The following is a 72089-nucleotide window of genomic DNA, read 5'->3' on the forward strand; positions in this document are numbered from 1 at the left end:
CTGTCTCCTCCAGCATCTTCACAAGGTCCTTCGCTGTTGTTCTGGGATTGATTTGCACTTTTCGCACCAAAGTACGTTAATCTCTAGGAGACACAACTTCCGGCGCCGACAGAGATGGCCGCCTCGCTTCGCGTTCCTAGGAAACTATGCAGTTTTTTGTTTTTTTAACGTGTTATTTCTTACATTAGTACCCCAGGTCATCTTAGGTTTCATTACATACAGTCGAGAAGAACTACTGAATATAAGATCAGCGTCAACTCACCATCAGTACGACCAAGAATATGTTTTCCGCGACGCGGATCCTGTGTTCTGCCTTACAAACAGGTCAACGGAATTGATTCCATGCAGCGACCCCCCAAAAAAAATCGACTTCGTAAAAGAGGGAAACGTAGCGGTCTTCTGGTCAGACTCCGGACACCGGCACATCGCGCACCACTCCCTAGCATTCTTCTTGCCAATGTCCAGTCTCTTGACAACAAGGTTGATGAAATCCGAGCAAGGGTAGCATTCCAGAGGGACATCAGAGACTGTAACGTTCTCTGCTTCACGGAAACATGGCTCACTGGGAAGACGCTATCCGGGCCAGCGGTGCAGCCAGCGGGTTTCTCCACGCATCGCGTATGCCTCATGACTAACGAGACATGGTGTGATGAAAGAAACATGCAGGAACTCAAATCCTTCTGTTCACCTGATTTAGAATTCCTCACAATCAAATGTAGACCGCATTATCTACCAAGAGAATTCTCTTTGATTATAATCACAGCCGTATATATCCCCCAAGCAGACACATCGATGGCTCTGAACAAACTTTATTTAACTCTTTGCAAACTGTAAACCATTTATCCGGAGGCTGCATTCATTGTAGCTGGGGATTTTAATAAAGCTAATCTGAAAACAAGACTCCTAAATTTTATCAGCATATCGATTGCGCAACCAGGGGTGGTAAAACCTTGGATCATTGTTACTCTAACTTCCGCAACGCATATAAGGCCCTGCCCCGCCCCCTTTCGGAAAAGCTGACCACGACTCCATTTTGTTGATCCCTGCCTACAGACAGAAACTTAAACAAGAGGCTCCCACGCTGAGGTCTGTCCAACGCTGGTCCGACCAAGCTGACTCCACACTCCAAGACTGCTTCCATCACGTGGACTGGGACATGTTTCGTATTGCGTCAGATAAAAATATTGACGAATACGCTGATTCGGTGTGCGAGTTCATTAGAACGTGCGTTGAAGATGTCGTTCCCATAGCAACGATAAAAACATTCCCTAACCAGAAACCGTGGATTGATGGCAGCATTCGCGTGAAACTGAATGCGCGAACCACTGCTTTTAATCAGGGCAAGGTGTCTGGTAACATGACCGAATACAAACAGTGCAGCTATTCCCTCCCAAGCTAAGCGTCAGTACAGAGACAAAGTAGAATCTCAATTCAACGGCTCAGACACAAGAGGCATGTGGCAGGGTCTACAGTCAATCACGGACTACAAGAAGAAACCCAGCCCAGTCACGGACCAGGATGTCTTGCTCCCAGGCAGACTAAATAACTTTTTTGCCCGCTTTGAGGACAATACAGTGCCACTGACACGGCCTGCAACGAAAACATGCGGTCTCTCCTTCACTGCAGCCGAGGTGAGTAAGACATTTAAACGTGTTAACCCTCGCAAGGCTGCAGGCCCAGACGGCATCCCCAGCCGCGCCCTCAGAGCATGCGCAGACCAGCTGGCCGGTGTGTTTACGGACATATTCAATCAATCCCTATACCAGTCCGCTGTTCCCACATGCTTCAAGAGGGCCACCATTGTTCCTGTTCCCAAGAAAGCTAAGGTAACTGAGCTAAACGACTACCGCCCCGTAGCACTCACTTCCGTCATCATGAAGTGCTTTGAGAGACTAGTCAAGGACCATATCACCTCCACCCTACCTGACACCCTAGACCCACTCCAATTTGCTTACCGCCCAAATAGGTCCACAGACGATGCAATCTCAACCACACTGCACACTGCCCTAACCCACCTGGACAAGAGGAATGCCTATGTGAGAATGCTGTTCATCGACTACAGCTCGGCATTCAACACCATAGTACCCTCCAAGCTCGTCATCAAGCTCGAGACCCTGGGTCTCGACCCCGCCCTGTGCAACTGGGTACTGGACTTCCTGACGGGCCGCCCCCAGGTGGTGAGGGTAGGCAACAACATCTCCTCCCCGCTGATCCTCAACACGGGGGCCCCACAAGGGTGCGTTCTGAGCCCTCTCCTGTACTCCCTGTTCACCCACGACTGCGTGGCCACGCACGCCTCCAACTCAATCATCAAGTTTGCGGACGACACAACAGTGGTAGGCTTGATTACGAACAACGACGAGACGGCCTACAGGGAGGAGGTGAGTGCCCTCGGAGTGTGGTGTCAGGAAAATAACCTCACAATCAACGTCAACAAAACTAAGGAGATGATTGTGGACTTCAGGAAACAGCAGAGGGAACACCCCCCTATCCACATCGATGGAATAGTAGTGGAGAGGGTAGCAAGTTTTAAGTTCCTCGGCATACACATCACAGACAAACTGAATTGGTCCACTCACACTGACAGCGTCGTGAAGAAGGCGCAGCAGCGTCTCTTCAACCTCAGGAGGCTGAAGAAATTCGGCTTGTCACCAAAAGCACTGACAAACTTCTACAGATGCACAATCGAGAGCATCCTGGCGGGCTGTATCACCGCCTGGTACGGCAACTGCTCCGCCTCAACCGTAAGGCTCTCCAGAGGGTAGTGAGGACTGCACAACGCATCACCGGGGGCAAACTACCTGCCCTCCAGGACACCTACACCACCCGATGTTACAGGAAGGCCATAAAGATCATCAAGGACATCAACCACCCGAGCCACTGCCTGTTCACCTCGCTATCATCCAGAAGGCGAGATCAGTACAGGTGCATCAAAGCTGGGACCGAGAGACTGAAAAACAGCTTCTATCTCAAGGCCATCAGACTGTTAAACAGCCACCACTAACATTGAGTGGCTGCTGCCAACACACTGTCACTGACACTGACCCAACTCCAGCCACTTTAATAATGGGAATTGATGGGAAATGATGTAAATATATCACTAGCCACTTTAAACAATACTACCTTATATAATGTTACTTACCCTACATTATTCATCTCATATGCATATGTATATACTGTACTCTATATCATCGACTGCATCCTTATGTAATACATGTATCACTAGCCACTTTAACTATGCCACTTTGTTTACTTTGTCTACATACTCATCTCATATGTATATACTGTACTCGATACCATCTACTGTATGCTGCCCTGTACCATCACTCATTCATATATCCTTATGTACATATTCTTTATCCCCTTATTGTTAGTTAGATTACTTGTTGGTTATCACTGCATTGTCGGAACTAGAAGCACAAGCATTTCGCTACACTCGCATTAACATCTGCTAACCATGTGTATGTGTGACAAATAAAATTGGATTTGATTTGATTTATCCTTCCTGAGCGGTATGACGGCTGCTTGGTCCCATGGTGTTTACCCTTGTGTACTATTGTTTGTACAGACGAACGTGGTACCATCAGGCGTTTGGAAATTGCTCCCAAGGATGAATCAGACTTGTGGAGGTCTACAATCTTTTTTCTGAGGTCTTGGCTGATTTCTTTTGATTTTCCCATGATGTCAAGCAAAGAGGCACTTAATTTGAAGGTAGGACTTGAAATACATCCACAGGTACATCTCTAATTGACTCAAATTATGTCATTTAGCCTATCAGAAGCTTCTAAAGCCATGACATCATTTTATGGAATTTTCCAAGCTGTTTAAAGTCAATTTAGTTTATGTAAACTTCTGACCCACTGGAATTGTGATACAGTGAATTATAAGGGAAATAATCTGTCTGCAAACAATTGTTGGAAAAATTACTTGTGTCATGTGTAACTCAGGGGACTTTAGACCGTCCCCTCGCCCATACGCGGGCGTGAACCAGGGACTCTCTGCACACATCAACAACAGTCACCCACGAAGCATCGTTACCCATCGCTCCACAAAAGTCGCGGCCCTTGCAGAGCTTTAAGGTCTCAGAGCAAGTCACGTCACCGATTGAAACGCTATTTAGCGCGCCCCGCTAACTAAGCTGGCCGTTTCACATCCGTTATACATGCACAAAGTAGATGTCGTAACAGACTTGCCAAAACTATAGTTTGTTAACCAGACATTTGTGGAGTGGTTGAAAAACGAGTTTAAATGACTCCAACCTAAGTGTATGTTGGGTTTATATTTTTGTTCAGTGCAGATAACCTCTGTCTAAGAAGATTAACCTGAGTTAACTTGGAGAAAGTTAAATTAGTAGCTTATTTTGATGCTCCCATATAATTTGGCTTCACTTTAAAATCACTACCACAAGCATTACATTTTTTTTTTTGTATTTTGTTATACGTTTGGTCGACTTGTGTCTCTGTCAGCATAATCATTTTATAAGAGCTTCTGACAGAGATTCAACATACAACGCATTGAAATACAAAATGAACGTTTAAGAAATGAGTTTGATAAATGTGACATTTAATCCCTATACGTATATATTATGGCTATAAGAGGATACTCCTGAAATTAACTTAATTCCCATCCATTTATGACCCCCACAAACAAGACAATTTGCAGACAAATTGTGGTTACTCTTACCAGGGCAGTCAAGGCACCCACTCAGAAAATCCTGGCTGGGGGAGTTGACTAAATTAAGGACTTTACCATTCACCATAACGTCTTTGGTGAGAGTCACAAGGAACCCCGGGGCTTTTCAGCAGAACTCGGCAGCACTTTTCAAAGGGTTCCAGATTGAAGTCAGTGAAGTTTAACACTGGGGTCTGAGGCCAGAATTCCATTAAGCAGGCCTACCACACCACCGGCCATAATTGTGTCTTTAAAAATTCAGAGCAGCGGTTTCTTGATCAGCAAATTTAGGGTGAAATAAAAGGGAAGGAAGAGGCATATCTTGGACCACCAAAAGAACCGTTGCTTGGTCCAATGCAAAAATGTTATGCAACTGTCCAGTGTTTCCAGATTTCTATGAAATATTACCTAGAATTACATTGAGTGAAATGTTGGTTAAAAAAAATAATGTGAGAAGACTGCTGATTGGCCAGCTCAGTTAGTCTGATTGAGGTGTGTGTGTGTGTGTGGGGGGGGGGGGGGGGGGGTTGGACAATATTTGGACAATATGAGTATAACAAGTCAACATTATTTGGGTATGAGTTAACAGAATATTAACTTGAAAAAGTGAGATTTTCACTGGACAGTTACCGTAATTGCTGGACTATTAAGCGCACCTGAATATAAACCGCACCCACCGAATTATTAAAAAATATGTATTTTGTACATAAATAAGCCACACATGCCTATAAACCGCAGGTGCCTACCGGTACATTGAAACAAATGAACTTGGTCACTATTTTCCTCCTCCTGTGCACTGAAACCATTGAAGTCATCTCCTTCTGTGTCAGAGATGAATAGCCTCAGAATTGCTTCAGCCGATGTTGGATCGTTTTCATTGTCGCTCTCGTCACTTTCATCCGGAGGCAAATACCCCGCTGAACTCATGCTGCCCCTTCAACACGCAGCGGTCCAGCCTTTCCAAACCCGTTGATGATAGTGGATTTTTTGACAATGCTCCACGCTGTCAGGACCCACTGGCAGACTTGACCATAAGTTGCTCTTCGCATGCAGCCTGTTTTAGTGAAGGATTTCTCCCCACTTGTCATCCAAGCCTCCCAATGAACAAGGAGCGCCACCTTAAATGCACGATTTACACTGATGTCAAGTGGCTGCAAATACTTTGGGCCATCTGCTTTTCTTCCCTCTGAAAGCCTTTGTTGTCTTTTTGCACTGAGTCAGTTCCTCGCGCTGCTGTTTCCAACGTCTTATCATCGACTCATTAAGGCCAAGCTCCCGTGCAGCAGCTCTCTTTCCTTTTCCAACAGCCAGATCGATCGCCTTCAACTTGAAAGCTGCATCATATGCATTTCTCCATGTCTTTGCCATGATGAGGGTGACAAAATTACTACCATAATCAGAATGATGGGAAGTTTGAGCGCGCTCGATTTTACGTCACATTGTGACAGTGCTCAGTTTTTTTGGCGGCATGAATCTTGTGAAAGCGGGAAAAATCCATAAATTAGCAGCGTCATTGTATAAACCGCGAGGTTAAAAGCGTGGGAATAAAGTAGCGGCTTATAGTCCAGCAATTACGGTACTTTAAACGACTGAGGGAGAAGTGTAGCACTTGCTGCGGGTGGTTCCCTGAACCACCTCTACGCAGACGACACCATTCTGTATACATCTGGCCCTTCTTTGGACACTTAACAAACAAGCTTCAATGCCATACAACACTCTTTCTGTGGCTTCCAACTGCTCTTAAAACGCTAGTAAAACTAAATGCATGCTTAACCTATCGTTGCCCGCACCCGCCCGCCCGACTAGAATCACTACGCTGGGCAGTTCTGACTTAGGTATTTGTAGTTGTCCACATATTCTAAGTGTCTGGCTAGACTGTAAACTATCCTTCCAGACTCATATCAAGCATCTCCAATCCAAAATACCTTGTATCCTTTTCCCTCTCGCTCTCATCCAACACTTCCCACACTGCCCCTACTCGGATGGTATCGCGCCGTCCCAACCTTCGCTCTCTCTCCCCCGCTACTCTCTCCTCTTCCATCCTATCATCTCTTCCCTCTGCTCAAACCTTCTCCAACTTATCTCCTGATTCTGCCTCCTCAACCCTCCTCTCCTCCCTTTCTGCATCCTTTGACTCTCTATGTCCCCTATCTTCCAGGCCGGCTCGGTCCTCCCCTCCCGCTCCGTGGCTCGCGACTCATTGCGAGCTCACAGAACAGGGCTCCGGGCAGCCGAGCGGAAATGGAGGAAAACTCGCCTCCCTGCGGACCTGGCATCCTTTCGCTCCCTCCTCTCTACATTTTCCTCCTCTGTCTCTGCTGCTAAAGCCACTTTCTACCACTCTAAATTCCAAGCATCTGCCTCTAACCCTAGGAAGCTCTTTGCCACCTTCTCCTCCTCCCCCCCCCCCCTCCCTCTGCAGATGACTTCGTCAACCATTTTGAAAAGAAGGTCGACGACATCCGATCCTCGTTTGCTAAGTCAAACGACACCGCTGGTTCTGCTCACACTGCCCTACCCTGTGCTCTGACCTCTTTCTCCCCTCTCTCTCCAGATGAAATCTCGCGTCTTGTGACGGCCGGCCGCCCAACAACCTGCCCGCTCGACCCTATCCCCTCCTCTCTTCTCCAGACCATTTCCGGAGACCTTCTCCCTTACCTCACCTCGCTCATCAACTCATCCCTGACCGCTGGCTACGTCCCTTCCGTCTTCAAGAGAGCGAGAGTTGCACCCCTTCTGAAAAAACCTACACTCGATCCCTCCGATGTCAACAACTACAGACCAGTATCCCTTCTTTCTTTTCTCTCCAAAACTCTTGAACGTGCCGTCCTTGGCCAGCTCTCCCGCTATCTCTCTCAGAATGACCTTCTTGATCCAAATCAGTCAGGTTTCAAGACTAGTCATTCAACTGAGACTGCTCTTCTCTGTATCACGGAGGCGCTCCGCACCGCTAAAGCTAACTCTCTCTCCTCTGCTCTCATCCTTCTAGACCTATCGGCTGCCTTCGATACTGTGAACCATCAGATCCTCCTCTCCACCTCTCCGAGTTGGGCATCTCCGGCGCGGCCCACGCTGGATTGCGTCCTACCTGACAGGTCGCTCCTACCAGGTGGCGTGGCGAGAATCTGTCTCCTCACCACGCTCTCACCACTGGTGTCCCCCAGGGCTCTGTTCTAGGCCCTCTCCTATTCTCGCTATACACCAAGTCACTTGGCTCTGTCATAACCTCACATGGTCTCTCCTATCATTGCTATGCAGACGACACACAATTAATCTTCTCCTTTCCTCCTTCTGATGACCAGGTGGTGAATCGCATCTCTGCATGTCTGGCAGACATATCAGTGTGGATGACGGATCACCACCTCAAGCTGAACCTCGGCAAGACGGAGCTGCTCTTCCTCCCGGGGAAGGACTGCCCGTTCCATGATCTCGCCATCACGGTCGACAACTCCATTGTGTCCTCCTCCCAGAGCGCTAAGAACCTTGGCGTGATCCGCAGAGTACGACCCTGCCTCACACAGGAAGCGGCGCAGGTCCTAATCCAGGCACTTGTCATCTCCCGTCTGGATTACTGCAACTCGCTGTTGGCTGGGCTCCCTGCCTGTGCCATTAAACCCCTACAACTCATCCAGAACGCCGCAGCCCGTCTGGTGTTCAACCTTCCCAAGTTCTCTCACGTCACCCCGCTCCTCCGCTCTATACACTGGCTTCCAGTTGAAGCTCGCATCCGCTACAAGACCATGGTGCTTGCCTACGGAGCTGTGAGGGGAACGGCACCTCAGTACCTCCAGGCTCTGATCAGGCCCTACACCCAAACAAGGGCACTGCGTTCATCCACCTCTGGCCTGCTCGCCTCCCTACCACTGAGGAAGTACAGTTCCCGCTCAGCCCAGTCAAAACTGTTCGCTGCTCTGGCCCCACAATGGTGGAACAAACTCCCTCACGATGCCAGGACAGCGGAGTCAATCACCACCTTCCGGAGACACCTGAAACCCCACCTCTTTAAGGAATACCTAGGATAGGATAAAGTAATCCTTCTCACCCCCTTAAAAGATTTAGATGCACTATTGTAAAGTGGCTGTTCCACTGGATGTCATAAGGTGAATGCACCAATTTGTAAGTCGCTCTGGATAAGAGCGTCTGCTAAATGACTTAAATGTAAAATGTAAATGTAAAATTAAAACTCTGCCTAGAAAGCCAGCATCCCAGAGTCACCACTTCACTGTTGACGTTGAGACTGGTGTTTTGCGGGTACTATTTAATGAAGCTGGAAGTTGAGGACTTGAGGCGTCTTTCTCAAACTAGACACTAATGTACTTGTCCTCTAGCTCAGTTGTGCACCGGGGCCTCCAACTCTTTCTATTCTGGTTAGAGCCTGTTTGCACTGTTCTGTGAAGGGTAGTCCACAGCATTGTACGAGATCTTCAGTTTCTTGGCAATTTCTTGCATGGAATAGCCTTCATTTATCAGAACAAAAATAGACTGACAAGTTTCAGAAGAAAGTTCTTGGTTTCTGGCCATTTTGAGCCTGTAAGAGAACCCACAAATGCTGATGCTCCAGACCCTCAACTAGTCTAAAGGCCCGTTTTATTGCTTCTATAACATAATTTAAAAATGGTTTTCTAATGATCAATTAGTCTTCTAAAATGATAAACTTGGATTAGCTAACACAACGTACCATTGGAACACAGGAGTGATGATTGCTGATAATGGGCCTCTGTACACCTATGTAGATATTCCATATAAAAATATTTATATATTTTTTTTAATCTGCCGTTTCCAGCTACAATAGTAATTTACAATGTCTACACTGTATTTCTGATCAATGATGTTCTTTTAAAAATGGGACAAAAAAAATAGCTTTTCTTTCAAAAACAAGGATACTTGTATGTTTGTGATATATATATTAGTTATATTTTTTTCTGTGATAAGGTGCTCGGTTTCTGCCTGCAGAAAATGAATATTTTAGCACCAGCACCTCACAAAAACAACAATGAATCTAAAGAAAATAACACTGACACCATAATGCAATAGAAGTCAGTAATAGGGCATCTTGTGAATAAAAACAGAGATGGTACATGAACAAGTTGACTTTATTAAGCATTTTGATCCAATAACATTCACTTCAAAGAAGTTCAACAACATACCTTAAGTTGGCAAAGGGGAGACGTCATTGTAGGTCTGAATCCTAACTTGAGATCCATACATTTGACTTATATTTCCACATAAACAATGCATTGATGGCAATGTGAGATGTGACTAATTCAACCTACATTAAGTTAAGATTCTGCCCTTAGTGTGTGACATGAAAGCTGTTTTGGGCTTGTAAACACATTTTGATGTTAGACCAAATATGCTGCCTTTAAGCAAGTGCTAAATGAAAGCCAGAGTTTTATTATGACTTCAAGTAGACTTCTTCTGTTTTTTCTTCTCTGCCTCATCTTCCTTCTCTTTCTCTATCTCAGTCACCAGAGTCTCAATTTCTTTGGACTCCAATAACTACATGGAGTAAAAAAAAAATACAGCAATTAGCCCATAGACGAATATATTTGCAAAGCAGTAAATACTAGGACATGAGACCAAGACCCTTACCTTCAGTGGCTGGTTTCTTCTAATTACAGCAAGTTCAATGTTCTTCCCACCAGACTGAACCACCTGGGGACAGAGTTCAAAGGTGTACGCATAAAAATATGCATGATGGATCAGGTGCAAACCTATGCTGAATTGCAAATTGTCCCCTTTCCCCTAAATGTTTGTAATATCCCAAATTCTTGTAGGTATAAATGATATGCTAATTGTATAGCTCTATCTTGCCCTCTAATTGGCTAGGTGGCATTTTTGCCATAGTGAATAGACCAATTCAATTGCCTCAGATCAAGAAGTGCCTAAGAAGTAGGGGTTAGGGGTCAGTTTGGTATTTACGACCATAAAAGAGAGCATTTGACCTCACCTCAAGCAAGGCTTTGATGGCCAGCTTTATCGACTCATTGTCAGTGGCGATGGCTTCATCTGTGTAGTTCTTCTCCAGGAACTCCCTTACCGTCTTAGCACTACGGCCAATCGCATTTGCCTGAACAAAGGCATAGGAAACAAATCCGTAGCTCAGCATTTTTAAACAAAAGTAAAACATTTTAAATACACATCAACAGGAAAATATTTTCTCCTACTAATGTGGATTTAAAAAAACAGACCTGAACATTTAGGATACGAAATTATCACATTTTTCAAATGATACACTTCAGGCACACTAGTTATAGACACTATAGCTGTGAAGAAAGTTTAACATATTTGGCAGTGGAGAAAGGTAAGGAATCTTTGTGGATTGGCTGACCTTCCATGCGTGGTAAGTTCCAGAGGGGTCAGTCTGATAGAGCCTGGGGGTCCCATCACAGTCAAAACCCACGATCAAGGCAGAGATGCCAAACGGTCTACGTCCATTGCTCTGAGTGTAGCGCTAGAGAATTAAAATGTCAAAAACCGGTTATGAACACAAAACTGACCTTCAAAAGACCATTCAGTCAAGCATCATATGAACTCACTCTTAGATAGGATTTTTGCGCATTAACTCATCACAGAAAATCTAAAGTCATGTCACAATTGTTTTTATGGTGTTAGTAATTGGAAAAAATATCCACAAAGGTATTTTTCACTTCCTCCTTGCTTCACCAAATCAAAATACAAGTCCCACACAAGCTACTGTTTTCTGGCACACATACATGGCTTTCTTTGGGTTGGGGGGGTGCTATCTCGAGAGAAAGATTTACGGAGGGCTGTGACTTCCTGTTTAAGTGAAGTCTGTCCAATTGTTGAGTGATGTCTGTGTCTCATGGATGGCAATAGTGGAGGTGTTATAATACCCATAAAACCTAGCAGTAAAAAGGGAAACGGTTCCAATCGTTTGTCCACCATAAATGCTTCCCCAGAGAATTTTAGAAACACTTATTACAATAAGGGCTGTATTTCATGTAGGCTTACCCTGGCTTGAGTTTTGATAACCATGTAAATCTCGCTCAGACAAGGTGACTTAAAGATATTCAGCTCTATTTACTCTCAGATTTGAAAATGCTTTTAAGCATCAAAGTAGAACTCATGTAAGACTACAAATCGTTGCAAGCTCATGTACATCATCACTAGATGATACCTTTGCTAAAAAGGTTGTGTCAATTTAAAACTTGCACAGGACAGTTGACAGAATTGTCCATCTAAAGAAACATAGCCAATTTAGATATTACATTTTTTATTTTACCTATATTTAACTAGGCAAGTCAGTTAAGGGGCAGAACGACAGATTTTTACATAGTCAGCTCGGGGATTCGATCTTGCAACCTTTCAGTTACTGGTCCAACGTCTAACCACTAGGCCACCTGCCTAATTGGTAATAATCCCTGGATTAACTTTTGCCTCGATTCGGCAGTCTCATCCAGATCATCATGGCATTTGTAGTTCTTCATGATAGCCACGTTAACGAGGGGGGGTAAATACAGGCGAATATATGGCTAAAATTCACTGTCGTAAATACACTTACATGGTTATCAAAATGTCACGCCAGGATAAGCCTACATGAAACACAGCCCTAATTTAAAGTGTTCCTAAAATTATCTATGGCGAACGTTTTATGGTGAAAACGCAATTGGAACCATTTCCTTGTTTGACCTTTAGATGTGTGTATTATGACTCATTCTGTGGTACTCAAGCCGTTAGGGTCTGTTTGTTCTTAGTTCGAGGAACGGAGACTACCGGTTTAAGTATGGCGATGTAGGCAATCCTACCTGTTTCAGGGTGGCGATGTGTCGTGTAATGTACTCCACGGTCACTGGGTCCTCCACAGTGAGCCGGTGACTCTGGCACTCCACACGAGCTCTGTTGATCACGATGCGGGCATCTGCGGTCAGGCCTGACAGACAGCTGGTTAAATAAGACCAAAGCTTCCAGCAGGTTTCAATTTCAAGCATATTATTGAAGTTTATAGGTACCTGCAAATGCCATGCAGACATGGTCGTCTAGGGTGCATATTTTGCGGACTGTTCTTTCCTCCTGCAGCTTGGCCACTGACTTCTTCTCAACGCCAAGGACAACAATGTCTTTGCCCCTGATGCCCACCTAATGTTAGAGGAATGAATGGGGAAATGAAACAGTCAACTAGCTATTTAAACAAACAGCACATGCGTTTTGACAGTTAGCAAATCTAACTTGCTAGCTTAGTAATCACACAAATTATGCAAGTAAAAGTATTCCAGATAACAGCATTAAATAATAGAACATGATAATTTACTAGCAACTACTAGCTAGTTAACTGAGTAAGCTAGCTATAAATTTGGGAAGTCACTAGTTACCACAGCCAGAGTCATAATAAACCCCACCCATTTTGACCATCTCTTCTTTAAGGGTAGGAAGCATGAGTTTTTACTCAAAGTAACAGTGTGTCAAAGACTTAGTTGTAGTCACGATCTCACTACTTATAACTACAAACAATGGTTTTAGCATTTTTACATATTTATTAACTTATTTCCAGATAACTACCCACAATGCACTATTTCTCAACATCATCTGGAGACCCGATACTAGTTCCAGCTGGCTAACGTTAGCTACTAGCCATGCTAGCATATAATTTAATTCCAAACCAAGTGTTGGTGCTGGTGAGCTACTATGTACATCCATGAAGAAAAATGAATTCCTGTGAAAAACTGCAAGGCCTGTTCTCCTGTGCATTTGGTAGTGGTAGTCAAGTGAGCGGTGTAGTTGTTTTCCATCATTTGTAGCCAGTGCAGTAAAACCCACAGGTAAGAGATAACGACTAATTTGTTGCCAAAAAACGAGACGCAAGCTTTGAAGCGGGCACGGTTTGTCCGGTTGAAGAGAGTGAATTGGAATAGGAAGTATTTTGAGCACCACACATCTACTGTATGCAGTGCTCATTTCACCCCGGGGGACTGATAAGCTGAGCACTCATTGGCTGGTTTTCCTTCACTCTGCGGTCCAACTCCTCCAAAACCATCTCAATTGGGTTAAGGTCAGATGATTGTGGAGGCCAGGTCATCTGATGTAGCACTACATCGCTCTCCTTAGTCAAATAGCCCTTACACATCTGGAGGTGTGTTGGATCATTGTCCGATTGAAAACCAAATGATTGTCCCACTAAGCTCAAACCAGATGGGATGACATATCGCTGTAGAATGCTGTGGTAGCCATGCTGGTTAAGTGTGCCTTGAATTCTAAATAAAAATCACAGACAGTGTCACCAGCAAAGCATCACCACACCATCACACCACCTCCTCCATGCTTCACCGTGGGAACCACACATGCAGAGATCACCTACTCTGCGTTTCACAAAGACATGGCGGTTGGAACCAACATTTTGAACCCCAAAATCAGAAAACAGGCAAAGATTGGACTAAGATTGAGTTGTACTACACTGGCTGATGCCTTTATCCTCTCTGGGATATGTGGCCAAAAGCCAGGGAAAATGCAGAGCGCCAAATTCAAAAAAATTACTATAAAAATCAAACTTTCATTAAATCACGTGCAAGATAGCAAATTAAAGCTACACTTGTTGTGAATCCAGCCAACATGTCAGATTTCAAAAAGTCTTTTCGGCAAAAGCAAACAATGTTATTATCTGAGGATAGCACCTCCGAAAACAAAGAGAGAAACCATATTTCAATCCTGCAGGCGCGACAAAACGCAGAAATAAAAATATAATTTATTCCTTACCTTTGACGAGCGTCTTTTGTTGGCACTCCAATATGTCCCATAAACATCACCAATGGTCCTTTTGTTCGATTAATTCCGTCGATATATATCCAAAATGTCCATTTATTTGGCGCGTTTGATCCAACTTGCGCAGCGTGACTACAAAATATCTCAAAAGTTACCTGTAAACTTTGCCAAAACATTTCAAACTACTTTTGTAATACAACTTCAGGTATTTTTTAACGTAAATAATCAATCAAATTGAAGACTGTGTTCAATACAGGAAGAAAAAAAACTGTAGCTAGCTTTCTGGTCACGCGGCCTCTATCTAACAGTACACTTTAAGTGACCCTCGTTCAAGATGGCCGTACTTCATTACACAAAGGAATAACCTCAACCAATTTCTAAAGACTTGACATATAATGGAAGCAATAGGAACTGCAAGAAAGGCCCCTGGCCTTTCCAATGAAACCCCATTGAAAAGAGAGTGACCTAAAAAAAAAAATCTGAATGGTTTGTCCTCGGGGTTGCCCGCTAAATAAGTTCTGTTACACTCAGACATGATTCAAACAGTTTTACAAACTTCAGAGTGTTTTCTATCCAAATCTACTAATACTATGCATATCTCATCTTCTGGGGATGAGTAGCAGGCAGTTGAATTTGGGCATGCATTTCATCAGGACGTGAAAATACTGCCCCCTGTCACCAAGAAGTTAAACATGTCAACATTCACAAGGCTGCAGGGCCAGACGGATTACCAGAACGTGTACTGTGAGCATGCGCTGACCAACTGGCAAGTGTCTTCACTGACAATTTCAGCCTCTCCCTGTCCGGGTCTAATACCAACATGTTTGAAGCAGACCACCATAGTTCCTGTGCCCAAGAAAGCAAAGGTAACCTGCCTAAATGACTACAGACCAGTAGCACTCACATCCGTAGCCATGAAGAGCTTTGAAAGGCTGGTCATGGCTTACATCAACACCATTATCCCAGAAACCAAAGACCCACTCCAATTTTCATACCGCCCTAACAGATCCACAGATGATGCCATCTCTATTGCACTCCACACTGCTCTTTCCCACCTGGATAAAAGGAACACTTATGTGAGAATGCTATTCATTGACTACAGCTCAGCGTTCAACACCATAGTGCCATCAAAGCTCATCAATAAGCTAAGGAACCTGGGACTAAACGCCTCCATCTGCAACTGGATCCTGGACTTCCTGACGGACCGCCCCCAGGTGGTTAGGGTAAGTAACAACACATCCGCAGCGCTGATCCTCAACACAGGGACCCCTCAGGGGTGTGTGCTCAGTCCCTGTGTACTCCCTGTTCACTCATGACTGCACGACCAGGGAAGACTCCAACACCATCATTGAGTTTGCCGATGACACAACAGTGATGGACCTGATCACAAACAATGATGAGTCTATAGGGAGGAGGTCAGAGACCTGGCTGTGTGGTGCCAGGACAACAACCTCTCCCTCAACATGTTCAAGACAAAGGACCAAAAAAAGGACCAAAAAAAAAAGAGAACTGAGCACACCCCCCATTCTCATCGACAGGGCTGTAAGTATAGCAGGTTGAGAGCTTCAAGTTCCTTGGTGTCCACATCACCAACAAACTAAAATGGTCCAAGCACAACAAGACAGCCATGAAAAGGGCATGGCAAAACCTATTCCCCTTCAGGAGACTTAAAAGATTTGGCATGGGTCTGCAGAACCTCAAAAAGGTTTTACAGCTGCACCATCGAGAGCATCCTGACTGGTTGCATCACTGCCTGGTATGGCCACTGCTCTGCCTCCAACTGAAAGGCACTAGAGGGTAGTGCGTACGGCCCAGTACATCACTGGGGCCACGCTTCCTGCCATCCATGACCTCTATACAAGGCGGTGTCAGAGGAAGGCCCTAAAAATTGTCAGACTCCAGCCACCCTAGTCATAGACTGTTCTCTCTGCTATCGCGCTGTGCCAAGTCGCTTCTGAACAGCTTCACTGTAAGGTGTTGCATGTGGCTAACAAAATATGATTTCATCATACATGTCAAGCAGTGATGCTTCAGCTCTGTCTGTCCGTGGCCTCTTCTTCGGTGCGGTCACTGTGTTCATTTACATCTTGTTTAGCTGCTTATGTAACATTTCAAGTAAACCCTGTTTCTTGTCTGCATCGAAGTAGTGGTCCTTGTACATAGCATCGAGCATGGTGGCGACACAGTAAAGAGAGAATGCCACCGAATCGCTTATTCACAGCCTGTGTCGGGCAGTTTTGTTGAGCAGGCGTTTCAATGCCATGACAGAGGGTATCACATCTGCTGCCGGCGCAGTTGATGAGCTTATTTCTTGAGTCAGTTGTTCGAATAGAGCTAGCATGTTCATGTTTCCAAGTTTCAAACATGTGCTGAAATGCCATTGAAATGGAAGCAGCGGTATGACAGCCACATTCATGAGCATGCAAGACGACTTTCCTCAGTACGAAATCCTCAGACTCAGCATGCTCATGGGGCTGATATTGCTAGTCCAAATGTCAATCATGAAGCTAATAGCAGTGATGCTATTAATGTGTAACTCCGGTAGGGCAACATCTGAAAAATAGTGCATACTTAGTGTGTACCGGTGCACGACCATTCGGTGAAAGCCAACATCACCCACGACAGAGAACGGTTGATTGTCAAGGGCAATGAATTCCATTATCTTGGGGTTAATGGATTTCGCCTTTGAGTCGTCTTGCTGAAATGTTCTTCCTCTTTCAAATGACTGCTCGACTTGTTGACTGCTCGATTCACACAGCAGACATTGTAGACTAGGAATGCTGTGTTGCAAGTCTCACGCTACATTTACGTGGCGTCATTACATCATGCACCTACGTTATATAGGTATGCACGTCAGCTTTGACATCAGTTTTGCACATCAGCATTAAACTAGACATCAGCCGATGTCGCCATTTTTAGCTAATATCGTCCGATACCGATATATCGTGCATCCCTAATTTACAAGCCCCCTTTATTTATCCTACGCTGACTTGGTGTACAGGGAGAACACTAAGAACAGCCCATGTTCTGAATTCTGTTGCTGTACATTTCAAAAGTGCTAAACAAATAGTTAGACTACCTCCATCCTAGCTCGCTCATTAATGTCTCAATCGAAATTACAGATTGCCTCTTATCCACTTGTTGTCCCCTTATGCCATAGTTTGTACATCTCAATTTACATTAGAAAGCACATTTGTTTAAGAAAGTCAGCCATATCAGCTATGATTTTTTAAATGCAGTAAATGAGGCTGAATTAACTGTTCCACTGCCAGATAAGCCTCTGCTGATAGCCAGGTGTAGTAGTGGTAAGGTGTTGGGACTGCTGTTGGGACAGCTTTATGTAGGCCTTAACAGTTTGTGGGCACCGTTAAAGTGCAATTAATGTATTGTTTAGTGTTGTGTCGTGGCTTTGCTGACATGCATCCCCTTCCTTTTTGGGCCCCACAAAGATGTCCATGCTAAAATCGCCACTGATTGTTAGATATTACTGGCCCTCCTTTGAATTTCAAAGTCCCGATGTGGCCCTCGAGCAAAGTTTGCCCACCCCTGCTTAAAATCTGATTTGAAACCTAACTAACCTCACCCACACTGCTAACCTTAAATGATGGTTAAAAATCACTTTTTTAAATGTTTATATGTAATATAGCCAATTTTGACTTTGTGGCTGTGGTTACAAGTGGAAACCATCCATTTTCTCCTTCATCCAAGTCACTAAAAGTTATCTAAGTTAGCTAAATGACATAGCTAACAGCTGCTTATCAGCTTCATAAACTTACAGCGGTGGAGCCTTTCTTCACAGCCTCTTGCGCATATTCCACCTGAAAAAGGTGACCGTCAGGAGAAAACACAGTGATCGCCCTGTCATATCTTGCTGCCATTATGTAGTTGCTAGAAACAAATGCAGTGAAATTTGTGTAGCTACTCAGCTTGTGAATGTTTCCTAGTCAGTTTTTGTGTGTACACTCACAGAGCGCATGCGCTTGAACTCTGAACTTGGACGAGTTCAATTTTGAGCATTTCCCTAAGAAAATACCCACCATTTCAAAGTTATCCAAGTGCAACTTTTTATTTCACTCTCCATAACTCGAAAATATTTCAGTGTGGTTCGGAACCATTGTAAGGGGTTGATACAGACGTTTCCAGCGCTGTTTGGTTCCTTTCCGGAGCATTGTATTTTCCAATCCCCTGGGGTTGAGTTTGGATTATTCCAATACGAGAAAGGGTTTGAACATATTGTTTTGTTTTTATATGTCTTAATTGCACCCCACTAAACAATGATACAATGTATTGACATGTTGGTATTGTTTCTATATTTCAGTTATTACTTCAATTAATGTTTTAATATCTCACGAAGATAAATATGTTAATGACATTTTCGTTCACCCCTCTAATGGACTAGCTAATACGTTCCAGAATAGCGTCCTATTCTATTAGTTTTCTCATAGCAGCTGGATATTATGCTGGCAGCGTGATCGTGTAATATTATTTTTCAAAATAATATTTTCCTTGCAAAGACATACTGAACTGGGAATATCGATATGCTTTTGCACTCTAGTGCAGTACAACTGTTTTTCGCAGCATTGCAAAGCTTAGAACATTTGTATTGATCATTTTGTTGTTGTAGTATTAGTAATTTATCCTTTATTTAATTAGGCAAGTAAGTTAAGAAAAAAATCGTACTTACAATGACAGCCTACCCCAGCCAAACCCTAACCCAGATAACACTGGGCCTATTGTGCACCACCCAAATAAAATAAAAAATCACAGCTGGTTGTGTTTCAGACTGGAATCGAACCAGGGTCTGTAGTGACACCTCTAGCAATGGGATGCAGTACCTTAGACCTCTGCACCACTCAGGAGCCCATTAATATCACCATTTCTTTTGAAGGTTTACAAATACTGGTATGTTATAAGCTATTGTGTACGCTATATATAAGCCTAAATTTTTTTAATCAAAACAAAATCTTATGTATTTACAAGTTCCATGTAATGAATATTAACCAGGCCACGGTATAATTGCGCCTTTTTTTTTACAAGTTTTAGGCTGATATATACTTCTTATCTGTCAAGGTTAACAGTATACATTAAAGGCATAGGCCTGTTAACTAGTTTTTAAAATGTATATCATAGACAAGATTATTTACAAGCAAGATTTTCATGATTATCGATTAAGGTCAGCAAAACTACCTTTTATAGAGTTTAAAATGCATTACAAGAGACAACAAGGCTGACAGTACAAAGTATAATGAAGCTTTCAGAACACCAATGGAGAGTTATAGGCTTTTCTATCAAGGTTAGCAGTATACTGTAAAGGCCTATTACCCAAGTTTTCAAAACCAACACCAGAGAAAAGAATGAAAGATATTCATTACATCTCTGTATTATGTATTATCAAGATCAATAAGTTTAATATAGTTTCAAGTGTATTATGTAGTCATTTTCTCTCTGATAACTCATATAAAACATACTTTCGCATTCCATTGTGACAACTTATTCATGTTGCACTCTAATACGACTGCTTTGGAGAATAATCACACAGACATTACAACTACTACCGTCTGACTTTTTTCTAAAATGAGAGCACCTATGAGAAAATTATAGTTTAGTGTCACATTCACCACCAATCTATGCATTGCCAGATACTGTAATGCCAGGTATTTATAACCTCTTTGCTGTCACTAAACAGACTGTAATTCCTGACTCTCAAAAGACGCAGGGGACATTAACACAAATTGTTCCTTTTGATGTGACTTCAAAAGATCATAGTATATGTCAATTATTCGGTCACTTGTTGTCAATTGCTTAATATGCTAGAAAAAAGTTTGAAAGAGTTTTTGTTATCTTTGGAATTTGAAGTTTGGACTGACAAATAAAATATCCTGCATATATAACATACAGCTTTTTGAATTATTTAGTATTATAGCATTTTCAGATAATTATCAATTTGGGAAATTGTACACACTACATGTAAATCACTGGTATTTCGACTGCACTCAAGTATAAAAATCAAGTGTGGGCTTTACCTTAGAGAAGGTCCAATAATTCCTGAAGCAAGCTGTGTTCTATCATACAAAATGAAAGACAGTGAAAAGGTACTACATTTTCTTCAGAAAGACAAAAGTAATCTGTGCTCTGACAAATCCACAAAGAATGACTAATCTGAGTAAAAACTTCAAATTCCAAAGACAATCAAAACTCTTCCATCTCCACTTACTAAAGAGGATTATAACATATTAAGCAATGACAACAAGTGACCGAATAATTGACATATACTATGATCTTTGACCCAGATTAGTCATTCTTTGTGGATGTGTCAGAGCAAAGATTACTTTTGTCTTTCTGAAGAAAATGTATTAACTTTTCACTGTGTTTCATTTCGTATGATAGAACACAGCACTGATATTTACAAGTGATATTCAACACAGCAACAGTATATTAATGTATTGTTTTGGAATTAGTATAACATGCAGGACTAAATGCATATGTCAATAACACAGTCCCCCTCCAAAACTGCTGGCTGGTGTGTTTAAGGACATATTCAATCAATCTCTATCCCAGTCTGCTGTTCCCACATGCTTCAAGAGGGCCACCATTGTTCCTGTTCCCAAGAAAGCTAAGGTAACTGAGCTAAACGACTATCGCCCCATATCACTCACTTCCATCATCATGAAGTGCTTTGAGAGACTAGTCAAGGATCATATCACCTCCACCCTACCTGATACCCTAGACCCACTCCAATTTGCTTACCGCCCCAATAGGTCCACGGGCGACGCAATCTCAATCACACTGCACAATGCCCTAACCCATCTGGACAAGAGGAATACCTATGTAAGAATTCTGTTCATCGATTACAGCTCAGCATTTAACACCATAGTACCCTCCAAACTCATCATAAAGCTCAAGACACTGGGTCTCAACTCCGCCCTGTGCAACTGGGTCCTGGACTTTCTGACAGGATGCCCCCAGGGGTGCATTCTCAGCCCTCTCCTGTACTCCCTGTTCACCCATGACTGCGTGGCCATGCACGCCTCCAACTCAATCATCAAGTTTGCAGACGACACTACAGTGGTAGGCTTGATTATCAACAACGACGAGACGGCCTACAGGGAGGAGGTGAGAGCCTTCGGATTTTGGTGTCAGGAAAACAACCTCACACTCAACGTCAACAAAACAAAGGAGATGATCGTGGACTTCAGGAAACAGCAGAGGGAGCACCCCCCTATCCACATCGACAGGACAGTAGTGTAGAATGTGGAAAGTTTTAAGTTCCTCGGTGTACACATCACGGACAAACTGAAATGGTCCACCCACACAGACAGCGTTGTGAAGAAGGCGCCACAGCGCCTTTTCAACCTCAGGAGGCTGAAGAAGTTTGGTTTGTCACCAAAGACAGTCACAAACGTTTACAGATGCACAATCGAGAGCATCCTGTTGGGCTGTATCACCGCCTGGTACAGCAACTGCTCCGCCCACAACCATAAGGCTCTCCAGAGGGCAGTGAGGTCTGCACAACGCATCACCAGGGGCAAACTATCTGCCCTCCAGGACACCTACACCACCCGATGTCACAGGAAGGCCAAAAAGATCATCAAGGACAACAATCACCCGAGCCACTGCCTATTCACCCCGCTATCACCCAGAAGGCGAGGTCAGTACAGGTGCATCAAAGCTGGGACCAAGAGACTGAAAAACAGCTTCTATCTCAAAGCCATCAGACTGTTAAACAGCCATCACTAACATTGAGTGGCTGCTGCCAACATACTGACTCAAATCTCTAGCCACTTTAATAATTAAAAATTGGATGTAATAAATGTATCACTAGTCACTTTAAACAATGCCACTTTATATAATGTTTACATACCTTACATTACTCATCTCGTATGTATATACTGTACTCTATACCATCTACTGCATCTTGCCTATGCCGTTCGCCCATCACTCATCCATATATTTATATGTACATATTCTTATTAATTCCTTTACACTTGTGTGTATAAGGTAGTTGTTGTGAAATTGTTAGATTACTTGTTAGATATTACTGCACTGTCGGAACTAGAAGCACAAGCATTTCGCTACACTAGCATTAACATCTGCTAACGATGTGTATGTGACCAATAACATTAGATTTGATTTTATTTTATTTGAAACTAAGCATATTTGAGACGCTAATGAATATGTCCCACCCCACTTTATCTGAGACAGGTAGAAAAGTTCTCTCTATAGCCCAATATTCTTAACATACCAGGGTCAGCATTGTATTTTTGTATTAATGGTCTCTAACAATTGCACAATAAAAGTGGCCATTGATAAAAATGCAATTTCATTTGAATTGGTTATTCACCTTGCAATGTTTGGAAATGCGGGATTTTATTTTGAAGGTTCCTCATTACCGTACGAAAGTGACGTCATTGTGTGTGCTGCTGGCGGAATACGAGTTCATATTCTAAACTGCCTGGTTTGAGTTCTACATATTTTTTTAGCTGTTTAGTTCTATGTTTTAGTTTATTTCGCTTAATAGCAAATCACCATGTCGGTGGCGTTTGCACCTCATAGACAACGTGGAAAGGGTGATATAACACCCACTGGAATTCAGAAGGTAATTCATCTTTATCACGCACCACAACAGAATGGATGCGGAGAGCACCCAGCTGCTGCTAGCTAGATAGCTAACTAGCCTAGCCAGTGCCCAGGTCGAACTATAGGCAGCTAACGTTAGCTAAGTAAAGGGAAATAGATTGGTAACAATGTTGCTAGGGTAAAGCGCGGTCAATATGAACTTCGCGGGAGTGGGCAAATCTAAAAATAACTAATTTTTTTTGTCGATTCGATGGACTAACATTACATTTGTTTCTGATATGAATGAAGGCCTACTAGTATTTTGTTAGCTGGATTGTTAGCTTCTTTTGTTAGCTGGCACACAGAACAGTAACGTTAGATGACAAATGCTTTGTTACTAGGTAGAGAAAACGGCAAAGACAGTTTGACCAGCTAGTTAGTTACAGTGTTGTCATTAACATCATACTACTACTCTACTCTCAAATAAAATAATATGATTTTATGAGTAGTCTGGATTGGAACGACAGTTTGTCCTCTGGAGTTATACTGTCTATGGTTCAAAACGTTAATACAAGTAACATTGTTTCCATGTATGCATCACAATTCCCCAAAACCTTTTTACATTGTATTTACTGTATTCTCAATGATTTTTCACTTAAAATGTATGCCAAACAAAAACCAATGATTTGTTAAATTAGACAAACCATACAACTATGCACATAGATGAATTTTAACAATTACACATGACTAGTTTGCTAACAGACAGCACACACCATTCTGTTAACCCACTTTGAATCTGCACAGTTCTTCAAGTAAATGGGGTTTTGTGAAGTTCAGTGGAAATTAAAAGTAGTCCTTGTGCATGTTGTATGGTTTGTTTAACATATGAACACTAAGTTTTCTTCCTGTTTTGCTCTGTCATGTTTCAGTTACTGGATGAAAACAATCAGTTGATTCAATGTATAATGGACTTCCAGAGCAAAGGAAAGACAGCAGAATGTTCACAGTAAGTTATACTTTATGTACAACATCTCCATACCTGATGAGCTTTCAGGCTTCATCCTATCATGTATTTGAGTTTTTGCAGTGTATTGATGGCTTCTCTCCCTGCCCTTTTAAATGTTAACATGGGTTTTTATCTGTTTTCTGTTAACAGGTACCAGCAGATGCTCCACAGAAATTTAGTTTACCTGGCCACAATAGCAGACTCCAATCAGAACATGCAGTCTCTGCTCCCTGCTGTGAGTATGGGTCCAGGGCGGAGAAGGGCAGTGATGTTACAAGATGGGGACAATTCATTGGTGCTGAATTGGATTCACTCTGACACATTTCATCAAGTTGTACAGACACTGTACAGTTAGAAATACGGTGTTGTTCTTGGCTCCCGATAGTTTAAGGATTGTGTTCAGTGATTTTAAATCTCAAACTTTTTAAAATGTTATTTTACCGTTATTTTACTAGGCAAGTCAGTTAAGAACAAATTTTTATTTTCAATGACGGCTTAGGAACAGTGGGGTAACTGCCTTGTTCAGGGGCAGAACGACAGATTTTTTTTTTACCTTGTCAGCGCAGCGATTCAATCTTGCAACCTTTTGGTTACTAGTCCCAACGCTCTAACCACCAGGCTACCTGCTGCCCAAAACATGACACTTTGATGAAGTGGTCTATACAATACTCCCTCCATAACTATCATGTATTCTGTTATCATAATTTATAGATCCTGACTTGAAATAAGGGCATAGAAATGCAACAACAGAGCTAAGTTACAATTGAAGAAGAGCCGAGCCTCTTTATATGCATTACACTGCTAGTCAGGAACTTCATCAAATTCCACCAGTACAGGAAATGAAGCCAGTATAGGGGTTTCCCATCCTATTCCCAGTATATCTAACCCTGTCAAGCTCTGACGATTGATTGTGCGGTGCATGTGAGATTGAATGTAATAATATATGCCTCATATGCCACCAATGGAAGCTTGCCCTGTCTCCCCTACTGTTGGTCAAAGGGGTGTATAATGTTCACCTAGATGCTCTGTACTTGATTTCAGAAGTGTGACTCCCCTACTCCCCCAGAGGTAAAGCTTGAAGTGAGTATGGGTGGAGAAGTGGGGGTTAATTTATGATAGGGTGTCTTGGTTCATACTGTGCATTGGAGGCTATATGATTGATATTCAAACACAGGGTCTTTTGTTGTGAAACTTCATATGTGATACCTCTGAGATAGACTGCTGGTGCAATAGTATTGTACAGTGCCGTGTAAAGGTATACTTTGTGTTGATAGGTTCTGCTTTATTATATAGGCTGGTGCTGTGAAATAGATGATAGAACAACATGTCAAATCCAGAGATTATATAACATATTATATCCACAGAATGGCCGGGGTCTTTAAATCCTATACCTTCAATATAATTTGCTTCTGTAGCTGTAGCTCTGTTGGTAGAGCATGGCGCTTGTAACGCCAGGGTAGTGGGTTCGATTCCCGGGACCACCCATACGTAGAATGTATGCACACATGACTGTAAGTCGCTTTAGCAGACGCTTTGGATAAAAGCGTCTGCTAAATGGCATATATTATTATTATTATATTATTTTAAACATGATCATTTCTGTTCTTACATTTAAGAACCCATGGTCATCCGTCCATCAGTCTTCCTCCCTCTCCCACCGCTTTTTCTCTCATACATGGCTGAGATATGTATCTTAACACGGCTGGTGTTTCTCTCTCTGTGTTGTCTGTCTGCAGCCTCCTACTCAGAACATGCCCATGGGCCCTGGTGGGATGAACCAGAGCGGAGTACCGGGCCCCCAGCCCCCCCACGGACACAACATGCCCTCTGAGGGCATGGTCAGTGGCGGACCCCCAGCCCCACACATGCAGAGCCAGATGAACGGACAGATGCCTGGTAAGTGACCTCCGTCCTCTCTCTATCCCTGTCTCGCTCACTAGGGTTGCCTAGCAACACCACAGAGCTGGATAAGGAGTGGGAGGGTGCTCTGTTAAACGATGTCACCCGTCTGAGCTCTGGTTGTCTTGGACTCCACTGTGGTTGTGTTTGTATGCGTGTTTGTTTGTGTGTGGGGAGAGTAGGGCTGGGCAATATGGCCAAAATATAAAATTATATTTTCAAATATATTGATAAGGTGTTATGTTTTTGAATAATTAAAGTTCTAAATGTTCTTTGAGTAGTTCATGACCTTGATTGTTTTATACTGTTCAATCCAACTTTAAACCAAAAAATTCTGCAAGGTTGCATGGTATGGGGAAAAAATGTAGACGTAGTTATTTGGTGAACTGTTCAAATCATTATTAATTAACAGGTTAGGAACCGATGTGTTGGTCAGTGTTTCCAGGGCACCCTGATAAGGTGTTTCATTAGATGTTTTATTACCAGGGCTGCGGTCCAAACTTAAAAGACACCCTCGCCTTATGCCCTTGGGGAAAGCCCCATCGCCATTTTGGAGGGCGGCCCAACTGATTAGCCAAGCAAGGGAAGTTTGCAACGTAAGCCCCTCAGCCCTCGTTTTTAGTCGAGTGTACAAGTATGTTCCTGAATCTCCCCATAATTCAATTTGCGGCGATTGTACATCCACTAAGAAAAGTCAGCAAAAACTTAAAAACAACATCAATGGAGTCAACATAAAAATGTAAGCAAAAACAAATGCAAATAAGTTAGAAATTGTGCTAGTAATGCACATGGCGGCACAAACACGTCTGGTAAAAATGTTTTTGTTTGGTTATCTTTTGGAATTTGTAGAAATAAAACATTTTCCTCCTTCAGAAGTTCCAGCTAGGCAGGCTATCATATTAGTTAGCTAATTCATTTGCTAGCTATCGTACAGTTAGCGTATATTAATAATTATATATTTAATTTAAGTAGACATGCACTCATAAATGACTAGCGCATATAAAGCACCCACAAGCTACCAGTGGCTGAAAACACAATTTATTTTGATTTATTTCACCTTTATTTAACCAGGTAGGTCAGTTGAGAACAAGTTCTCATTTACAACTGCAACCTGGCCAAGATAGAGCAAAGCAGTGCGACACAAACAACACAGAGTTACACATGGGATAAACAAACGTACAGTCAATAACACAATCATCGTGGGATGTACGAGTGACGAATTTCCGGACAAGGGTGGTCCATTTAAAAAGCATTCCTTCCTACCTCAGCCTGCAAGTGTATACTCGTCAGACGTCATGATGCGTCACCAGAAGTGTCCACTTAACTTGAGGGCTGAGGGGAGAGGGTCTTTTAAGTGTTTGAACCGCAGCCTTGATGTAGCTAGCTAGCTAACATATTCATGCTTTGCCTATTCCTCTGATATAGAATATACCATTGCACAAACAACATGCTTATCGAGGCCTACACCAGCACTGGTACCAGGCTGTATTAGCTAGCTGACTCTTAGCTTGCTAAATGTACTAACTAGTGATTAGCATTTGCGGCTAATGCAAATTCTTTTAGCCCCAACTTGCTAAGAAAAGACAAACTAGTAGTAGTTTGCAGATGGTAAGATACACAAACTAATAGTGTAATTATAGAACATTTGTGCAAAGCAGCATCGTTGTCACCAACATCTTGTTGTATCTATCTAACCATGCAGACTGCAGAGTGAACAGCAAGAAAGTGCTTGTGACTCCATGGTTGAGCAATTGCTCTCTCGTTGAGTAACATGAGGCAGGGTTTGGTGTGTGAAGCGGTATACCGCCCAGCCCCAGGGGCTAGTCTGTTCTGCCGCAGGGTAGATTGACCAGTTATTACCAGTTGTCAAGGCTCTACAGCGCGCATGCTTGTGAATATTAAAATAGGGAGAAAGTATTTTCTCGGGAAATCATTAATAATGTTTTAATTAAATAATTCAATATTTGATCTCTGTACTGTATGGTCTAATATCTTCCAAAATGTTGAATGATCTGTCGTTCTTTTTTTCCCAGGGCCTAATCACATGCCCATGCAGGGCCCTGGGCCGGGTCCCAACCAGCCCCCCAACATGCCCGGCAGCGGCTCCATGAACATGCCCCCCAGCAGCCATGGCTCTATGGGCGGCTACAACCACGCTGTACCCTCTTCTCAGAGCATGCCTGCCCAAGGCCAGATGAACATGACCCAAGGACCCATGGGTAACTACGGCCCCCGGCCCAACATGAACATGCAGGCTAACCAAGGTACAGGAAAGAGGAAAACAAACGTGTCCTTGATAGACCTTCTCTTTGACCCATACACATCTTTTGATGATGACATTCATCCATGGATGCTTTATTGTTGAGGTTTTTTTTCAAATTGGGTTCTGTAATGGCATACTGTGTGTGTTTGTGTTGTTCCTGCCCCAGGCCCCATGATGCACCAGCAGCCTCCCTCCCAGCAGTACAACATACCCCCTGGAGGTGGCGGGCAGCACTACCAGGGCCAGCAGAACCCCATGGGCATGATGGGCCAGGGAAACCACGTGATGGGGCAGAGGCCCATGCCCCCTTACAGACCCCCACAGCAAGGTACGCTCTGCTCTACAGAGTGGGCACTTGGGACAAGGCGCTTGGTTTGACTTGACACAGGGCTGAAACCTCTTCTCCTGTCCGTAACCCCCTTTCCACTTCGTGTCTTAAGTGGAACTATCTTTCACTTACACTGTCGTTGCTTGTAGACATAGGTAGCCCCATTACCATAGAAGGAGTACCCAGGTGTCCTGAAGGTTGTTGTCAGCCCCAGACAACTGAGCTATAGTTTGAGGACCAGGAGCTCTCTAGCGAATAAGTGGCCCAAATTCCAATCTCACTCCCCTTTCCACACCGAAATCCCCCCTCCCCCCTCCCCACACTCCCGCCCCAACAACACCTTGAATCAACCTGTGTGTGTTGTGTGTGTGTATGTAGGACCCCCTCAGCAGTACCCAGGGCAGGAAGACTACTATGGGGACCAGTACAGTCACGCAGGACAGGGAGCCTCAGAAGGTAGGAGAACCAACCCTCCAACCAACTGCTCGTAGAACCAACCAAACCTCTCCGTCCGTCTAACGTTCACTTAGAGAAACTGTATTAAGTCATGTAGAAGGACAAGAGGATTGCGAGTACCAAAACAACATTATATGACAGTGACACCATCCCTCAGCTAAAGCCAGTGAATTGCTCAGGACCACTTTACACCTGAAACGAATCATCAATGGTTTATCTTGGTTCCACCGCAGTTATCTAGAACATTTGTGGAAATAGAGAATGGAAGATGTCAGTTAGTCATGGTGCTCTGTAAACCTGGCAAGAAGGAAGCTAATGTTTGGTTTGCCTGCCCACCATCCCACCGGTGATATGCGTCTTCGATAAACAAATAGCTAGTTATTCTGTCCAACCGTTTTCTTGTGGAGGTGTGGCTCCAAATGCGTACCGCGATTCAATCCAGGAAGTTGATCTTAGGTGGTGCTTTTAGCAGAAGCAGAGGTCCTACTTTAGCAGAAGCCCCACACACGAGTTGACAGATGTTGCTTTGAAGACTCCTGGTGGAAAAGGTGACTAGTTGGACTGGGATTTTTCACCAGTGATTTCCCACCCCTCCATAGTGATTTTGCATCATAGCATCCCCATCAATTATTCTTAAATTAATAACTTTCTCTTGCATGTATCAATCACTTTCTACACCTTTCTGAGTTATCTACATTCTACTCCCTTTCACACTTTGACACAGTACTCTCCAGTCTCATAGCTAGGTTGTACTCTAATGGAAATTACAGGATTTAAATATTGTCTTGTAAAACTGTATATTCCCAAAAGAAAGTGAAACAAATATTCCAATGTTTACTTATCACTTTTGCAAAACCTATATTTATGAACATTGATACCCACACACACACAGAGACGTTGCTTGAAGCAATATAAAATATATACTGATATTTAACAATCTGTATATTTTTAATCCCCTGACTTTCCCCCTCATTGACTTATCACCTCAAACATGGACATGAAATAACATGTCTTCCTATCTCCTTGTGAAATAATGCTTTAGGTGGTTTACTACAGCCACCGTTCCCTGATCAAGGCTTTGATCCCTCAGAACAATACTACCAAGGAGGTATCTATGTAGCTTCACAGAAATGTACTCACAGGGGAAAAGGAAGAAGCTAAGCTAAAAACACATGACTTATGGAACTTTTGTGTTGCTTTTATGGAGACATTTCTGAGACTTCTTTCCAATTGTGACAAAGGCTATTGTGTTTTATAACTGCAATAGCCCAAATGCTAGCTTTTTACAATTAATAACATAACTCAAGTACACTTTCTATACCGGTATTATTTCCTCTGTTTAGCCTTCCCTGGCCAGCTGAAGCTTTCTGAGTTTGTTCTAGTCTCTGTTTTCTGGCTTCATGTCCCTCACCGCTATGCACGTGACTACTTTTAATCGTTGATGATTTCTCACTCACATATTTCATTTCTCATAAATGTTGTCGTTCCAGCTTTGTTTTATTAATGGCTCATAGCAGGTGTCAGGTAAGGATGCTAAAAAAGAGTCACTATAACAACCATGTTGCATATAAAAACAAACAAAAATAAACTTAATGTTTCAATGGGCATGCTCACAGTGTTGGTTCTTTTCTCCTGTGGTTCTTGTCTTGTCTGCCAGAGCGAGACCCAGCAGCCAACCAACAGTCCCCCTATGAAAAAGATAATGGTTTGTTAACTTTGTTTGTTAACAGCCTAAATCAGTGTTTTCAAAAAACGTTCTGATCAGGATTAGGGTCAATATCCTGTTCAATTCAATCAACTCAGGAAGTAAAATTAAATTCCAATCATGGTGTTGGTTCTTTTCTCCTGTGGGTTATGTCTGCCAGAGCGAGACCCAGCAGCCAACCAACAGTCCCCATATGAAAAAGATCATGGTTTGTTAACTTTGTTTAACAGCCAAAATCAGTGTGTTCAAACAAATTCTGATCAGGGTTTGGGTCAATAGCTTGTTCAATTCAGGAAGTAAACTGAAATTCTAATCATGCTGGAAAAATTTGGAATTGAATTTCAGTTTACCTTCCGACTTGAAATGGACCCCAAGCCTGATTCTGGCCACTCTAAACACTGATGTCTGCTGTGTTGTCGTCAAACCTGGTTCAGGTACTGAAATATCACAGATACTGTAATGTCGCTCTGTTGCCCCCTGTAGGTAATGCCCAGTATGGCCAGCAGCAGGAGGCCTACCAGCAAGGTCCTCCCCAGCAGCAGGGCTACCCCCCACAGCAGCAGTACCCTGGACAGCAGGGCTACCCTGGACCGCAACAGGGCTACGGTGGGTGGAACCTAAGCAATATCACTGAATCTGTCTTTGCGTGTCTCGGTCTTTCTCTCTCTCACTCATCTTGTTCTCTCACTATTTATTTTCTCTCTTTCTTGTTCTTTCTTTCTCTTTATTTTTCCATAGCCTATTACTTTGTACACTTTTTTATTTTATTTACTGAAATGGGAAATAAAAAGATGTTGGTGTGTGCCATTACTCTGATGGCAGTCAGTCCACACTCATCCTGTAGGATTCACCGTTTACTTTCCTTTTCATTATCTTGAAACATCAGTCCTAGATTCCAAATGGCACTCACCCAGAGCCTCACATATGTTTACTGAACCACACCACTGTTTTGCTAATTGAAATGGTGTACTTTCAATGTTGCAGCGGCGCAATCAAGGCTACACATACTGGCACGTTGATCAGAAGCGGTAGCTGGCAGACATTGGCGCTGTTAGGTGTCCCTCTCGTACTATGGTGGGTCACTGTACAGGCCTAGTTAGTGTGTGATAGAAAGTCTCTGAAAGCTAGACATGGCGGGAGAGTAAAAGGAATAGGACACGCTTATGGGTAATAACCCTTGGCATTGTGGGTGTGGGAACCACAGCCCCCTCTTTCGTTTTTAAAATCCTGTCAGCTCTCCTTTCTCTCATGTCAGTAATGAGCTGGTGGAGAGAGGCAGAGGCTATGAGTTGGGCTCCATCTGGCTCACATGCGCTCTCGCAGGCGGGCCACACAAGGTTAAGATTTGCGGTAGCTGCGTCTGCATTATGAGCACCTAATGACGTTTGACTTGGCCCAGTCAGTCAGTCAGTCATCGTATCACTGATCAGCTGTTAACCTGTCTAGCGGAACCCCTCGCCAACAGCCAATGAAATTGCAGTGCGCCAAATACAAATCAACAGAAATCTGATAAATCAAATTTCTGAAACATACAAGTATTAGGCACTATTTTAAAGATAAAATTCTTGTTAATCCAGCCACAGTGTCTGATTTAAAAAATGCTTTACAGCGAAAGCTCCACAAACTATTATGTTAGATCACCACCAACTCACAGATAAACCCAGCAATTTTTCCAGCCAAAGAGAGGAGTCACAAAAAGCACAAATAGAGGCAAAATTAATCACTAACCTTTGATCTTCATCAGATGGCACTCATAGGACTTTATGTTACACAATACATGTATGTTTTGTTCGGTAAAGTTCATATTTATATCCAAAAATCTTATTTTACATTGGCGTGTTATGTTCAGTAGTTCCAAAACATGCAGTGATATTGCAGAGAGCCACATGAATTCACACAAACACTCATTATATATGTCGATGAAAATACAATTGTTAGACATGGAAATATAGATACACTTCTCCTTAATGCAACCGCTGTGTCAAATTTAAAAAAAACTTTACAGAAAAAGCATAATCTGAGAACAGAGCTCAGAGCCCAAATCCGCCATGTTGGGTAGTCAGCATTATTCATAAATAGCATTATAAATATTCACTTACCTTTGATGATCTTCATCAGAATGCACTCCCAGAAATCGCAGTTCCACAATAAATGTTTGTTTTGTTTGATAATGTCCATAATTTATGTTCATTTATGTCCAATAGCTTCTTTTGTTAGGGTGTTTGGTAAACAAATACAAACGTGTGATCTGGTCCATTCGGACGAAACGTTCAAAAGTTATATTACAGGTCGAAGAAACTTGTCAAACTAAGTATAGAATTTTTCTTTAGGATGTTTTTATGATAAAAGTTCAATAATGTTCCAACCGGAGAATTACATTGTCTGTAGGAAAGCAATGGAACGAGAGCTACCTCTCAAGTGAAAGCGCGTGACTGAGAGCGAGGCTGTAGCCAGACCACTGACTCAAAGAGCTCTCATCCGGTCCCACATCACAGTAGAAGCCTGAAACAACATTCTAAAGACGGTTAACATCTAGTGGAAGCCTTAGGAAGTGCAACATAACCAATATCCCACTGTGTATTCGATAGGGGTGAGTTCAAAAACTACAAACCTCAGATTTCCCACTTCCTGTTTGGATTTTTTTCTCAGGTTTTTGCCTGCCATATGAGTTCTGTTATACTCACAGACCTCATTCAAACAGTTTTAGGAACTTCAGAGTGTTTTCTATCCAATACCAATAATAATATGCATTCATTAGCATCTGGGACTGAGTAGGAGGCAGTTCACTCTGGGCACGCTAATCATCCAAAAGTGAAAATGCTGCCCCCTATCCCAAAGAAGTTAAGATGCCTGATTATGGCACTACGCGGCGGTAAGGTAGCTGCAGTGCAGTGGTAGTATACAGAGGCGGTCTGATGGAGTGATTTTTAATGATGCTTCACTTATCTAATGAGGGCCCACTGAATCTCCTTGATGTCTCCTTTCATTAGAAAACTTAACACCCAGCTCCAGCAAGTCAGGCTCTCTCATTACAAAGCAGAGTAGGCCAGTGTTAATGTGGAGCCAAACTTCAGCAAATGGGCCAGGACCCAACTAATACTACTACTACCCACCAGTCTCTTTCTGCCATGCCTCTGGCTGGTTGTCACTGGATATGTCTATTGCGAGATAAAGGTTAATTGACACTCAATGGTTCAAGAACAAGACGTGGCATAATGGACATCAAACAGGACAAAGTCAGTGAATCAAGCGCGCTGTTATACTCCCAGGTTAACTGTGTGCTTTTTGTTATTGAACAGACCAGTCTTCTTAACTGCTCCTATATGGTGTGAAGAACTGTAGCATGTTTCAGTTAGACATCCATAACCTTTTTCTCTGCTCTGTCCCCCCTCCCCAGGTCCGTCCCAGGGAGCCCCAGGCCAGTACCCCCAGGGTTACCCCCAGGGCCAGGGGCAGCAGTACGGGGCCTACCGGGGCCCCCAGCCCGGCCCCCCTCAGGCCCAGCAGCAACGCCCATACCCAGGCTACGATCAGGTGAGTATGAGCCCATGAGTAGGCAGGCCTAACCTCTATCTGTATGTGACTCTTATTGTGTCCTTTTTATATGTATGGATAGAAGTTAAAAATGTAACGTGAAGTTTTCCAGGGATCAGGGAGTGTCCATAAGCAAGAGACCTGGGTGGAGTGGGTGTCTTGTGCATGCTGACATTGTATGGGGAGATTAAGACAAGTTGAATAATATTGGATAATACAGCAAGTCAGACCAGAGCAGTGCAATGCGAGGGCAATGTAGTGTCTCCTCCCTAAACGTAACTGACTTTTGAGATTGTTGAAGGGGAGGGGAGAGCTACATGTTGCCCTGTATTTTCTGTGGTCCTTTGCGGGGGCCACAGCAACACTTTGATTCTTTATCTTTGAATATTCAGGGACACATGAGGAAATAAAGACCCAGGGATTTGAACCCCTGACTAGTTCTGTAAGAAGCAAAGGTAATGGTAAAATCTGAACGTGTGACCGTTCGCCTAGCCTTGATTTGCATTTGTCATGTTTCTCCTCCTGTCTTCTATTTAAACATCTGATTTCCACCTTTACCTCTTTTTGTAACCAGGGGTCGAATTCTATTCTTGAGGTCTTCAAACATATCAAGCATATTCTGTAGGGGAACTTCAAAAATAAAATGTTGATGGTTTGGAATTGACTAAATCAATCAAAAGTACAACTCCTCATGCCTTGGGTTATTATTCATCCCTTTTCATGCAATATACTGCATTTAAATGTTTTTTTTTATGCGTAATTTAATTATGCACTGTGTAGAATAGTAAATGATCAAAGTAAGTCAAATTGAACCAAAATAAATCAATGTGTAACTAAACTTTTATTCCTAAAGAGCAGCCACTTTCGACCCCTGTTTAGAAATGCTCCTGCAAAATACAAAACATGTGAAATGTGCAAGTCGGAGAGAAGCATTTTGCCTACTGCTACAGTATAACTGACATGAAGTTACTTCCCTCCTGTCGACCTTTTCTGTGGCCATGCTGCCACCTGCTGGTTAAATATAGCCAATGCAGCCACACAGGAATAGTCTGCATCTATCTGTAACAAAAGGTTCATAACTAGCTGCTACAGATGTGCTTGTTTGCATCCTGTTTAAATATGTAAATATTAGCATTTCCCTAGTAAATGCCTGTTTGTTCAGATGTTCGGATGAAAAGTAATTAAGATGTCCATTTACAGTACTCCCTTCCTCCCTCCACAGGGTCAATATGGAAATTACCAGCAATGAGAGATGGCCATGGCAGTCACTGTCAGTCACCAAGAGCCCCGCTCTGACCTCTAACCTCTGACCTCTGTACAACTGTTATCTGGACTTTTATAACGGCTGCAGCTCACAGAGACGCTCACACACACACACTTTGCCCTCTGTATCCCCTATGTCTGGGCCTTATGTAATGAGATGATTGTGTTCACTTCCATTTCTCAACCTTCTAGTCTGAGTTAAGTCTCAAAGCAGCAATGCCTTAAAACCAAACAGAGCTGCCTTATCCAGAGCACTGCAGATTTCGAAAAGGGCAAAAAATTACCCGTAAAATTAATTTTGTCTAGATCGGAGGACAGAAGTGTACAGAACTGAACTTCACACTCTTGTAGGGCAATGTTTCTCCATCTAATAGCCCCCTGTTCATAAGAAGCAATAATGCCAATGAGAAGTGGAGAAGTGGAAGGGTGTGACGGGGATGGAGTGAGGAGATTTTACACCAGAAACAAAATTCTGTACGGCTATGTTATATGTCAAGGTCAACATATGTGATGATGTAAACATGTATTTTATGATTTTTAGATGGAGCTAATTTTGTATAAGAATTTGGAGTACTGTTGAATATAGTTTCTGTTTTCCTCCTGAAGTGTTATGTCTCTTGATGTAAGTTGTGATTAACATTGTTTTCATCTGCTATTTTGTTTGTTCTTTTGTTATTCGTAACCCCTGATTTCCCTTTGCTTCTTCAATGACTTGTACATTGAATATGTGCTTGGGGTGAACAAATCGGATGCTTTGGTTTTCTGAATGGATTGTACATAGAAAGCCCTCAAACTAACTGAGAACACCTATCTGTATTGGAGCATCAGTGGTGAAATATTATTTCTTTGGGTAACAAAACATGACCTGTGAGTGGGGCTCTATTCTGTATTTGAGATCTACAGTATGTGTGTAACTAGGGTTGCAAAGCTACCGGTGATTTACCAAAGTTACCGGAATATTGTGTGATTTTAGTCATTAACAGAATCTATTGTAATTTTGGTAATCTAGTAATCTATACTTGAATAACTTTTAAAAACTGTATTCGTATATAGTGTTCATTAATTATATCTGTGACCATATTCTCCATGAGTTTTATATTAGATAGTAGGGTGGCAGGTAGCGCGTTGGGCTAGTAACCGAAAGGTTGCTGGTTTGAATACCTGAGCAGACAAGGTGAAAAATCTGCCGACTTGCCCATGAGTGAGGAACTTAACCCTAATTTGCTCCAGGAACGCCATGGCTGACCATGTCAAACACCACATTTCTCTGGACTAATCTGGTGTATGTGACATTTTTTTATTTTACCATATTTTTAAAGAGAAAATAACCTAATTAATGGCAAAAAGCATCTAATCAACCATTACATTATTTTTACACTAATCTAATGATTTACTTTTTTCACAACTGCCACCAGTTTGATGCCCAAACATTAATAAAACATTGACATGAAATAAATAAAAGTTTGTAAAAAGGAAATTTCATGCTGAAACCCTCATATTAAACACAAATGAATGCTATTAATTTAGTTTATTTTTTTATTTAGGATTGTTTAACATCTTTGTCATATTTTTTTTTTTACCTCTATGGGATCGGTGTCCCTAAACCTGGATGGTTGTTACTAACGTGCGTGTGACTAGAATGACATAAGTAACAGCCAACTTTCCAGTACATAGATATGTCTTATATGGGCAGAAAGCTTAAATTCTTCTTAATCTAACTGCAGTCCAATTTACAGTAGCTATTACAGTGAAAAAATACCATGCTATTATTTGGAGAGTGCACAACAACAAAACACTTATCATGGAAACTGGTTTGATACATTCACCTCTGAAGTTAAATAGTGTACTTACATTTAGTAATCTTGCTCTGATTTGTCATCCTGAGGGTCCCAGAGATAAAATGTAGCATAGTTTTGTTTGATAAAATACATGTTATATTCAAATGTAGGAACTGGCTTCTGTCTTTGGCCCCGCCTGGCCATCTAGATGTGTGAAGGTTAGTGTTTTTTCTCTGTAGGGAAGGAAAGGATCCATCATGTATGACATTCCTGAATGTGTGTAAACTTGTATTTTTTTATTACCATAGCATTTTTGTATGTTCTCTAGTTAGTTATGTACTTGAAAATGTATCAATTGACCAATTCGGCACATTTGGGCAAACTCCTTTCAGACTTGATACAAAATATAGTGTACTAATGTAATGCTTCACTGGATCAGTCTGAAACTTTACACACACACTGCTGCCATCTAAATTACACCTAAACTCCTATCTGAATGTATGGCCTTTCTCTTGCATTTCAAAGACGATGGAACAATTATTATTTTCTGAAAACGCATGTTTTTGTTTGTATTATCTTTTACCAGATCTAATCTGTTATTCTTCTACATTAATTTTACATTTCCACAAACTTCAAAGTGTTTCCTTTCAACTGGTATCAATAATATGCATATCCTTCCTTCAGATCCTGAGCTACAGGCCGTTAGATTTGGGTATGTCATTTTAGGTGGACATTTTTTTAAATGGGCCGATCCTTATCTGATTAAAATATTTCAGATATTTTACATGTTATTACCCACACAGAGGGCCAGAGATTATTCGACACTTGTCATAATCTGAATTACACAAATGGGCCACTAGATGTCTTCTGACATATTGTTTAAAAAAATCCTTGGAAGATAAAAACAATTCTGTTAACTTACAGGTCAACTTTGAATGTTTCAAGTAATACACCCTCCCTTTGCAAACCTATGTGTAACACAATGCACTGAGCACATATTCATAAAGTGTCTCAGATTAGGACAGCTGAATTGGGATCAGTTTAGCCTTTTAGATAATATGTAAGAATAAATAGATAGGGGAGACCTGATCCTAGATCAGCACTCCTACTCTGAGATGATTTATTAGTAGGGCCCCTGAATGCTTCCAGTACCCCCTGCTTCTCCTAAAAGTTGAATTTAGAAGCATGTATTTTATGGCCTTGGCGCTTCAGTGTGCTCTGTTATTGGTAGCTGAATAAGAGATGAATTCAGTTGGGGGATATTCCAAACATATGTCTAATGTGCATCGGACACAGCTCTCTGGAGAATAGTGTCTGCTCGATACATTACGTTTTTATCTGCAACTTTCTGAACGTTTTGCCCGTGCTCAATATTCCCATAATGGGTCTGTGGGAGTGCATTGACCACAGACTGTCATACATTCAGTATGTTCAGCACCACATAAGCTTGTTTCTTTACAATGTTGGATGAGATTTCTCCCCCGAATAAACTTCTACATTTTTGTTATTTAAGAAAATGTAATGTACGTTAACCACCAACAGAATAATATGAGTTATGGAGTATAACGTAAGTAACCACCAACAGAATAATATGAGTTATGTGGAATATAACGTAAGTAACCACCAACAGAATAATATGAGTTATGTGGAATATAACGTAAGTAACCACCAACAGAATAATATGAGTTATGTGGAGTATAACAAAGTGTTACGTTATACTCTAAACTGAGTGTCTTGCTGTAATGATTTGAGATACATTTCCTATGATGTCATGCAACATTTCACTCTTGTACAGACTGGTTGTGTTATTTTATGAAACCTTGGGCTTGATATACATTTGTACAATATGCATAAATCATGCACATATTATAGAGAAGATAGAAGTATGGTGATTGGTTTCCAGTCAGCCTCAAAGATACTAACCTTGGTATGCTTTAGTACATACCTTGTAATAAATGTTTTGTCTTTCATTTACCCTGTAGCCAACATGATGTTACTGTAAGTGTCATTGTGATGTGAAACTGTACAGTATGTCACTGAAAAACTGCAACAATAAATTGCTTGAATTTTTTTTAATACACTTGTTGGATTTTTATGCAATTTTCTTCAAATGTCCCTGTTCTTCAAATGCAACGACATAGACAATGTTGTCTAAGTTTACTTTGTGATTTTCTTGTTTTGAATATCTGTTCATGTATTTACTGTACACTATTAGCTCAGTAAGTTCCCACCACACCCTGCATTCCAGATGTGTCAGAAGTCCCGGGTACTTTTGCACCAAAAATGACCTTCCCCCTCCAGAGGGACTACCTGTCACGCACAGTAGGGGGGGAGAGCTACAGATGGTGCACCAGATGTGTGTCCGGAGCACGTGACCAGACTGGACATGGTGTTAGAGGGCCACTGCCTGACCCTTCCCTGCTGCTGATGTGTTTGTGTGTTAGAGAGGGTGTTTATAGATGTCAGACACTAAGAGAAAGACAGTAAGGGAGAAATCTTAAACTTAAATCTTAAATCTTTGTGCTCCTTTATAATGATCTGCATGTAGACTGTGTACGTGTGTGTGTGCGCGCATGTATATGTGCAGTGCTCAAGGTCTGGTGGCTTCTCCCAGTCACCCCAGCACCATCCTGCCCCTCCACAGCTGGCCACCCCACCCTTCCAAGCTGTCACTGGGGCTCCCCCTAGCCCCTCTACTTGGCTGACACACCGTTTTGGGCGCTCCCCCACCAGCCCTCCCTGGCAACTGCCACCCTCAGCTGCGCACTTGCAGACGGGAACGGGGTCGTACAAAGTCACTCCTCCTGTGACTGTCTGGTGCCACAGGGGACAGAGAGATGATGAGGGGATGGGGTGGGAGGAATACTTTCCTTATACCCGTCATATACCATCGAATCTCTTTTGGGCACTTTAACAATTCAGCAAGACGGACACATCACAGTCAAATTTTCGAGCACAATAGGATAGTGGAGGAAAGTAACCCCGCAAAGTGTTTTTGATGAGTAGGCTAAACACAGTTTAGTCTGAGCCTGCTAATCTTTATGTTACATTTACATTTAAGTCATTCAGCAGACACTCTTATCCAGAGCGACTTACAAATTGGTGCATTCACCTTATGACATCCAGTAGAACAGCCACTTTACAATAGTGCATCTAAACCTTTTAAGGGGGGGGGGGGTGAGAAGGATTACTTATCCTATCCTAGGTATTCCTTAAAGAGGTGGGGTTTCAGGTGTCTCCGGAAGGTGGTGATTGACTCCGCTGTCCTGGCGTCGTGAGGGAGTGTGTTCCACCATTGGGGAGCCAGAGCAGCGAACAGTTTTGACTGGGCTATGTAACGGTGAATTGCTGGAAGTTTTTATTTACAGTATGGCAAGAGTGACTGTTACATGTAGCAGTAATGGCACTTGTTTTTGGCATGAAGTTAAGATATAATTGTCTGTATCTTACAACCTACAACTCACAATATTTCATGTAATAATCTAATCAGTGTTAATTCAATACCTTTTGATCCATGGAAAATAAGGAAAGAGATATAGAAGTGTCGACGGGTGGCAAGGCAAACATTAAGGTGACAGTATAATTTCAGAGGATCATAATCTTGTTCAATATTTTGATAATTATAATTCAAGGCACCTTTCAGGCGAGGCTTGTAACCACTGAGGGGAAAATGACATTGTCATCATATAGCTAGCAGGCAAGATGTGATCTCTCCCTCCTCTCTCTCTCTCTCTCTCTCTCTCTCTCTCTCTCTCTCTCTCTCTCTCTCTCTCTCTCTCTCTCTCTCTCTCTCTCTCTCTCTCTCTCTCTCTCTCTCTCTCTCTCTCTCTCTCTCTCTCTCTCTCTCAGTGTGACAGAAGGTCTATGGGGAGGAATAAGAGGTAGTTATGGGGGAAATGCACCAGCCTCCACAGTTTAATTGGAGATGTGTCACACTAAATAAATGGTGCAAAAACAAGCGCTGACTGGAGGCTTGACAGAGGGGCCCTGGGGAGGCAGCCTGCTTTATTGGGCCGGAGCTTTGCTCCGCTTCAGGGTGAGATGGGGCTAGGTTCTTCTCGGCTAAGGTACCCTACCCTCTATAGAGTCCAACCACCAGCAACCCTCACAAACCAACCTGCATGATGATGAAAGATAAAACATTGTTATGATAGTTGACTGTTGAACTTGGGATATTAGATGTTGGGGAACTTGGTGACCTGGAAGCACATCAATTGATTCTTCTGACCTACAATCAGAAGGAGATTGTATTCCTGATCTGCCATACATTTAAATCCCTACATGCCATCACAGAAATCCATAAACATAACAGTTTCTCCACAAACAATTTCTATCTATCGGTCTAGCTCCTCAAAACAGTCTACATCAATCTATCTTTAGAAAAAACACAGCCAATCCAATCTGCCTGTCCAATTCATACATGACCAGGAGCACCTCAGGAGAATGTGTATTCCAATATTCTATCAATATTAATATCTGTTGTCCTCTGCAACTTGGCCTTGTTGAGTGTACGTCTGTGTGTGTGTGCGAGCGAATATTGTAGACTTGACATGAGTTGTGATTTACCTCTATAGTGTAGATAATTGGACATGACAACATCCTCTCTGGTCTCTCGGGGGAACAGAAGAGGATTTAGACGATTACGGTCTGTGTTATAAATATGGCACACATACAGCCCACAACAAAGGCCATCATCTGTAAATGCATTCTGTATGAACAGATATATATTACAATATTACAATAGATCTGTCACATTTTCTGGGAAGCATGTAAGGGTGTTTTTCAGGTGATCAGTGAGCATCGTTTAATGATGTTCACCAATAAATCAACTGTGTGTTCGTGACTTGAGGTAGAGTTAGTAGCCAACTAATGATTTTCTATGAATATGATGAGCAGCTCTTTGCTTCGTTAAAACCAACCACACCATGTTTGTTGCAGTTTAGCCATCAACTCAAATGAACAGTGTGCTGTTTTTGTTTGTGTTCCAGCCTGATAGAAGTTGTGTCTCTGGGAGAAATAGCAGGTATGTTGATATCAGTATTCCCACAGCCTGCATAATTGGAGTAATTTGCTTTCCCTTTGGGTAATCTGTAAACATGGCTGTTTTGATGTTTTTGGCATCCTCCATTGGCTGGGCTCTCTCCTCCTCCGGCGGAGCCCTCATCTCAGCCCAGGGTGACACAAATAGATCCTTCCCCAAATGGTGCACGTACTTTCAGTGTGTTGCGATCAATACGGCCCAGTCCTCACTGGGACACACTGGGGAGCTGGCGGTATTAAAACTGCCCTGTGAGCCGTCTCTCGCCACGCAGGCATTTTAGGGAAATAAAACCATTGATCCTCCAGGGCCTCTGGCCGAGCATTAACCTGGCTAATAAATTAGAACATGCTCATCTGAACACATCTGCCTGTAATGTTCCCAAAAAGGCTGGCCTGGGGAGAAGGAATGGAGTTTGAGAATGGTAGAGGGTGCCTGCTGGTTGGGAAGAAGAGTAGTGCCCTAGTCCCTGCCTCTGCCTGTAGTGCCCTGGAGGGAGAGGCATCTGAATGCCCAGGACTTCCATTAGAGGGCCAGGTTGGTGGCATGGGTCGATGTGGCCAGGTCTAGTAGGGGGTACGCCATCTTGACACAGTGTTTTTCAGCTCCCTGTGATGAGAAGAAAGAGGGGCTGTTGACCCACTGACATCCTGTGCTCCTGAGGGGGGAGGAGGGAGGTGGAAAGGGGGTGAGGAAGAGAAAGAACACCGTGTCCATGGCTGGGCCCTGTAGAATTAAAGCACCTCTATACGTTGGATGTTGTTTATCGTTTATCACCATAGTGTCTCTTTGAAATGTCATTAAATACATTGTTCTCGTCATACAGGGATGAATAGAATTGTTAACGAAGCTGCCTTATGAAGACCACCTGGAATGGCTTCAAGAAAACTGTTGAAGACCTTTTCTCCACTAAAATTAATAAGTGAAATAAGTCTTCATAGAGTGAGGTTCTTGGTGTATGACTTCTTTATCGGTGTACACTATGCCCTGGAAGGTTCCCCATGACTCTTGAACTAGAGGAGATCCAACTTTTTAAAACCATGGAAATGCACACATGTAAGCACCATTGCAAACACTCATGTGTCTATGGAAGTTCTTGAGTCGGGAAACCTATAGTCACGCAGAGGATAAGTAATAGGTAAAACCGGAGGCTGTCATCTCCATTTTCAGTTAAGATTCTTCTTTGTCTGCAAAATACATGATCGGCATGTATCTCCATGAAAAGCATGAATAAACAAGATGAGACAATACGTGATAGAGATCCCAAGCTAAACCACTCCCTGGGATAAGCCTATTATTATACAACCAATCAGTCATTATATTTGACTGTGAGTTCAGAGCCTAGTAAAACACACACACACACACACACACACACACACACACACACACACACACACACACACACACACACACACACACACACACACACACACACACACACACACACACACACACACACACACACACACACACACACACACACAGGGAACTGTCTCAAGAATGTTGAGAATAAGAAATGAGAAGATTTTGTATAATCTATGAGGCAAAATTATTGTCATCATCTCCACACCAGACACCACCAATGGTATAACTGATAATACAGCAGGAGACACTCTCTCTCTTTCTCTCTCTCCCTCTCTCTCCCTCTCTCTCTCTTTCTCTCTCTCCCTCTCTTTCTCTCTCTCCCTCTCTCTCTCTCTCTCTCTCTCTCTCTCTCTCTCTCTCTCTCTCTCTCTCTCTCTCTCTCTCTCCCTCTCTCTCTCTCTCTCTCTCTCTCTCTCTCTCTCTCTCTCTCTCTCTCTCTCTCTCTCTCTCTCTCTCTCTCTCTCACACCTACTGTAGCAATGGGAAGTTCTCTGCCCCAGTTTACGATGTCCTTGAGAGTTGTGCCTTCGCGCCATGGCTGGTGGGGTCCCGCGGTGCACAATGTGTGCTTTGTGTCCAGACTCCCGCTGTACTCCGCTGCTCCTGCGTGGCTCTGGAGAGACGCCAAGCTCCAAGGGGATGTCCGTGCGAGCGGGGGAGCATGCTACTGGAGAAACAGCTCGTCTCCTCCACACATCCTTCTATCTCTCTCTTGATCTACCTTTTCAAAACAACACCACACAATATAAATCACTGCGTTGTGTGGCACACCTATAATAGAATGCTTATAAAAAAGTATGAATGAGTAACTAGATAGTAATAAACTGTTTACTGATCTGTAAAAAATTATTGTTATTAAATTGTCCATTTTTCAAAGTGTCAAACCACAGGATAGGATGAAGGCCTACAGTATCCTATGTTGTGCAAGTCAAAAGGCTGCAACAAAAGCCTTTGTCAAATTAATCTTGCCCATGTATCTTTTCTGTCTGTCATGGATCGCCTTAAGTCAGTCATCAAATTAACAACATAAGAGCAAAAATCTAACTTCCGGAGACCACGCTCAGTTGTAGGCCACCACTCCATGTTAAACAAAATCTCTTTATATTTTATTCAGGACATGTGATTTGTGTGTTTGTAGTAATTACTATGGATATTGGCCAAGAGCAAAAGATAAAGATCCATTTTCTAATATTTTGTCCTTGGATTTTGTACCACGGGAATTCTCTTCCCTTTTTTTCATCCTTTCTTTTTCCCTGGCTTTGGCATGGGGAATTGGTGGGATGAGAGAGGCTATTCCCTAAATAGCCCATGGCAAGAGGTAGTCTGATTAGCATGCTGCCTGCTCTCTGGCAGCAGTCCTCTAGGCCACAAGCGCTATCACTTAGGCTACGTGCTGTTTGTATTTGTAGTTGATAGTGTGTGCTGTTATAATTGGAATGAGCTCGGGAACCTCGTTTGCTTTTGATCTGCTGCCAGCCACTTGGCGTGCTACTGGGCCACAGCTCTCACCTCAACACTCCCAGAGGATTGTGGGAAACGGCAGTGCTTATGTTCTAAAAAGCTGCCTGACAGCATCTCATTCAAGGTCGAACAATAGTGTAGGGAATGATAGACCAAAAACAAATAAAATAATGGGGAGATAATCGAATGATGTCTGGCTCGTTATACATTTTCTCATCTGCCATGCAATGTTCAGTTCAGGCTTCTTCTTGCTTAGCTCTTTCTTCCATAGAGGACTGTCTCAGGGGAATTATGGGAGTTTGACGCACCCCTTTCTGCCAAATGTCAGTGGAGCCAATGAAAAATAAGTTATCTTCAATTCCTAAGCTCAATATTTAATCATACTCCTGGTTGGGTTACTTTTTCTGTTTGATTAGGTGAAGGAATTGGGCTGGCTTCCTCTCAGAAAGAGAAAGGGAGGTTTTAAATAGTAGTGAAAATATTTGACAAAAGCTTCTTCATTACACTCCTTGATATTGGGGTTGAAATAAATGTAAATTGTCTCCCAGACAACAGTAGCAACTTCAGGAATGGTTACTTAACCTATTTATTCCACTTTACAGATTCTAGTATCCCAGGCCACTCTAATACAGACACCAGAGTGTCAGAGGTAAGTACAAAATGATAGAATAAATGCAAAAACATACTGTTCACTCCGTGACAGAACCAAAGTTGTTGAATTACGAGTAGTCATAGTAGGTTAGTTGTAGTAGTAGTTGTAGTAGTAAAATTATTAATGACATTTCCATTATCATACTCTCTCATTCCATCATCAACTCTCAAATGTGAATACCGCTACTCTTAATGATTGTGGCCTAATATGACTGTAAATGACTGGTCCATCCTATCCCATCTTATCCACGGAGGACCACAGAACAGATTCACCTGAGACTAACCCTGATGAGCTCGTTCCACCAGGGCTTTACCGCTGTTTAAGTACAAACACCTGCTAAAATATTGGCAATTAGGACATAATTAGCTGCTAATGTATTTGTAATTCCAAAGTGAGCCATAGATTTGTATTTTTTTGCGGAGAATCCCTTTTTTTAATGTTCTCAGTTGTTATTGTCTTCCTCAGGTATTTGTATCCCGAGAACATTGACTAAGTACCCTAGTTCATCATATGCAAATGTTTTATTAATTACACATACATTATGCCAGTATTCAAAAGACATCAAAGGGCCTGTGAGTCTTCAGATGCCCTCGGTAACAGGGCTCAGGTTACAAACGCCTGCGTATGCACTTTCCCAGAAAGACACCTTTTCAGGCAGAATAAATGCATGCTCAATTAAAAATTTGAACAGGAACCTCTCTCTTTGCCTCTAAATATTTGAGAAGCATCTCCAGTGGTCTGAGGATGTTTGCGTTTTGTATATCATTCGAGCCATCACACAATGTCACTAGAGCTAGATGATTTTGTAGTCAAATACTGATAAGAAATTGCACAGGAGAGGTAGCTCGACATTTGTTGAGCTACCACTCCTAGCACATCATCAAATAAGAATGAAACTCTGGGCTAAACTCCGAACATCTCTTATATTCCTACTGTATGACACTGCTTTTCCCCTGTCATTTCTATAGTGTTCTATATTTCAGCTTTACATGCAGACGGTATAGTGCTATATGACAGTCTGGTCTGTCATCTCTCCCTGGTGACTTGCATGTTAATGACCCATAGAGTAAGTGCCAGACAATGATTTATATAACCCATAATGCATTACATTGATTAGCAATAGTGCTGTACCAGGATAAAAAATTAAAAACAACACACCCCACCATCATAATATACCTAATCCTATATCCTGCGGCAACATATTTCAGCCATGTATCTAGGATAACACTTCATCATACTGTATATCCAACGAGATGTTGAAGGAGATGTGTAATGTGTGCAATCATTTTAACCCTGGGAAGTCCTGGGTTATCAGTCTCTGGTGGCCTGGTCTGACTCGGTGCTGCTAGCATAATTAGCACAAGCTAATGCTTTGATGATAAACTGGGAAATGGAGACTGGAGAGTTGGTTTCCTTCCCAGCCTCCCTGCCTACCAACCTGATTTTACATATTGTTTATTGATCTAATTAAACATGATTTAGCTTTTAATTAAGTCTTAATGGGGGGTATTGGGGGAATAAAAGGCATACAAAGATGGCCACATGAAGATCCAGTGTTAAAGATCAAATGAAATGTTAGTGCTTCAGCTCTGGCCACATCAGTTACGGTGTTACTGTATGTTCTGCATTGATACAGCTACTGAACAGTATTCCACAGCACAGAAACAAACCACACACAATATATCCCAAGGCTAAAGCCACCAGGTGGGGCTCATACTTCCAATAGAAAGACCCATACAGTAGGGCTGTGGGGGACAATATTGCTGTGGTTGTGCTGCTGGGGCTGTGTGTCCTATCCTAAATGTTTTAGTTTGTCGTTCTTCTACGGCCGTTTTGTGTATGAAACACAGATCAATCATTCCCCATTAGTAGACCAAAGTGTTTCAGGTTTGGCCTCATTACTAAAATGGTAAGCTCTCCCCCTGAGGTAAACAATAGAGACAGATCTACCTCAGGTACTGCTCTATTTATCTTTCTGTTCTAACTCTGTTCTAACTCTCTGCCACAAAGATTTATTCTGTGTTGCTGTCAATCCATCTCTAATGGGCAAATGCATCTTTTTTAGTGTGTGTGTCTGTGCGTGTGCGTGTGTGCATGCCGGCGTGCCTCTGAATGTAAAATAATCAAACACACACACTCACACACACACAGGGAGAGACTCCTAGAGGTTGCCGGAGACAGTCAGACTCAGAGACTCAGTCATCTCAGATTCCGGAGAACTAGGTGTCTCTCCCCAGCCAGGAAACCTGTGATACAAGTCAGTATTTGACGTATATCCATGGATGCCCGAGGACGTCGGGAGATGACGTGGAAATTGTCCACCAGGGGCCATTACCTTCAAGTAGGTTTCGGTTTGCTAGGTCATTGTGGACAGGAATGGTGGATGGGCGTAAGCATCTGATTCTAAATGTTGCATGTTCAAATCCAGTGATAGAAAGTTGTCTTTGAGATTTTGTTTAAGCCTATCCCAAACCTTAACCCTTACCTTAACCATTCGCATTTAATGCCTAACCTTAAGATTTCGTAGTAAATGCCTAAATGTAATCCCAACCTTAAAAATGCAGAGTTAATGCCTAAACTTAACCTTAAACACTTTTAAATGTGACGTTTGCAACACCTTCAAAATGTTACGTTTGAGAAAGATGGATGATTCTAATTCTGACGTGAGACTGTGAGAGCTAGTTGCTCTCTCTGTATGTGGGAGACACACACACACACACACACACACACACACACACACACACACACACACACACACACACACACACACACACACACACACACACACACACACACACACACACACACACACACACACACACACACACACACACAGACACAGAGAGAGAGAGAGAGAGAATCCTAGAAGTCGCAGGAATCAGAGACCCAGTCATCTCAGAGGTATGTTGCGTCCGAGATAGCTGAGATGTCATGTCATAAAACGGACTAATGATGCTGAGATGGCTGCTAGGTACGAGGTTAATCTCCTCACTCCTCTAAAAGTTATAAAGATCAACTTGTCAAACACAGATGGTATCATAATGTCTTCTGAGAACTTCTGTTCAACTTTACAACAACAGTTTACTTCGAACATGGATGAATTAATTCATTCATTAATACTATTAAAAGAGAGACAGTCATCATACCTTTTGTATATACTGGACCAGTTTTTAAAAAATGATCGATTAGCCTTTTAAAATTATCAACTTGGATTACCTAACACAACGTGCAAATGGAACTCAGGCGTGATGGTTGCTGATAATGGGCCTCTGTACGCCTATGTAGATATTCCATTAAAAAGATCTGCCGTTTCCAGCTACAATAGTCATTTCTAACATTAGCAATGTCTACAGTGTATTTCTGATCAATTTGATGTTATTTTAATGGACAAAAAAAATTGTTTTTCTTTCAGAAACAAGGACATTTCTAAGTGACCCCAAACTTTTGAACGGTAGTTTACATGTATACAGTTGAAGTCGGAAGTTTACATACACCTTTGCCAAATACATTTAAACTCAGTTTTTCACAATTCCTGACATTTAATCCTAGTAAACATTCCCTGTCTTAGGTCAGTTAGGATCACCACTTGATATTAAGATTGTGAAATGTCAGAATAATAGTAGAGAGAATGATTTATTTCAGCTTTTATTTATTTCATCACATTCCCAGTGGGTCAGAAGTTTACATTCACTCAGTTTTGGGGAGCTTTCTACAAACTTCCCACAATAAGTTGGGTGTATTTTGGTCCATTCCTCCTGACAGAGCTGGTGTGACTGAGTCAGGTTTGTAGGCCTCCTTGCTCGCACATGCTTTTTCAGTTCTGCCCACAAATTGTCTGTAGGATTGAGGTCAGAGCTTTGTTATGGCCACTCCAATACCTTGACTTTGTGGTCCTTAAGCCATTTTGCCACAACTTTGGAAGTATGCTTGGGGTCAGTGTCCATTTGGAAGACCCATTTGTGACCAAGCTTTAACTTCCTGACTGATGTCTTGAGATGTTGCTTCAATATATCCACATAATCTTCCATCCTCATGATGCCAACTATTTTGTGAAGTGCACCAGTCCCTCCTGCAGCAAAGCACCCCCACAACATGATCCCCCGTGCTTCACGGTTGGGATGGTGTTCTTCGGCTTGCAAGCGTCCCCATTTTTCCTCCAAACATAACAATGGTCATTATGGCCAAACAGTTCAATTTTTGTTTCAGCAGACCAGAGGACATTTCTCCAAAATGTACAAACTTTGTCCCCATGTGCAATTGCAAACCGTAGTCTGGCTTATTTATGGCGGTTTTGGAGCAGTGGCTTCTTCCTTGCTGAGCGGCCTTTCATGTTATGTCGATATTGGACTCGTTTTACTGTGGATATAGATAGTTTTGTACCTGTTTCCTCCAGCATCTTCAAAAGGTCCCTTGCTGTTGTTCTGGGATTGATTTGCACTTTTCGCACCAAAGTACGTTCATCTCTAGGAGACAGAACGTGTCTACTTCCTGAGCGGTATGATGGCTGCGTGGTCCCATTTTGTTTATACTTGTGTACTATTGTTTGTACAGATTAACGTGGTACTTTCAGACGTTTGGAAATTGCTCCTAAGGATGAACCAGACTTGTGGAGGTCTACAAATGATTTCTGAGGTCTTGGCTGTTTTCTTTTGATTTCCCCATGATTTCAAGCAAAGAGGCACTGAGTTTGAAGGTAGGCCTTGAAATACATCCACAGGCACACCTCCATTTGACTCAAATGATGTCAATTAGCCTAGCTGTTCAAAGGCTGTTCAAAGGCACAGTCAACTTAGTGTATGTAAACTTCTAACCCACTGGAATTGTGATACAGTAAATTGTAATTGAAATAATCGGTCTGTAAACAATTGTTTGAAAAATGACTTGTGTCATGCTCAAAGTAGATATCCTAATCGACTTTGTTAATAAGAAATGTGTGGATTGGTTGAAAAACGAGTTTTAATGACTCCAACATACAGTAAGTGTATGTAAACGTCCGACTTCAACTGTATATATACAGTACCTGTCGATGGTGTGTGGGTGCTTTGCTGGTAACACTGTTTGTGATTTATTTAGAATTCAAGGCACACTTAACCAGCATGGCTACCACAGTATTCTGCAGCGATACGCCATCCCATCTGGTTTGTGCTTAGTTGGACTATCATTTGTTTTTCAACAGGACAATTACCCCAAACCCACCTCCATGCTGTGTAAGGGCTATTTGACCAAGAAGGAGACTGATGGGGTGCGTTAGAGGACCTAGCCTCCAAAATAATCCGACCTCAACCCAGTTGAGATGGTTTGGGATGAGTTGGACCGCAGAGTTAAGAAAAAGCAGCCAACAAGTGGGAACTCCTTCAAGACTGTTGCAAAAGCATTGCAGGTAAATACCTGGATCTGGGTGAGAGAACACCAAGAGTTTGCAAAGAGTGGCTACTTTAAATCTCCTACTTTGAACATAATAAATGGCTCTCTATCCACCGGATGTGTACCAAACTCACTAAAAGTTGCAGTAATAAAGCCTCTCTTGAAAAAGCCAAACCTTGACCCAGAAAATATAAAAAACTATCAGCCTATATCAAATCTTCCATTCCTCTCTACATTTTTAGAAAAGGCTGTTGCGCAGCAACTCACTGCCTTCCTGAAGACAAACAATGTATACGAAATGCTTCAGTCTGGTTTTAGACCCTATCATAGCACTGAGACTGCACTTGTGAAAGGTGGTAAATGACCTTTTAATGGCATCAGACCAAAGCTCTGCATCTGTCCTCGTGCTCCTAGACCTTAGTGCTGCTTTTGATACCATCGATCACCACATTCTTTTGGAGAGATTGGAAACCCAAATTGGTCTACACAGACAAGTTCTGGCCTGGTTTAGATCTTATCTGTCGGAAAGATATCAGTTTGTCTCTGTGAATGGTTTGTCCTCTGACAAATCAACTGTAAATTTTGGTGTTCCTCGAGGTTCCGTTTTAGGACCACTATTGTTTTCACTATATATTTTACCTCTTGGGGATGTCATTCGAAAACATAATGTTAACTTTCACTGCTATTTTTTTATTTTTTTTTATTTTTTTTATTTCACCTTTATTTAACCAGGTAGGCTAGTTGAGAACAAGTTCTCATTTGCAACTGCGACCTGGCCAAGATAAAGCATAGCAGTGTGAACAGACAACACAGAGTTACACATGGAGTAAACAATTAGCAAGTCAATAACACAGTAGAAAAAAATGGGCAGTCTATATACAATGTGTGCAAAAGGCATGAGGAGGTAGGCGAATAATACAATTTTGCAGATTAACACTGGAGTGATAAATGATCAGATGGGCATGTACAGGTAGAGATATTGGTGTGCAAAAGAGCAGAAAAGTAAATAAATAAAAACTGTATAAAAACAGTATGGGAATGAGGTAGGTGAAAAAGGGTGAGCTATTTACCTATAGACTATGTACAGCTGCAGCGATCGGTTAGCTGCTCGGATAGCTGATGTTTGAAGTTGGAGAGGGAGATAAAAGTCTCCAACTTCAGCGATTTTTGCAATTCGTTCCAGTCACAGGCAGCAGAGTACTGGAACGAAAGGCGGCCAAATGAGGTGTTGGCTTTAGGGATGATCAGTGAGATACACCTGCTGGAGCGCGTGCTACGGATGGGTGTTGCCATCGTGACCAGTGAACTGAGATAAGGCGGAGCTTTACCTAGCATGGACTTGTAGATGACCTGGAGCCAGTGGGTCTGGCGACGAATATGTAGTGAGGGCCAGCCGACTAGAGCATACAAGTCGCAGTGGTGGGTGGTATAAGGTGCTTTAGTGACAAAACGGATGGCACTGTGGTAGACTGCATCCAGTTTGCTGAGTAGAGTGTTGGAAGCCATTTTGTAGATGACATCGCCGAAGTCGAGGATCGGTAGGATAGTCAGTTTTACTAGGGTAAGCTTGGCAGCGTGAGTGAAGGAGGCTTTGTTGCGGAATAGAAAGCCGACTCTGGATTTTATTTTTGATTGGAGATGTTTGATGTGAGTCTGGAAGGAGAGTTTGCAGTCTAGCCAGACACCTAGGTACTTATAGATGTCCACATATTCAAGGTTGGAACCATCCAGGGTGGTGATGCTAGTCGGGCATGCGGGTGCAGGCAGCGATCGGTTGAAAAGCATGCATTTGGTTTTACTCGCGTTTAAGAGCAGTTGGAGGCCACGGAAGGAGTGCTGTATGGCATTGAAGCTCGTTTGGAGGTTGGATAGCACAGTGTCCAATGACGGGCCGAAAGTATATAGAATGGTGTCGTCTGCGTAGAGGTGGATCAGGGAATCGCCCGCAGCAAGAGCAACATCATTGATATATACAGAGAAAAGAGTCGGCCCGAGAATTGAACCCTGTGGCACCCCCATAGAGACTGCCAGAGGACCGGACAGCATGCCCTCTGATTTGACACACTGAACTCTGTCTGCAAAGTAATTGGTGAACCAGGCAAGGCAGTCATCCGAAAAACCGAGGCTGTTGAGTCTGCCGATAAGAATTTGGTGATTGACAGAGTCGAAAGCCTTGGCGAGGTCGATGAAGACGGCTGCACAGTACTGTCTTTTATCGATGGCGGTTATGATATCATTTAGTACCTTGAGTGTGGCTGAGGTGCACCCGTGACCGGCTCGGAAACCAGATTGCACAGCGGAGAAGGTACGGTGGGATTCGAGATGGTCAGTGACCTGTTTGTTGACTTGGCTTTCGAAGACCTTAGATAGGCAGGGCAGGATGGATATAGGTCTATAGCAGTTTGGGTCCAGGGTGTCTCCCCCTTGAAGAGGGGGATGACTGCGGCAGCTTTCAATCCTTGGGGATCTCAGACGATATGAAAGAGAGGTTGAACAGGCTGGTAATAGGGGTTGCGACAATGGCGGCAGATAGTTTCAGAAATAGCGGGTCCAGATTGTCAAGCCCAGCTGATTTGTACGGGTCCAGGTTTTGCAGCTCTTTCAGAACATCTGCTATCTGGATTTGGGTAAAGGAGAACCTGGAGAGGCTTGGGTGAGGAACTACGGGGGGCGGAGCTGTTGGCCGAGGTTGGAGTAGCCAGGCGGAAGGCATGGCCAGCCGTTGAGAAGTGCTTATTGAAGTTTTCGATAATCATGGATTTATCGGTGGAGACCGTGTTTCCTAGCCTCAGTGCAGTGGGCAGCTGGGAGGAGGTGCTCTTGTTCTCCATGGACTTCACAGTGTCCCAGAACTTTTTGGAGTTGGAGCTACAGGATGCAAACTTCTGCCTGAAGAAGCTGGCCTTAGCTTTCCTGACTGACTGCGTGTATTGGTTCCTGACTTCCTGAACAGTTGCATATCACGGGGGCTATTCGATGCTATTGCAGTCCGCCACAGGATGTTTTTGTGCTGGTCGAGGGCAGTCAGGTCTGGAGTGAACCAAGGGCTGTATCTGTTCTTGGTTCTGCATTTTTTGAACGGAGCATGCTTATCTAAAATGGTGAGGAAGTTACTTTTAAAGAATGACCAGGCATCCTCAACTGACGGGATGAGGTCAATGTCCTTCCAGGATACACGGGCCAGGTCGATTAGAAAGGCCTGCTCACAGAAGTGTTTTAGGGAGCGTTTGACAGTGATGAGGGGTGGTCGTTTGACTGCGGCTCCGTGGCGGATACAGGCGATGAGGCAGTGATCGCTGAGATCCTGGTTGAAGACAGCGGAGGTATATTTGGAGGGCCAGTTGGTCAGGATGACGTCTATGAGGGTGCCCTTGTTTACAGAGTTAGGGTTGTACCTGGTGGGTTCCTTGATGATTTGAGTGAGATTGAGGGCATCTAGCTTAGATTGTAGGACTGCCGGGGTGTTAAGCATATCCCAGTTTAGGTCACCTAACAGAACAAACTCTATGCGGATGACACACAGCTGTACATTTCAATGAAACATGGTGAAGCCCCAAAATTGCCCTCGCTAGAAGCATGTGTTTCAGACATAAGGAAGTGGATGGCTGCAAACTTTCTACTTTTAAACTCGGACAAAACTGAGATGCTTGTTCTAGGTCCCAAGAAACAAAGAGATCTTCTGTTGAATCTGACAATTAATCTTAATGGTTGTACAGTCGTCTCAAATAAAACTGTGAAGGACCTTGGCGTTACTCTGGACCCTGATCTCTCTTTTGAAGAACATATCAAGACCATTTCAAGGACAGCTTTTTTCCATCTACGTAACATTGCAAAAATCAGAAACTTTCTGTCCAAAAATGATGCAGAAAAATGTATCCATGCTTTTGTCACTTCTAGATTAGACTACTGCAATGCTCTACTTTCCGGCTAGCCAGATAAAGCACTAAATAAACTTCAGTTAGTGCTAAATACGGCTGCTAGAATCCTGACTAGAACCAAAAAATGTGATCATATTATTCCAGTGCTAGCCTCCCTACACTGGCTTCCTGTCAAGGCAAGGGATGATTTCAAGGTTTTACTGCTAACCTACAAAGCAATATATGGACTTGCTCCTACCTATCCCTCTGATTTGGTCCTGCCGTACATACCTACACGTACGCTACGGTCACAAGACGCAGGGCTCCTAATTGTCCCTAGAATTTCTAAGCAAACAGCTGGAGGCTTTCTCCTATAGAGCTCCATTTTTATGGAATGGTCTGCCTACCCATGTGAGAGACGCAAACTCGGTCTCAACCTTTAAGTCTTTACTGAAGACTCATCTCTTCAGTGAGTCATATGATTGAGTGTAGTCTGGCCCAGGAGTGGGAAGGTGAACGGAAAGGCTCTGGAGCAACGAACCGCCCTTGCTGTCTCTGCCTGGCCGGTTCCCCTCTTTCCACTGGGATTCTCTGCCTCTAATCCTGAGTCACTGGCTTACTTGGGCTCTTTCATACCGTCCCTAGGAGGGGTGCGTCACTTGAGTGGGTTGAGTCACTGATGTGATCTGATGTGATCTTCCTGTCTGGGTTGGCGCCCCCCCTTGGGCTGTGCCGTGGCGGAGATCTTTGTGGGCTATACTCGGCCTTGTCTCAGGATGGTAAGTTGGTGGTTGAAGGTATCCCTCTAGTAGTGTGGGGGCTGTGCTTTAGCAAAGTAGGTGGGGTTATATCCTTCCTGTTTGGCCCTGTCCGGGGGTGTCCTCGGATGGGGCCACAGTGTCTCCTGACCCCTCCTGTCTCAGCCTCCAGTATTTATGCTGCAGTAGTTTATGTGTCGGGGGGCTAGGGTCAGTTTGTTATATCTGGAGTACTTCTCCTGTCCTATCCGGTGTCCTGTGTGAATTTAAGTATGCCATCTCTAACTCTCTCTTTCTCTCTTTCTTTCTCTAGGACCATGCCTCAGGACTACCTGACATGATGACTCGTTGCTGTCCCCAATCCACCTAGCCGTGCTGCTGCTCCAGTTTCAACTGTTCTGCCTGTGATTGTTATTATTTGACCATGCTGGTCATTTATGAACATTTTAACATCTTGGCCATGTTCTGTTATAATCTCCCCCGCAAAGATAAATATGTGGGGTGTTTGCCTGGATTCAATGTCCATGACTCTCTAAAATTAATCCACAAAGCAACATAAGAGTTAGGCTATTACAGTAGTTTACATTATACCTTAAAACATGCCATTGTGTGCCTCTGCCCTGTTTGGTTTTGTTCAAAACCAGTTCTGTATTTTATAGTCATCTTACCTGGATGTATTGGATCCTGAGTTGCTTAACTCGTTCAGACTTCCTCTCAAAGGGGACAGTGTACAACTGCTTCATCCTGACTTGATGTTGTTTCAGGACTCTATAAATAGTTGTTATGCTTACATTGGGAATATTTCCAAATGTAATGTTGTCTGCCATCTGTCAGATTCTCCCTTGGAGAGGTGGGTGTGAAGTCAGGTGCAGGAGAGTAAGAATTCCAAGAAGTGTGTTTTATTACAAGTCCATCAACAGAACAGGTGCAGGACCACAACAGCAGCCACTAAGAAACAGGAACGCAGTCCAGTCGAAAACGGAGGAACACACTCCTCTGACTAAACTAACATGCAGGAAAACAGTCCTGTGAAATACACCTTTTTAACAGAAAAAAACAAAACACAACCCGGCGATCCGGATGGAGACTGTGTTACTGTCGGATGGAGGCTGTGGAGGCTGTGGAACTCACACAGCAGAGATGGGTCCAAGATGTCCCCCACTGGCACCCAGTACCTCTCCTCCGGACCGTACCCCTCCCAATCCCAGAGGTACTGCAGGCCCCCCCCCGATGCCTAGAGTCCAGGATGGAGTGTACTGTGTACGCCGGGGCCCCCTTGGTGTCCAGGGGGGATGGAGGGACCTCCCGCACCTCAACGTCCTGCAGTCGACCAGCTACCACCGGCTTGAAGAGAGACACATGAAACGAGGGGTTAATTCGATAGTAAGGGGGAGCTGTAACCTATAACACACCTTGTTTATTCTCCTCAGGGCTTTAAATGGCCCCACAAACCGCAGGCCCAGCTTCTGGCAGGGCAGGCGGAGGGGCAGGTTTCGGGTCGAGAGCCAGACCCGGTCCCCCGGTGCGAACATGAGGGCCTCCCTGTGGTGGCGGTCAGCACTCTCCTTCTGCCGCCCACCGGCCCGTTTCAGGGCTTCCTGGATGGCTCTCCAGGTCTCCTTTGAGCGCTGCAGCCATTCCTCCACCGCAGGAGCCTCGGTCTGGCTCTGATGCCACTGTACCAGGACCGGCTGATAGCCCAACACACACTTAAACGGCGACAGGTTCGTGGAGGAGTGGCGGAGTGAATTTTGGGCCATCTCGGCCCATGGGACGAACCTCGCCCACTCTCCTGGCCGGTCCTGGCAATAGGACCGCAGAAACCTACCCACATCCTGGTTAACTCTCTCCACCTGCCCATTACTCTCGGGGTGAAAACTGGGGACCCCGATCAGAAACTATGTCCTCAGGCACCCCGTAGTGCCGGGAGACGTGTGTAAACAGGGCCTCCGCAGTCTGTAGGGCCGTAGGGAGACCAGGCAAAGGGAGGAGACGGCAGGACTTAGAAAACCGATCCACAACAACCAGGATCGTAGTGTTACTCTGTGATGGAGGAATATCGGTGAGGAAGTCCACCGACAGGTTTTACCAAGGCCGCTGTGGAACGGGGAGGGGCTGTAACTTCCCTCTAGGCAGGTGTCTAGGAGCCTTACACTGGGCGCACACCGAACAGCAGGAGACATAAACCCTCACATCCTTGGCCAAGGTGGGCACCAGTACTTTCCCCTAAGACCCCGCACCGTCCTATCAATCCCCGGATGACCAGAGGAGGGTAGCATGTGGGCCCACCTGATCAATCTATCGCGAACACCAGGTGGGACGTACCTCCAACCAGCTGGACACTGTGGTGGAGTAGGTTCTAACCTTGACGCCCGCTTGATGTCCGCATCCACCTCCCACACCACCGGTGCCACCAGACAAGAGGTCGTAAGTATGGGGGTGGGATCGATGGACCGCTCCTCGGTATCATAGAGATGGGACAGTGCGTCGGCCTTAGCGGTTCGGGAACCTGGTGTATATGAGATGGTGAAACAAAATCTGGTGAAAAATATTGCCCACCTTGTCTGACAAGGATTCAGTCTCCTCGCCGCCCGGATGTACTCCAGATTACGGTGGTCAGTCCAGATGAGAAAAGAATGTTGCGCCCCCTCAAGCCAATGTCTCCACATCTTCAGAACTTTAACCACAGCCAGCAACTCCTGGTCCCCCACATCATAGTTTTGCTCCGCTGGACTGAGCTTCCTCAAAAAGAAAGCGCAGGGGCGAAGCTTCAGAGGCGTACCCGAGCGCTGTGATAGCACGGCTCCAACACCAGCCTCGGACACATCCACCTCCACTATGAATGCCAAAGAGGGGTCCGGATGCGCCAATACGGGAGCGTCGGTAAACAAAGCCTTCAGGTGACCAAAAGCTCTGTCCGCCACCGCCAACCACCGCAAACGCACCGGCCCCCACTTCAGCAGTGAGGTAATGGGACTAGCCACCTGCCCAAAACCCCTGATAAAACTTCGGTAGTAATTGGCAAACCCTAAAACCCGCTGCACCTCCTTTACCGTGGTCGGAGTCTGCCACTTACGCACGGCCGCAATGCGGGCACACTCCATCACCACCCCAGATGTGGAAATGCGATACCCCAGGAAAGAGACGGCTTGTTTGGAGAACACACATTTCTCGGCCTTGACGTACAGGTCTTGCTCCAACATTCGTCCAAGTACTCTGCGCACCAGAGACACATGCGTGTTGCGGAATAGATCAGAATGTCATCGATATAAACCACCACACCCTGCCCGTGCAGGTCCCTGAGAATCTCGTCTACAAAGGATTGGAAAACGGCTGGAGCATTTTTCAACCCATACGGCATGACGAGGTACTCATAATGGACTGAACGCGGTCTTCCACTCATCTCCCTCCCGGATACTGTCGTGGAAATTTCCTCTATTTACCAAATCAAGGGAGCAAACCACACACACAAGTCAGAGTTAGTTATCAAAGTCCATCTTTAATTATATAAGCTCTATAGCATTTTGACTTTCAACAGTTCAGTATATCTAATGAAAAGTTGAGAGTCCCCACACAATGGCAAAATGGGATCCTTTATAGCAAAGATCACACATAGTCAGACCGCATAGACATAATTCATCGTTCAGCTTTGTCTCCTTTCTCAAACCCCAGAACCATAAACCAATCCTCCATATCAACAGGCATATATCAAATTGTCATTTAGATACAACCAACCCTAAATACAACCAATCCTGGACAAACTCACGGAGAGGAGAATGAGGCTATAGGTTAAGATAGAAACAACATTAGAGGGAGCATAGAATGATTCCAGACACTGCCACCCTCCTTTCCCCACTGGAAAAATGTAGGGAGTAAAAGATATGTTTACACATGATGACACTTTGACCTCTCCCCTCTCCGCGGCCCATGCAACTTAGTCTTGACATAGAACAGATAACTGCAACCTCGCCACAGTATTATACAAAAATACCATTCTGATGAGAAGTAACTTACACACATTTGATGAATATAAAACATCTTACATATGTTACCAACAAATTCTGAATCTTCCACGACAATACGCACCAAGTTATACGCGCTCCTGAGATCCAGTTTTGTGAAGAAGTGTGCTCCGTGAAATGACTCCACCCTACGGGGCGATGAGAGGTAGTGGGTAACTGAACCCCACTGTGATGGAATTTAGACCTCTATAGTCAATGCACAGATGCAGACCTCCCTCCTTCTTCTTCACAAAAAAGAAACTTGAGGAGACGGGTGACATGGAGGGCCGAATGTACCCCTGTCCCAGAGATTCGGTGATATATGTCTCCATAGCCACCGTCTCCTCCTGTGATAGGGGATACACGTGACTCCTGGGAAGTGCGGCATTTACCTGGAGGTTCATCGCACAATCCCCGCGTCGATAAGGTGGTAATTGGGTTGTCCTCTTTTTACAGAAAGCGATATCCAAATCGGCATATTCGGGGGGAATGCGCACGGTGGAGACTTGGTCCGGACTCTCCACCAACGTCGCACCGATGGAAACTCCCACACACCTACCTGAGCACTCCTCTGACCACCCCTTAAGAGCCCCCTGTTTCCATGAATTTTTGAGATTGTGATAAGCCAACCAGGGAATCCCCAGCACCACTGGAAACGCAGGAGAATCAATGAGGAAGAGACTAATACGCTCCTCATTACCCCCCTGCGGCACCATGTCCAGTGGAACCGTGGCCTCTCTGACCAGCCCTGACCCTAATGGTCGACTATCTAGGGTGTGCACGGGGAAGGGTTGGTCCATCTGAACCAAGGGAATCCCTAACTTAAGCGCAAACCCGTGTTCCATAAACTCCCCGCTGCTCCTGAATCTACTTGCGCCTTATGCTGGGAATGAGGGGAAAACTCAGGAAAGGAAATCAACACATACATATGACCAACAGGGAGTTCTGGGTGAGCCTGGTGCTGACTCACCTGAGGTGTCTGAGCAGTGCTCTGCCTGCCCTCTCGACACCCAGACGAGCCCCTCTAGCACCGGTCGGCAGTGTGCCCTCTCTGACCACAACTGGTGCAGGACGAGGCTCCTTCTCCGGTCGCCCTAACTGCAGCACCCCCTAACTCCATGGGTGTCGGAGCGGGAGTGCTGGGGGATGGAACGAACAGAACCCGATCTGGACGCCCGCAGCCAGCAGGTTGGCCAGCCTGATGGACATGTTTATCAGTTGGTTCAGAGTAAGGGGTGGGTCTCGACAAGCTAGCTCCCTGCGGACGTCCTCCGACAGGCTGCACCTATAGTGGTCCATCAGGGCCCTGTCATTCCACCACGCGCCGGCAGCCAGGCTCCGGAACTCCAGCGCGAAATCCTGTGCGCTTCTCAACTCCTGCCTCAGATGAAACAGACGTTCACCCGCCGCTCTGCCCTCCGGTAGGTGGTCAAACACAGCCCAGAAGCGGTGGGTGATCTCTGGGTAATGATCCCTTGCCGAGTCTGGATCCTCCCAGACCGCGTTGGCCCACTCCAGGGCTTTGCCCGAAAGGCAGGAGACGAGGATGTTGACACCCTCCCCATCCGAGGGAGTCTAGTGAAAGGTCGCCAGGTAAAGCTCCAGCTGGAGCAGGAACCCCTTGCACCCGGCAGCCATCCCATCGTACTCCCTCGGGAGCGCGAGCTGAATCCCGCTGGGGCTGGACGCCGCCAGAGAAGGTGGTGGTGCAGGCTGGAGAGTGGCTGAAGACGGGGTAGGGAGGCCGCTCCTCTCCCATCTCTCCAATCTCGCCATCACTTGATCCATAGCCGTCACCAGACGGTGTAAAACGACGGTATGCTGGAGGACACGCTCCTCCATGAACACACTCTGACTAAACTAACGTGCGGGAAAACAGTCCCGTGAAATAAACCTTTTTAACAGAAAAAACTAAACCCAACCCAAAGCAACGACAGTAACACAAACAATCCCGCACAAAACCTAGCAAGTAGGGCGAGATTAAATACCCCACTGATTAGCCTAAACTAGACACAGGTGAACACAAGACAGACAAAACCAAATGAAAAAGAAAAGGGATCGGTGGCAGCTAGTAGACCAGCGACAACGACCGCCGAGTTCCGCCCGAACAGGGAGAGGAGCCACCTTTGGTGGAAGTCGTGACACCATCACTCTGTCCCAAATCTCTGTGAGTTATCAACGATTGCAGTTTCCTGCACAGCAGTGAAAATCCTACCTCTCCCGCCTGTGGGAGGTAACCGTTGGGTCCTAAGCAGAAATACAAAAACAATTACACATAAGTGGGTTTGGAGGCTTTGCTCAATTTACTTCTGTAATGAGCAGTTCAGTCAGATGCTCTTGCAGAATGCACATCTTACCTATTGTTTTGCCGGATATTTCTCATAGATGCCACTGTTGAGCGTTCCAGATTTTGCTGCACTCTCAGACCAGCCTCTTTCATTGATAGACCATGATTTATTACATGATCAATTTTAGTGGCCCTAATCTCATCTGAGACTACAGCTCTTGATCTTCCTCTCAGCCTTCTTCCACCATGCATACGTACTCCTCTCCCTCTCCCAGCCACTCTTCTTCCTCTGTCAGTCACTTCTCTATCTCTGGCTGTGTCCATATTTACATTACAGTACATCATTATTCCTAAGATTTTGTATAGATAGTAATGAAATTGAAAGACTAACACCTGGGTAGGTCTTCAGTTACAATGAGAATCAGCTGTGGTTGGTCTAATTGTTTTGATAGTATTTCATTTTTTAGATTTGGAATATATTTCAATACGGTATTACTGTATGTAGCAAATTGCTGTCTTATTCAATTATGTGTTATGTTAGGTTTTGAATTTAAGTTTAGCAGTTTCGAAAAGAGTATGTAAACATGTGCAAATTGGCCTGTAGGTACATAAAGTTCTGGTGGTGGTTGTGTCTGAAATTTGAAAGATGTAGTCATTAAATGCATTTTGTGCCAAAGCAATGAACAATGATCTACAGTTTAGCCCACATAGACTGCTATTGTGTTCACTGTGTGAAGAGTTTCGAAAAAGTTACCTAAGTATTGAGAAATGGGTCCTAGCGATTGTAAAAAAAAAAAAACTGTAAAGCTGATCTACCCCCCAAAAATGTAATATATATATATATATATATATATATATATACAGTATATATTTGGAAAAAAAATAAGTTCAGCATTAGTTAGAAACATTCATGACAAATGTTTGGCAAACATTTTGATTTCCCCACAATTGATTTCTAAATACAGTGCCTTCGGATAAGTATTCAGACCCCTTGACTTTTTCCACATTTTGTTAGGGTTAAGCCGTATTCTAAATCAAGAAAAATCCTCAGCAATCTACCCACAATACTCCATAATGACAAAACAAAAACCTTATTTATATAAGTATTCAGACCCTTTGCTATGAGACTTGAAATTGAGCTCAGGTACATCCTGGTTCTATTGATCATCCTTGAGACGTTTCTACAACTTGATTGGAGTCCACCTGTGGTTAATTCAATTGATTGGACATGATTTGGAAAGGCACACACCTGTCTATATAAGGTCCCACAGTTGACAGTGCATGTCAAAGCAAAAACCAAGCCATGAGGTTGAAGGAATTGTCTGTAGAGCTCCGAGACAGGATTGTGTGGAGTCACAGATCTGGGGGAGTGTACCAAACTATTTCTACAGCATTGAAGGTCCCCAAGAACACAGTGGCCTCCATCATTCTTGGGGTGGCAGGTGAACTAGGTAGCCTAGTGGTTAGAGCGTTGGACTAGTAACCGGAAGGTTGCAAGTTCAAACCCCCGAGCTGACAAGGTACAAATCTGTCGTTCTGCCCCTGAACAGGCAGTTAACCCACTGTTCCTAGGCCGTCATTGAAAATAAGAATTTGTTCTTAACTGACTTGCCTAGTTAAATAAAGGTCAAATAAATACAATTCTTAAATGGAACCACCGAGACTCTTCCTAGAGCTGGCTGCCCGGCCAAACTGAGTAATTTGGAGAGAAGGGCCTTGGTTAGGGAGGTGATGGTCACTCTGACAGAGCTCCGGAGTTCCTCTGTGGAGATGGGAGAACCTTCCGGACAACCATCTCTGCAGCACTCCACTAATCAGGCTAGAGTGGCCAGACCTCAGTAAAAAGCACACGACAACCCGCTTGGAGTTTGCCAAAAGGCACCTAACGGACTCTCAGATCATGAGAAACAAGATTTTCTGGTCTGATGAAACTAAGATTGAACTCTTTGGCCTGAAAGCCAAGCGTTACGTCTGGAGGAAACATGGCACCATACCTACACTATGCCTACAGTGAAGCATGGTGGTGGCAGCATCATGCTGTGGGGATGTTTATCAGCAGCAGGGACTGGGAGACTAGTCAGGATCGAGGGAAAGATGAACGGAGCAAAGTACAGAGAGATCCTTGATGAAAACCTGGTCCAGAGCACTGAGGACCTCAGACTGGGGCGAAGGGTCACCTCCCAACAGGACAACAACACTAAGCACACAGCCAATACAATGCAGGAGTGGCTTCGGGACAAGTCTCTGAATGTCCTTGAGTGACCCAGCCAGAGCCCGGACTGGTACCCAATCGAACACCTCTGGAGAGACCTGAAAATAGCTTTTCAACGACACTCCCCTTCCAACCTGACAGAGCTTGATAGGATCTGTAAAGAAGAATGGGAGAAACTCTCCAAATATAGGTGTGACACGCTTGTAGTGTCATACCCTATAAGACGCAAGGCAGTAATCACTGCCAAAGGTGCTTCAACAAAGTACTGAGTACAGGGTCTGAATACTTACGTAAATGTGATGTTTCAGTTTTATAAATTTGCAAAAAATTATAAAAACCTGTTTCTGCTTTGTCATTATAGGGTATTGTGTGTAGATTTATGAGGAAAGACAACTATTTAATACACTTTAGAATAAGGCTGTAACGTAACAAAATGTGGAAAAAGTCAAGGGGTTTGAATAGTTTCCGAATGCACTGTAAACCCTGATTTCATTGATATATACGTTTAACAGCTTCCATAATATAGAATAGATAAGTGTCACACCTTCTGACGACTTCATCATAAAGAAGGGTCTCTGAGTTCCTGATCATTAGGATGTCATTAGTTAGCGGACATGGTTTCTCATCATTAATGCACACAAACAATCCTCCCAACAGCAGCAGCAGATAATGTTGTCTGGTGGTTCAGTCTAATGAGGGGATACATTTGCATACTGCCCCCCACCCACACCCCAAGCCCCAACACCCACACCCACCCTCATTTATTCAAATAAAATTGCATTAGACTATCATGGGGTAATAAAGTGTCTATCCCATATCACAGGGATGTCAACGTTTCAGAGCAGGAAATCCATGTTAGCCTTATAGGATTAGTGTAGACTATTTAGTGGAAATATTCATGTAGAGATCGTTATTATCAAGCTAATCTCTAATTGTGTTATTTCTGTATGCCTTTAATAATATGTGTAACTATATGTAGGATCTCGCCAAATATCTCCAAAGCAACTACAATGCATAGAAGTTAAAAGTCAAATGAGGTAACATAACATTGCATCCACTTAGTAAAGTTTAATTGATTCCCCTCAGTGAATCATTAAAAACAAGAAACTGTTTAATTTAAAGTAGTCTGTAATCTTGATTGCACTTAATTGTATAGGATACCACCTGAGGTGGTTAATTTTCCAGGCCATTTCTTCATTATCGAAAAGCTGTGGTTTTCTCCAAGAATAGTTCCAGGCATTATTTAAGCTGTTGGTTACAAAATATGTGAGTGTGTTACTTACAACAAGGTCATGTAAATGCATGCTGTCAACATTGCAACTCAGACGTTCTCCTCTCCTCACACTAACAACAAGACTTTTACTAGAAGAGACCAGAGCTCATCCCTGTTCTTTGTCTCTGTCCTTGTCCATCCTTGTGTGTTTGTGTGCGCAAGCATGAGTGTGTCCGTCTGTGTGTGTGCGTTAGTGCTCCCATGTCAGAGGCTCCTCCTAAATAAACAGTGTGTTTCTCGATGCCTAACGGTGTGCACGGCCCATGCACCACTGTTGTTGATCCACAGAGGACAACCAGGGGCCCCTGTTCGCTCGCTCGCTCACTCCCTCCATTCCTTTCTTTGCCTGCTCCCCGCTCTTTCCTTCATGCCCAAATTGAAACTTGGTTCAGCGGCAGAAAGACAGGGGGCCTCTCCACCCGGCGTCTCCAGAGATGTGGCCCAGCTGTCAGTTGTCTAATCCAGCCCAACCTCCCCCGGAGCCAGGCATGGGGAGCTCCAGGCAAGCAGGGGCTCCAGGCTGCTCTGCCTCCATGTGCCCAAAGGCTCCAGCAAACAAAACCGACCTGCAACATAACACAAGAACACAACACAGCAAGTGAGGATATCACTAAGTGAAATCCACAATGACCATTTGAGATAAATCAATAAACTGACCGTTTGGATTTTAATCCTGGAAGACAAGTGTCTGTATCAGAACAGAAGAGAGTTCGTCTTACCACAAGAGAGTGTCTCTGATGTCAAAACAGGAGGAATCTAATCAATTGCGAAAGGAAAAAGAATGAGATTTACTTTGGTGGACAGTGCCACACATTATTTAGATTTCTCAGGACATCCCTGAAACTGTGGTCTACTGTAGCCAACTAGCTGTGATACTAGCAACCTATTTCATCTGTCTTCTTTCTAATCAGCTTTCACAGGCCTGATACAGACATCACTTGGCCTCATAACCATGTCACGACCCTGATCTGCTTCACCTGTCTTGTGCTTATCTCCACCCCCACCAAGTATCTCCCATTTGTCCCAATTATCTCCTGTGTATTTATGCTAGTGTTTTCTGTTTGTCTGTTGCCAGTTCGTCAAGTCCCATAGAGTCTTACCAGTGTGTTTTCCCGTCTTCGAGTCTTTCTAGTTGCTGTTTTCTAGTCTTCCTGGTTCTGACCATTCTGCCTGCCCTCGACCTGCCCTGGCCTGTCCCATTGTATAATAAATATTATGAGAAATGTACTATCCGCCTCCTGTGTCTGCATCTGGGTCATATCCTGAGTCGTGATAAACCATCTCTCTGATTACTAGTGTCGGTCATGTTACTATGGAAACAATGATACAGATTAAATTACACACAAATCCTTTGACAACCCTGAACAGCTGGCATGAGTAGGACATGATTCACTATGTATTTTTACTAGTGTATTCTTCCCAACCAGGAGTGTTGGAGTCATGGTTTATGGTGTCATTCTTTATTTGCAGCATTAACCCATATATTCACTTAGTACTGTTTTACAAATCCAGTCCAAAGAGAATGTCAATCAGCAAACAATCCAATATCACATTTGTAAGAGTTATTACAGTGTAAAATACAATATACAAATACTTTATTGCCACTTGCTGTAAACAAGTGTTACGACCCAGCTGTGTATTTGGAATAATTGATTAACCATCCATAAACACAATTGATAACAAAGCTCAGAGCATGGGCATGTGTGCCAGTGTGTGTGGGTGTGTGTGAATGTGTGTGTGTGTGTGTGTGTGTGTGTGTGTGTGTGTGTGTGTGTGTGTGTGTGTGTGTGTGTGTGTGTGTGTGTGTGTGTGTGTGTGTGTGTGTGTGTGTGTGTGTGTGTGTGTGTGTGTGTGTGTGTGTCTGTGTGTGTGTGTGTGTCTGTGTGTCTGTGTGTGTGTGTGTCTGTGTGTGTGTGTGCATGTTTGTAGCTGTGTGTTTTGTGTGTTTTTGTGTGATTCCCCTGTGTCGTTCTCAATATCAGTATTCCTGTAGATGTGTTTGATGTGTTTGAAGCCACGTAGCATACCTAGGAACATGACAGTAAACATGGCAGAGGCTCTCCCTCAGTGGAGCAGCCATGCACGTCACCCCTCAGAAGTGTGTGTGACGGGTGTACAAACCAAACCTACCTGGGAACGGCGTCTACCCTGAGAGCCTCCCTGACTACACCGCCACGCTGACTGCATGTTGTTCAATGCAAAACTGTTCCAAATCACTTCACCGCCCTCAGCCTCAAGAAACAAAAGAACACCAAAGCAATAAAAGACAAACAAAATAAAAAATAAATATGGACTCAACTGGAAGTGAAGAGAGAAGACACTTAAGTGAGTCTGTGGCCAACCAGCAGTAGCTAGGTAGATGACATGAGTATTTTCCCCTCTGTCCTAATGTTTTTCCTCCGTTTCATCCTTGGAAAATCACTGGTGTATGTTTCCTGCATAGCCCCGAGGGAAATTAAGAGGCACACTATGGATCCCTGGGGGATTCTTCCAAGAATGAGGAAGAAAAAAGGCAGGCAGCATGAAAGAATAGTGGAGGTGTGAGGAGTTACTGGCCTGGCGAAGGGCTTGCCAACACATCAAAATAAAACGGGTGTTGAACAAGACAACAGGAACCAGATCCATTTACACCTGCCAGAGAGAACGATATGATGTCTGTAGCATCATACACAATGTATGATGTGCTGTGAGGTGTTTGGCAGGTTGCACGGTGTCGTTACGAACTTTAAATAAATAACACATTACATAGTCTTGTCGCTGTGCTCCTTTCAATGTTATTGGAGCTTTAACAAGGTGCATGTAAATCATCCAGATACAGTGATTCTCTCAAGATGTGGCCTACGCTGAGCTTTATTATTAACGTTGATGTGAAAAGACAGAACGAAAGAAAGAAAGAAAGAAAGACAGACAGACAGACAGACAGACACAGACAGACAGACAGACAGACAGACAGACAGACAGACAGACAGACAGACAGACAGACAGACAGACAGACAGACAGACAGGCAGGCAGGCAGGCAGGCAGGCAGGCAGGCAGGCAGGCAGACAGACAGACAGACAGACAGACAGACAGACAGACAGACAGACAGACAGACAGACAGACAGACAGACAGACAGACAGAAATAAATAAATAAATTGTAGCCCACAAGGTTGCATGGGTATGGGCTGTGGGCTCCACCCGGACCACTCCTGGTTTGTGTGAAATAGGAGGTGTGTGTGTCATTAAGGGTGAAGCCATCTTGACCAAATGTTTTGGAACTAGGAAACTGTTTGTAGTTTAAAAGCCTAGTTTTCTCACTCAAAAGGTTACAAGTGAGATCTTCCTCAAAGAATCATTAGGGATATTGTATTGTTCACCTGAAGAAGGTTCCTTTTGTAGACTAAAAGCATCGAAAAACCAATGTGTGGAAGGCTATTTCCAAGGCCTGTAATAGTTATTTTCCCCTGTGAAATAATCCAAAGGAGAAATAGCAACAACTGAACTGGTAAAGTCAAACCTTATTTTAGATGTCTTACTCTATTTTCTTTCTGGATTTTGTGACTGAATTGAACATTTACTTTAATAGGAGGATGAAGACATTGTTGCTAACTAATATAGACTTGATTTTGCATTTTCATGTGTGTTTCAGAGAGTCTATACATTTTGGGGAATTTTGGTTTGGGTCTGTATGCCAGTGGATTTCTTTGTGAATACACATCATTGGTTTCCTAAAAAATGGTACCCTCCTTTGTATTTCTATTAGTGGCCTTGGGTTAAGTGCTAACTAACCGTTAAGAAAAAAGAAAGAAAGAAAGAAAGAAAGAAAGAAAGGAATACTGAAAGAAAGAAATGTGGGGTACTGGATACTAAGGCTCCGCCTTCCAAGAGAGGGGTGGAGGGAGATGACAGTAGAGAACAGATGAGATGAGGCTGCAGCTTGGTGCATGGTGGTTAGGAGTTATAGTAGGTGGGATATGGAGGAAGGAAGGGGGAATCTAGGTCACTGTCCAGACTCCCAGCACCAAAGGCCCCTAGGTCCCTGGATGCCCCGTGTCAGCCCTCTGACAGGAGAGATGGGACTGTGTAACTGACTTTTCTATCCACACACTGCATCTTCTCTTCAGTCTCCTCTGAAGAATTACCCCCCTCCCCACACCAGTCAGAGTTTGAGGAGAGCAATGCACTAGTTATTATAAGGAGGGCATATGACATGGGACCTCTTGCACTCTAGCTTTTGAAAGCAGCTCCCCTCTGCACTTCTCTCCGGAGTCTGGGAGACTTCCTTCCTTTCTACTTGATACATTACTGGAGTCATTGTGTTCTGAATAGTATTGTTGAACCGTATGTTCACACTGAAACTGTCATTGACAGCTGGTTTGATAGAAATCGATCACCTTACAGCTAACTACCTTGTATTAAAGATCGTACCTACGGAAACTATTCAGCATGCCAACCTGCCCATCATTGTTTTGTATGCCTCTAACAGCACATACGATCTCCTATACAACGTTTCCCAGCACCAATATTGCATAGTAGGCGGAATATAGGGCATAATCAGGTACTGTGTGTTGCCTAGGTAATTAAAGCCTTGTTAAAAATATAAAACCTTGAGACTCAAACTCTGAGTGTGTCCCTGGCGAGTCAAACCTCAGAGCAGATCTATAAACCAAACAGCGCTCCGGTGGGAACGATGCTTCTCTCTCTGGATGGATGTGTAATTACCTTGGGCTTGTTTGGGGGAAAAGGAGGAGAACTGTTTCACTCCCTCCTGTTTGCCTTTAAACGCATTCAACTGTTTATTTAAATGAATTGAGATTAATCAACATGTTATGATGCTTGGTTTTTAGATAGATGGCTGTCAATCTCGTATATGTAATGCTTTGTTATTGTAATCAGAATCTTGCATTATAGTCTGTTGAATTATATTTATAGGGAAACTGAGTGCAGTTTGTTATAAAAAAAAAAGCAAAATGTGTGGAGGAAATATAGTGTTACCATGAATTTGTAATAGTATTAAGCTTATTGTTATGGAATACGGTAGTTATGCTATTGTCAGGAGCATAATTACACACTGCGCTATACTTCCACACTCCATCCCCCGGGAGGCACAAGCAACCGGGTCTAGATGCTGAGCCAAGCCTTGATAAAGCCGACAGGGGCAAGACATCAGGATTGATTGTGAGTCCTGGAGAGATAGGAAGCCAAAAGCCTCTCAGCCGGCCTTTGTTAGTTTCTTGTGTTAGTTAAAACCTCTTTAGTTGTGTTTGTCTTTTTGTAGTTGGGTTTTTGGACATATTTTTTTAGTCACCATTAAGATATGAATAATATGCTTGGACTGGCCGACCATGGGAGACATGACTGAGCTGGCCCTGGACTAAAGGTAAGGTACTGAAGCATTCAACACCTGGGCACATACATGACCTGGTCACATACATTCAACACCTGGTCACATACATTCAACACCTGGTCACATATATTCAACACCTGGGCACTTACATTCAACACCTGGGCACATACATTCAACACCTGGGCACATACATTCAACACCTGGGCACATACATTCAACACCTGGTCACATACATTCAACACCTGGTCACATACATTCAACACCTGGTCACATACATTCAACACCTGGTCACATACATTCAACACCTGGTCACATACATTCAACACCTGGGCACTTACATTCAACACCTGGGCACTTACATTCAACACCTGGGCACATACATTCAACACCTGGGCACTTACATTCAACACCTGGTCACATACATTCAACACCTGGTCACATACATTCAACACCTGGGCACTTACATTCAACACCTGGTCACATACATTCAACACCTGGGCACATACATTCAACACCTGGGCACTTACATTCAACACCTGGTCACATACATTCAACACCTGGGCACATACATTCAACACCTGGGCACTTACATTCAACACCTGGTCACATACATTCAACACCTGGGCACATACATTCAACACCTGGGCACATACATTCAACACCTGGTCACATACATTCAACACCTGGGCACTTACATTCAACACCTGGTCACATACATTCAACACCTGGTCACATACATTCAACACCTGGGCACTTACATTCAACACCTGGGCACTTACATTCAACACCTGGGCACATACATTCAACACCTGGGCACTTACATTCAACACCTGGTCACATACATTCAACACCTGGTCACATACATTCAACACCTGGGCACTTACATTCAACACCTGGGCACTTACATTCAACACCTGGGCACATACATTCAACACCTGGGCACTTACATTCAACACCTGGTCACATACATTCAACACCTGGGCACTTACATTCAACACCTGGGCACTTACATTCAACACCTGGTCACATACATTCAACACCTGGGCACATACATTCAACACCTGGGCACATACATTCTTGCTCTGCAAGGGCCGCGGCTTTTGTGGAGCGATGATTAACGATGCTTCGAGGGTGACTGTTGTTGATGTGTGCAGAGGCTCCCTGGTTCGCGCCCGGGTATGGGCGAGGGGACGGACGTAAAGTTATTCTGTTACATTTGGTCAACAAAAAATATATGGCTTATTTGCTATGTGAGGTTTATTTTATTGAATAGAATATTTAAAAAAGGATTACAATGATGATATGTGTCTATCAATC

The 72089-nt window shown here is 43.6% G+C and overlaps 2 protein-coding genes and 1 long non-coding RNA gene across 11 annotated transcripts; 1 reads left to right on the plus strand and 2 right to left on the minus strand.

Moving 5' to 3' along the window:
* Nucleotides 1-9746: 9746 nt before the first annotated feature.
* On the minus strand, nt 9747-18360 carry LOC118402018 (proteasome subunit alpha type-7-like). The gene is made up of 7 exons (XM_035799816.2): nt 18165-18360; nt 12645-12771; nt 12441-12565; nt 11003-11125; nt 10622-10741; nt 10264-10326; nt 9747-10170 (listed from the first exon to the last, which is right to left on the minus strand). The coding sequence occupies exons 1-7, from the start codon at nt 18264-18266 to the stop codon at nt 10075-10077; spliced, it is 756 nt and encodes a 251-aa protein (XP_035655709.1). The 5' UTR covers nt 18267-18360; the 3' UTR covers nt 9747-10074.
* Nucleotides 18361-22787: 4427 nt separating this feature from the next.
* On the plus strand, nt 22788-39256 carry LOC118402019 (protein SSXT-like). 9 transcript variants are annotated; one of them, XM_035799818.2, is made up of 13 exons: nt 22788-22984; nt 23874-23950; nt 24101-24185; nt 25687-25846; nt 27883-28113; nt 28279-28440; nt 28819-28896; nt 30554-30601; nt 30762-30809; nt 31085-31207; nt 33999-34135; nt 34528-34590; nt 35358-39256. In XM_035799818.2, the coding sequence occupies exons 1-12, from the start codon at nt 22916-22918 to the stop codon at nt 34543-34545; spliced, it is 1236 nt and encodes a 411-aa protein (XP_035655711.1). In that variant the 5' UTR covers nt 22788-22915; the 3' UTR covers nt 34546-34590; nt 35358-39256. The 9 variants fall into 9 exon arrangements, with proteins under 9 accessions (XP_035655711.1, XP_035655710.1, XP_035655712.1 ...); XM_035799817.2 differs by lacking the exon at nt 34528-34590; XM_035799819.1 differs by lacking the exons at nt 30762-30809; nt 34528-34590.
* A 26002-nt stretch (nt 39257-65258) lies between these two features.
* Nucleotides 65259-66680, minus strand: LOC118401675 (uncharacterized). The gene is made up of 3 exons (XR_004829324.1): nt 66545-66680; nt 66164-66200; nt 65259-66010 (listed from the first exon to the last, which is right to left on the minus strand). It is a non-coding gene; the product is annotated as an uncharacterized LOC118401675 (long non-coding RNA).
* Between the last annotated feature and the right edge of the window lie 5409 nt (nt 66681-72089).

The sequence above is a fragment of the Oncorhynchus keta genome, chromosome 23 (genome assembly GCF_023373465.1).
Source record: "Oncorhynchus keta strain PuntledgeMale-10-30-2019 chromosome 23, Oket_V2, whole genome shotgun sequence".
NCBI lineage: Eukaryota > Metazoa > Chordata > Actinopteri > Salmoniformes > Salmonidae > Oncorhynchus > Oncorhynchus keta.

What these genes read in the sequence shown, in the direction of transcription:
- LOC118402019 (XM_035799817.2), top strand. Translation starts at nt 22,916, where the DNA reads ATGTCGGTGGCGTTTGCACCTCATAGACAACGTGGAAAGGGTGATATA. An exon ending in GATGAACGGACAGATGCCTG is followed by an intron (nt 25,847 to 27,882) that starts GTAAGTGACCTC and finishes TTTTTTTCCCAG; the next exon opens with GGCCTAATCACATGCCCATG. An exon ending in CCCCTATGAAAAAGATAATG is followed by an intron (nt 30,602 to 30,761) that starts GTTTGTTAACTT and finishes TATGTCTGCCAG; the next exon opens with AGCGAGACCCAGCAGCCAAC.
- LOC118402018 (XM_035799816.2), bottom strand. Translation starts at nt 18,266, where the DNA reads ATGGCAGCAAGATATGACAGGGCGATCACTGTGTTTTCTCCTGACGGT. An exon ending in TGAAGAAAGGCTCCACCGCT is followed by an intron (nt 12,772 to 18,164) that starts GTAAGTTTATGA and finishes CTCTAACATTAG; the next exon opens with GTGGGCATCAGGGGCAAAGA. An exon ending in CCATCAAAGCCTTGCTTGAG is followed by an intron (nt 10,327 to 10,621) that starts GTGAGGTCAAAT and finishes CTCTGTCCCCAG; the next exon opens with GTGGTTCAGTCTGGTGGGAA.